At 35.3% G+C, this 72,089-nt stretch overlaps 1 pseudogene; it reads left to right on the top strand.

Annotated features, from left to right (window-relative positions):
- The first annotated feature begins 19,182 nt into the window (after nt 1-19,182).
- Nucleotides 19,183-65,864, top strand: LOC112627032 (annotated as a pseudogene).
- Nucleotides 65,865-72,089: the final 6,225 nt, after the last annotated feature.

The raw sequence follows: 72,089 nt of genomic DNA, 5'->3' as shown, positions 1-72,089 counted from the left end.
GGGAATATAAGAAGAAATTCCCCACCTAAAGCTAAGACCTCTGTGGATATGTCCTTATTTTAAAGGTAACATAAAAATGAAGTTGCCACAAGAAAGAAAGAACAAGGAATATTGCCTGTCCTAATCTTGCAACTAAGTGGATGAAACAAACGAACACACACAAATTCTTCTCTAAGAATTGTTGTAATCATAATTTAGCCTTCCAATATGTCTGGAAAACATCATGAAAAAAATTTAATTTTAGTGGTCCTGGTTTGGGTTTATTTCAGAAAATCGACAGAAGCAAGCATGAATACTCTTGGAGAATTGTAATCAAGCAAAAAAGAATTTTCAAAGAATTATACCTTACGATATTTCATAAGATAAATAAGCAGCTTACATTTAAATTTACAAAACATAAGGGGGAAAAGCCCACCATGAATAAGATCTAAGGAAGAACAGTAGATTCATATCCTTAAAGATTTTAGATGTTGAAATGATCAGCACCAAATATGAAATAAATATGATTAATATGAAAAAAGACAAGCTCAAAAATACAAGCAAGAAATAAGAGTGCATGAAGTGCATTCAATCATATTGAAAAAAGTAATATAGATTTTTAAAGTGTATAATACAACTAAAATGTCAATGTAATCAAAAAATAGATCCAAAGAATTTATATAAAAGAAGTGTTAAACAAACCAATACATGAAAAATTTAAAAGTTAGTCTAACATACTAGTACTAGAAAAAGAACGTGAAATAGAGGAGATGAAGCAATGACCAGAGATCAGAGATGATAGCTAATATTTCTCCAGGTTTATGGGAGAGCACTAAACCTGAGCCTGAGAAAGCCAAATGGACCTCAAGCATTATAAATGAAAATAAATCACATCTGCAAATATCCTGGTGAAATTATAGAACATCAAAGATAAAAAGAAGATATTAGATGTAACCGGAGATAAAATAAAGATCCAATAAAAGGGAAAGCAATAAAACTGACAGCTGACTTCATAGCAGCAACAATGGAAGACCAAACAGAGTAGTTTCAGTCTGCTCTTAATCTCTCCATCACCTGGAACTCTCTACATTGCAAGTGGGAGATTCAAATGGTACAACTACTTTTGAGAACTGTTTGGCAATTTCTTAAAAAATTAAATGTATATCATATGACCCAGGAACTCCACCCCTATATATTTATCCAGAAGAAATAAAAATATACATACACAAAAAGACTTTCACTCAAGTGTTTATAACAGTTATGCATAAAATCTCAGTACTTCCAGGAGACTACAGACAGTGACATCTGCGTAGCTTCCTACCTTCCAATATTGTCCCAAACAATCGGAACAAGAACAAAAATGTAAACTCTACATAAGGCTATGCCTTCAACATTAATCAAAAACAGACAATACTGAAGCATCAAAACAAGTGTATGTAGAAAGAGAAAAGTTATCAAATATGTGTAGCCTGACTCTTGTGCTTCCTTTCCCTCCCTGCCCTATTGCCTTGCTATAAGGCTTTGAGGAAGCAAAGCCAGATCAAGAATAACTTCAGAGAAGAAAAAAGAAGAAAACTGGGTGAAGGTGCCTAAGGGTGATCAAAACAAATACCAAAAGACTAAGTACATCCTAAATTTAAAAATACTAAAAGAATGTTCAAGCAGATCAGAGCATGGACTACAGGGAAGAAATTTCAAAGTATATGTGGAAGGACAGTTTCAATTTAAAAAGGACACTTTTCAAAATGCATAGCTTCTGAAAAAGACAACAGAACAAAAACAAAAATGGGAAAAGCACTCTGACAATTGTGTGGTAAAGAGGAAAAGAAAAAAATAAGACAGGAGAAATACAGGATCCTGGCCAAAGAGAACCATAAATTCAGAGGACTCCCAACCCCCATCCTACCATACCAAAACAAATAAAGGAACAAACAGGACAGAGAACCTGGAGTTGCTATACTAACAGATAGGGTGAAATTGTGACATCAAGCTAGGAATTTCATGAAATACCTCAGTATAAAAGCAAACAATAGGAAATGTAAGTCCATATTAAGTAATCGCAAAAAATCAGGGAACAAAATATTACAAAAAACCAACTGAGTAAACCACTTCCTTCTACAAAATAGCCTTGAATTAGAAGAAAACTGAAAATCAACATGAGAAATATGATTAAATATACTTAAGCATTTGAAGATATGCAAAAGCATCTCAAATGAGAAATTCATAAATAAAAACTAAAAATAGGCATAGAGAGGATAAAGAAAGTTGATTGAACTCAGAAAGGAAATGGAAAAACAAAAACATTACCTCAAAAATAAAAAATAAATTGCAAGGTTCTCAGAGGATAGTCTCAAATAAATATCTAACAAGGGGCACTGATGACAGGTAGGAAAGCAACCAAGAAAATGAGTCATGAAAGAAATAAAAATGCTTAGAAAGAAAGTAGTGGAAATGGAGGACCCATAAAGAAGAAGTAATACTTTTATCATCTGTGTCCCTGAAAGAGAAAAGAAAAATGGACAAATGGACAGAGCAAATATTCAAAACTATAATCCAAGATAGAATCCTTTTCTGTTTGCATCACTTCCTAAATGGCAAGCCTTTTTTCCCTTTGGTTGTGTGATATGTCAACTGGCTGCATTCATTCTTACGTTGGAAATAGGCAAAAATTCTTCTTTTTTTTTTTTTTAATTTGAAATGGAGGCTCACTCTGTCGCCAGGCTAGAGTGCAGTGGCTGGATCTCGGCTCACTGCAACCTCCACCTCCTAGGTTCAAGCGATTCTCTTGCCTCAGCCTCCTGAATAGCTGGGGCTACAGGTGTGCACCACCACACCCAGCTAATTTTTGTATTTTTAGTAGAGACAGGGTTTCACCATGTTCGCCAGGATGGTCTCGATCTCTTGAACTTGTGATCCAACTGCCTTGGCCTCCCAAAGTGCTGGGATTACAGGCGTGAGCCACTGCGCCCAGTTGCAATATTTCTTTTACTAAAATAATATTATCTTTATTCCCTATGTACACATAAAATGTTATGTTTTTCAAAACATACACACCTTTGAAAGTATTGCTTACAATTCCGTAAATTAGTCAGAGAATGTGCTATTCCCATTGGGCAGATGGAGAAATGGCATGATAGAGAGAAACTTTGTTTAAGGTCCTCAGCTAGGCAGTTATGGTCTAGTTCTACCAGTCACATGTTGAAGGTATTCCCTAATACTTTCTCCACCACACTCAAATATATTCTATGCCACTGAATTGGAAATATATATTGAGTTTTACAATGTGCTATCAATTTAACCAAGTCACAGGCTGACCAATTTCTTCTGAAGGATCTGTTCTGTGTTACACCAATATTCATATCAATATCACATTGATATTCATCTTATGGTTTTCCTTGGATTACTTAAAAAAATAAATATTCTCTTCAGAAATTTTAGTATCTCGTTTTCTAGGTCTATCAGTGCTTTTTTTCTTGGTGGCTGCCTTCTCAGATTCAAAAAACAAATATAAAACAAATATTTAAAAATTTGTTTTTATATCTGCTAAGGCTTCCTCTCACATAAAAATGTTTTCTCATTATCCTCCATTATGATAATTTGTATTTCCAACCAGAGAAAAAAAGAGGACAAAGAAGTTTATTGTATTTTTTCTTGTCAAGAGAACATTTATTCAATTTAGCAAAGTTAATAAGACTAAGTGTTTGGGTTTATTTTTTCTTCTTATGTAACTGGGCACAATGATTACACACACACACACACACACACACACACACACACACACACTCCTGAAACCTTTGTTCCAGTATTTTTTTCTTTTCCTACAGTCCCTAGGAATTTTTTAAGTCACATTGTAATGAAATAATAATCAGTTTTAAGAGTTCAATTTTAAGAGTTCAATCTCTATTATCACCTGCTTAAGAACAAATTTCCTACTATATAATAAATTGAAACTAAAATTTAAGACGTAGGAGTTTTAAATGTCTATTACTGCTAAACAAATGTGAGTTTCTTCTGAGACTTACACTACATGTAGAAAAAAAGGTACGGTTTATGCATATAAAAGTTGTTTTTATGTCCACAAATATAATTCAAATCTTAAAACATGAAATTCTCATCTTAAAGAATGGTCCTGAATTTACAGCAGCATAAAAGATATTTTTCTATTGAATTCTCTACTCGCCTTTTTAAACTCAATTTGGTTTTCATCTCTCAAAATTATCTTCCCAATTTCCCTGTTTTCAATTAATGGGTCTATTCTTTCACTTACTCAGTATATTAATCAGTTTGGGCTTCTGTAGCAAGGTACCATGGACTGAGTGGTTTATAAACAACAGAAATTTATTTCTCACAGTTCTAGAGGTTGAAAGCCCAAGAAGAGGGTACCAACATGGTTAGTTTCTTGTGAACGCCCTCTTCCAGGTTGCAAACTAAACATTTCTCATTTATCATATTGTATAAAGAGAACAAGAGAGCTCTCTGGGGTCTCCTGTTATAAAGGCACCAATAACATTCATGATGGATCCACCCTCATGACCTAATTAACTCCCAAAGATCCCACCTTCTAATGCCATCACACTGGGGATTAGGATTTCAACCTATGAATTAGCAAGTGACATAAACCTTCAGTCCACTGAACTCAAGACTCAAAACCTCAGAGCAATCATTATCTCATCCTCTTCTTTTCATTCCCTGTATTTAACCAGTCATTAAGTCTATCAATTGATTTTCAACTTCTTTTGCTTAATCATTTCCTTTCCGTTGCAATTGTCATTCTGTTTTCTTTTTTGTTTTTTTTTTTGGTTTTTTTTTTGAGACGAGTCTCGCTCTGTCACCCAGGCTGGAGTGCAGTGGACGGATCTCAGCTCACTGCAAGCTCCGCCTTCCGGGTTTACGCCATTCTCCTGCCTCAGCCTCCCAAGTAGCTGGTACTACAGGCGCCTGACACCTCGCCCGGCTAGTTTTTTGTATTTTTTAGTAGAGACAGGGTTTCACCATGTTAGCCAGGATGGTCTCGATCTCCTGACCTCGTGATCCGCCCGTCTCGGCCTCCCAAAGTGCTGGGATTACAGGCCTGAGCCACCGCGCCCAGCCTTGCAATTGTCATTCTAATCCTCATTGCTTCACACTTGTTCTCCCAGTTCGTGTCCCTATTTTTAGAATGCTTCCCCCACCCAGCAAATTGTATATATTGCCACAAAATCAAGATCAACGTTGGCAAGACACTGATTTCATCATTTCAGACTTCTTGCTCCAAATCCTCAATACCTGTCCCTTATGTCTACACAATGCCAGTCAAATGTCTAAAATTAGAATTAGGCTGCTTGTAGTCTAATTCTAACCTGCCTTTCTTAGCTTCACCTCTTACGTAAATCCTTCTCTGCCTACATCTGGATACTCAAACCAATTTACTCTACTATGTTTTTTTGTCTTAAGTTCTTGTCTAAAAGGACTACATCAGTTAGAATAATTTCAGTTGTTAGCAGCTGAGTACTATGATACGAAATAGCTTAAACAGTAAGTGGTTTATTGTTTGACATAAAGAGAATTCTGGAGGTGATTATTTTCAGGGTTTTTTTAATAGTTCCGTGACATCAATGATACAGGTTCTTACCAATTTTCTGCCAAATCGTGCTTGGTATATTAACCAAACCCTGCACAGAATAGGATGTTTCAAGCTCCTATCTCCAATTCAATCACTTGGTATGAAGAATGGGGTCACTTTTAATGTTTTAAGCAAATCTAGATGCACCCATTGCAACCGAGTACCACCACGATCCTTTGAAAGACAAGGACCCTGAAAAGGGTTTAGTTAACAAGAATGTATTTTTCAAATGGCTGCTAGAGAGGCTAATATTAATTTGCCACTAAGAATCTCCCTCCCCCCAGGAAATTCCTATCTCAGTTATATATTTATTGATTAATATTTATAAAAGTTCAATTGGTTTTAGATATTATACCAGTAAACTACCTAGAAGAGATAATATATTGGCTAGTTGCACAATAAGAATGAGTTTATCTGACTAAATTTTTATAACTGATTACTGCAAAAATAAAGACACACACACACACACACACACACACAATCAAGTCAACCAATAGAAACTGACATAATTTAGCCACATTTACAGATATGCTGTGCTATGATAGGGCTCTAGATTGCTTGAGTCAGAATGAGGAAATGATTTATAGGAGCAAATGGCAGGCAAGACCCTAGTAGAAGTACTGGAAGGACACATACAAAAGGTTTAGCTTCCCTTACAGTTCTATGTGTGGCATTGTTGTTTCCTTTAAAGATCAATCTGAAGGCATTTTCTTACAAGATATTTTTCCTGTTAAGGCCAATTCTATTACTTGTCTTCTTCACATTTCTTCTTTCATTCTCAGGACTGTGTTCTAAGAAAAATTTCTTGCTCTCCAGAAAATTATTTAACTCAGCAAAATCCTATCCAAATGGGATCTTGTCAACATCTCTAGCTGGGAGTAGTGAGCCATTATTTTTCTATTATCTTCATTACTATTCTGTATTAGGATGCATTGTATAACATAAGTAATATGAGCACATGGACACCACAAAGAACTGTAAGCACATTTCTATTTTTCTAGCTTTTCCTTTTTATTTCTTACTTTTAATTACTGGAAAAGCTAGAAAAACTCTTATGTAAGAAATGCTACATTAAAACCCTTACAGGGGTTCATGTTAAAATATCGCTGTAACTTTTGAGGGAATGATCCTTTGTTGGTCTTTTTCTGTCTCCAATTTCTCTGCTATTTTTTTTTGTTTCTTTGCTCTTTTTGGCGGGGGGGGGGGGGGGGGGAAAAAATGCATGCACTCAAAGCCTTAAATACAAGTCTGGAAAAAAAAAAAAAAAGAGAGAAAACACTTCTACTTCAAGTAGTAGTAAGTTAAAGATTGGCCACTATTTTGAATTTCTTCTACATATTAGTCATTGCTGTATGAAAACAAACTTTTCATCTTCCATATCTCTAGCCTAGTAAACCCACACTAAAGTATTTGAATAAGAATTCACTCTGACAACAAAGGCCAAAAGTACAAATCCTACTGCCCCATGCTTAACATGCTTTTTGTACAATGAAGGCAATTTACATTAATATCCCAAATTTCTGTTGCAATCACGTTTATTTGACTTGTAAGCGAGCTTATCTTTTCTGTGTTTTCGTCTCCAATTTTCTAAATTTCCTTATCTGTTTACCTGCACCCACAAATTAGCCTGATCATTGTACACCGCTGTCTTCAATAAGAGAAGCTAGAACTGAGAGGTAGTTCTCTGGACCAGACACTTCTGTGGTAGTTCACAAGCAATTGCTGAAGCCAATTAGATGTTGTTTGCATTGAAAATTTATCCTCAGTGCCACCTATCTCACGGTGAAAAGCAGCACTCTTTTTCTATTACATTTCATCAAGGGCTGTCCCACAGCAAAGTTGCCTAGGTCCCAAAGATTTGCAGCCCTTATAATACACAGTCAAAGCCATTTCCCAAGAACCTACAAATGTCAAAGAGATGTCTGTGTCACCATGAGCTCTGCTGTCACCAACATGCTGTGGTGAGAACAAACACTCCCCTCTGATGTATAGGCCTTGACCCTGGGCTCGTTTTGTCTGCCAGACTCCTTTTATGGTGCGCCCTTTCTCAAGGCCCACACTGCTACTTCCAGTACTGTTTTCTTTAATGTATACCTAAAATGTCTGATACTTTATCTTTTTCAAGATCACAATTGTAAACAACCGGGCAGTAGAACTTTGGCTTCTCACAGCCATGGTTCAAATTCAACTCAATCTCATTTGTGATCCTGAGTAAATTATGTACGATTCCGGTCTCCTTTTCGGTATCTGTATAACAGAGTAATACTTTGATCACAGAGTTGTCACGAAGACCAAAAACAATACGCAATGCTTCTAATACCATCTCCAGCACATTCTAAGTATTGAATAACTGGTACTTGTCTATGGCCATACCACCCTGAACACGCCCAATCTCTTCTAAATAACTGGTACTTTTTTTTTTTTTTTTTTTTGAGACGGAGTCTCGCTGTGTCTCCCAGGCTGGAGTGCAGTGGCGTGGTCTCGGCTCACTGCAAGCTCCGCCTCCCGGGTTCACGCCATTCTCCCGCCTCAGCCTCCCAAGTAGCTGAGACTACAGGCGCCCGCCACCACGCCCGGCTAGTTTTTTTTTTTTGTATTTTTAGTAGAGACGGGGTTTCACCATGTTAGCCAGGATAGTCTCGATCTCCTGACCTCGTGATCCACCCGCCTCGGCCTCCCAAAGTGCTGGGATTACAGGCTTGAGCCACCGCGCCCGGCCTATAACTGGTACTTTTTATCCTAGAAGATGATTCCCAAATGCCAACGAAAATTAGTGTTGCAAGAGCATCTTAGGAAAGAACAGGGCTGTGCCTGACCCTTCTCACCAAAACCTTCAGTGCTCTGTACCTGCCAGACAAGATGCCCACGATGTACTGTCACAAGAATACAATAGCATGAATTACAAATTGGTTTCAAGACTTAAGATTTTAACTCTACTAGAGACTGGGTAACAATCACCATAATGTTGGGTCTATGTGAACATAGAAATAATTTAAGAAATCTTAAACATCTCTAAAAGTTATATTAAACTTCTATATTGATTGTTTTGTATCTTAAAAATACATATATTGAAATAGCATGGACTCACAGAAATTGAGAAAATTTTAACAATAATTAAATATGTGAACCCACCAAAAACATCTCCGATGCCTTCACAGCACATGTGTGTGCACATGCCCTTGCATACCCACAGGCTTGCATTAAACTCTGTCTCTTCTGTATGATCTATTCTTCAAGGCAAATTGATTATTGATTGAGTTTCTTTAAAAAAGCAATATTTTAAGCTTATTTTAAAATTAGTATTAATATTGTTGTCATTGTTACTGATTGTGATTGAGAAACCTACAGGAACTTGGAAAAAAGTAACAGTTTCACCCACACTTTCTTGTTTGAACACCATAACATTTGACATGTCTGGTTTATCTATACCTATTGATAGGGTTTTTTGTGTGTATCATTTTTATTTGTCTATCATGAGGTCTTAAAACAATCAGATTAAACCTCCAAAATCTGGATATTCTAAACAGAGACAGAAACCATTACAAAAACTATATAGGTCGTATCGACAGAAGTACACTTACAAATATGGAGCAGTTATGTTTTAGAAACATCTAAAATATCAAGAAGGCTAGGAGATTCTAGTGGAAGCAGGGCTTATCTGTCAGCTCTCTTCATCAGAAGAGAACTGAGTTTTCTAAAACGTATATAATTGGCAACCATTTTGTGGCTGGTCCCTAAAATGAGAGATGCCATAACTGTTTAATTCAAGAGTTATGATTTACCCCATTGTCAAGAGATCTTTATCATAAAGAAATTTTTCACATTTTTGATATAAGAATTATAAATTTGATAATATATTTTCCATTAGTTACTTAATGACATATGAATTTCACTGCAATGACCATTCAGAACATTAAATATGAATAATACTTCATCATCAACATTGAACATTATTTATGTACAATTTAATCAACTGCTCCCAGACAGAAACTTGTTCATATTTGTGTTTTACTTTACTTTGAAGGTTTTTCAACTTTAGCAAAATAAGTTTTAAGAAATGCTCTTAAATGTTAAGTTTTCATTTCCTATTAAAGTATTTTAACAGTATTCCAGTAAGATATTACTATTTTTTATCTTAGTAACCTAAAGGTAAGCTTTCTTTATATTTGCCCAGTTAATAAGGTTCTATAGAAATATATAATATTTTCCCCCAATATAATCACAGAAACATATTTAGGCAGCCTTGCATTTTAAAATACACTCAATTGATTTCTCCACAGGGCTTGCTTGTCATAGTGCTTTGTTAACCTACCCACTACAGTACAGTATATTAGACAACTTTGCCTTGCATCGTCAATTAGAAAAAAAATAATAACCAAAATAGTTTGACTTCCAAATTCTTAGCTGCCCCAATGCTGACAGCCAATGATGTGTAGAAAAGAAAAATCCTCATAACTTCTTGCCTGATAAATGAGTAGGGAGAATCTGACAGATCAGAACGAGATGAAGCAGCCTAAAACATTTGGCACAATGTGCGTCTGGCATACAGAGACTGCCTGTCAAATGCCTATGACTCCATACAGCAGCTAGGGACCCTATGGAGCAGCAGATGGGCCATTAAGGTAGTATTAATGTAGATGCCATCAGTTTTCAGTTCTGACTGGGACATACTCTTTAGAACTATGAGCAGCTGCTGCCATTTATTGTGACAGCTTCCTGCTAACTTTTGCCAACTGGCACAATCTGACTCTTTGTACCTGAGCTATTAAATGTGTGACTTCCACCATTTTATTCCTCCAGAGAATGCTTTTAATAATCCTCTAAAGAAGGAATGAAGCATTTATCACCAAAGTGAATATACATACCATGCAGTTCTATTGTAAAACAGTCCTGCCCAGTGTACTTTATAGACCTTATATTAATACATTCTTATTAAAACTGAGCATGTATCTTTTCATACATACAAAAGTGCGAGATTGAAAATGATCACTCATATTAATTCTAAACCTTTCATGAAATATTGATGTATTTAACTGTTAACTAGGTTAACAGTTTTTTTTCCTGTTGAAATATTTTTTCCCTGATTAGCAACTGTTTTTTCTAAAATGTCACATAAAATATAGTAATAAATTAACAAACCAAAAGTAAATTATTTCATAGCTTTCTAAGTATAGGTAAATATTTTTATCTCAAGAAGTTTAAATACACCTGGTGGTTTCATTCATGTATAGGAAGAAGTTTTGGATGTATGAATGGATTTAAAAGCTCTATAATCTGAATAATATCTCTGCAATAGATTATAAACAATGCATTATGAATGATGGTAATTGCGCATTTATCACCTGCAGAACAATTTCACCAGAATATGCAACCAAACTATTGGCAGAAGCGGCACTCTGCTGCCTTCCTTTCATCCAGCTAGACTTCGAGGGATACATTGCATCATTTTTGATTATGTCGAACAAGAAAGCTCACAGTACAGCACAGCATACGGTTTGTCAGACAATAAAAACTGCAGCAAGTCATTATAAAAATGGCTGGCAGACATATTCATTATGCTGAGCTAACGTCTTTTCTGCTTCAGATATCTCTGCAATCTGACCAATAATCTATGCATGAGATTTCTAAACAGATCTCACCCATTCGATACTATATTTCACAGGAACGTCTCTGTGTGTATTTATACATATGTATGCACACACACACACACACAAACACTAAATCTTAAAGAAGTTAAACTTCCTAAGTTCATTTTGATACGTGCAATAATGAGAATGCATCTATCAGAATACATAATCATTGAAATTTTTAAAGATGTTGACATTTATAATACAACTATTAAACTGCTTCTTAAGATTAGATATGTGAAAGAAATAGTATAGACTAATAATAGTATATAATAGTATAATATAATATATAATAGTATAGAAATAATATTTAAGATTCCCTATGAATAGAAAATAGGTGAAATGATGGTGCAAATAAACCGAAGAATAGTCAAAGGAATGCCATCTAGATGCCAAGATACAATAACCCCCACATCTTCTTCCGTTAACAAACCTGTGACATCTGACAGAATTTCTGACTCCTTTTACTACCTGTAAGTTGTGTGTCTGTGAGAGTTCATATGCATTTACTTCCCTTTGTATATTTATTTCTAAAAGAATTGAAGGGTATTTATTTCAGGGTAACTCCAAAACACGAACATTATATTATGGAAACAGACCAAAAGAACATCATTACTGAAAATGGGTGTTATTTACAAGAATGCAAAGAAAACTAAAACTATTATATTAAAATTTAGAGCCTGGATAGAAAACACATATTAAAATTTTGATTTATTTGTTTAATTATAGTTGTTGATATGTTGATGTATTTAGATGTTTCATGGTTTGGCTTTTTTTTTTTTTAACATTTTCATTTTCAGATGGTATTTTACACTTTACTTCAGATATTACCATAGCCATAAGACAACATGAACTTGTTTTGAATATTTAACTACTAGTGCTTATAGGGATGAAGTTATTTACACTAGCTAACTTTTGTTAGCCTTTCATGGGTTAGCACAAGAAATTTTATTCAACTCTGTAAAACAATTGGCAAAATCTAAAATGGTTTTTGAAAATTCTGCATTATTTAGTTTGATTTTGTATCAGCTCCAAATTAAAGATGTTACTATAGTGACAACATTTTGAATATAACCTAACAATGCATTTGAAAAACATTAACCTCAAAACAAGGGTACTGTTCGTATTTATCACCTGTAGCACTGTTCCCTCAGAGAAGTATCTAACAGGACTTTTTCAGGGGAGGGGTATTCTGTTTCTTCATGGAGAAACTAAGGTCCAGTAGATGGAACCACCGGAGTGTCTCTGTTGTATGAAAATGAATAAGTAAATGGAAACCAGAAAGGCTGGAGGCCAATTTCCTCAAGAAAAATAGAATGTTTTAGAATACTATGCTGATATAATAAATACGGCAACTGATCACAGAGATTGATGGTACATAAGCATTTCAAAGGAAGACTAACTTCAGAAAGAACTATGTGAAGTTTGTATTATTGGTCGTATCTTAATGCTACTGCTTAGGAGTGGTGATTTTGTATTTTAAAATGTGTGTTTTATATATGTTATTTTCCAGTAGAAATCTAAAAAAAATTTTTTTACAAAGACCAAAGCACATAAAGGTCACTTAACTATTCCAGCAAAGTATTCAATAATTAATTTAGAAATGTAATTCTAAACAATAAAATGAAATCTTGATAAGGAATTATATCTTGGCAACCAGAGCTAGAAAATATGTTAATATTTTCAAGACTCCTGCTTCAAAATGTTTATTGAAGAACTAAAAATAAATAGCTTTATCTTTCAGGTCCTTTCTGCAGGGATAGTTTTGTAAACCACTGCAGTATCATGTATAGTAGTGCTATAACATCAATGATTATATGTAACGTGCAGGATTTTCACCTATTAAGTTTTTCAAAGACAAAAGTAGTAAAATTGTTTTGCTAAAAATCAATGTACACAGTCTCGAATCTTAGAACTTCTGAGACATCTTCCCTTAGAGGCGTCGCTTGTATTTCTAATCTGGTTCAAACTGTTAATGTCACTACTATCTGAATAGAAATATTTCACTGAATTGCGGAAAACATTTGGAGAGGTAAAATCTAAACACTTAAAAGAGGAATAAACTTTAAGAGTGATCATTTTTAATAAAAGTGTGTTAATCCCTATTGAGACTTTTTTAAGTCAGCAGAGATAGACCGGAAATCAATCATACTGACATCCAGTCAATAAATATATTTCTTTCGGCTGGGCACGGTGGCTTATGCCTATAATCCCAGCACTGCGAGAGGCCGTGGTGGGTGGATCACGAGGTCAGGAGATCAAGATCATCCTGGCCAACATGGTGAAACTCCGTCTCTGTTAAAAATACAAAAAAAAAAAAAAAAAATAGCCAGGTGTGGTGGTAGGCACCTGTAGTCCCAGCTACTCAGGAGGCTGAGGCAGGAGAATGGTGTGAACCTGGGAGGTGGAGCTTGCAGTGAGCCTAGATCGCGCCACTGCATTCCAGCCTGGGTGACAGAGCGAGACTTGTCAAAAATAAATAAATAAATAAATTTATTTCTTTATGTTTTATTGGTTTTGTAATCAATAAGAACACAAAAAAAACTTAATTGCCTATGGTAGATATTTGTGACATATTAAGGTAATATGTTATTTGATTATTGTGTTGGTCTGATTAGGCTGCCATCTTGAGACACCACAGATTGGGTAGCTTAAACAGCATTTACTTCTCATGGTTATGGAGGCTGGGGAGTCCAAGATCAAAGCCCCAGAAGATCTAGCGTCTGGTGAGGACACTTTACCTCCTTTGAAATGGCTAATTATTTTTCGTTTTGTTCTCACATGGCCGGGAGAAAAAAAAAATCATCTCTCTCTTATCTCTTTTTATAAGGGCACTAATCCTATTGATAAAAGCTTTCCACTCATGATGTAATTACCTCCAAAAGGTCCTACTGTGTCTGGAACTGGTTCCTTCCGGTGGATTCTCGTTCTCACTGACTTCAAGAATGAAGCCGCAGACTCTCCCAGTGAGTGTTACAGTTCTTAAAGATGGTGTGTCCAGAGTTTGTTCCTTCAGATGTTCAGATGTGTCCAGAGTTTATTCCTTCTGGTGGGTTCATGGTCTCACTGACTTCAGGAATGAAGCTGCAGACCTTCCCAGTGAGTGTTACAGCTCTTAAAGGCGGCGCATCCTGAATTGTTCATTCCTCCCGGTGCGTTCGTGGTCTGGCTGGCTTCAGGAGTGAAGCTGCAGACCTTCGCAGTGAGTGTTACAGCCCATAAAGGTAGTGCAGACCCAAAGAGTGAGCAGCAGCAAGATTTATTGCTAACAGCAAAAGAACAAAGCTTCCACAGCATGGAAGGGGACCCAAGTGGGTTGCCCCTGCTGGCTCAGGTGGCCAGCTTTTATTCCCTTATTTGGCCCCACCCATGTCCTGCTGATTCGTCCATTTTACAAGTGCTGATTGGTGCGTTTACAAACTTTTAGCTAGACACAGAGCACGGATTGGTGTGTTTACAATCCTTTAGCTAGACACAGAGTGCTGACTGGTGTGTTTCCAATCCTTTAGCTAGACAGAAAAGTTCTCCACATCCCCACCAGACCCAGAAGCCCAGCCGGCTTCTCCTCTTACTACCTCCTGATATCATCATATTGGGGGGTTAAGATTTGAATATATGAATTTGCAGGAGAACACAAACATTCAATCCATAACAAATATAAAAAGTAACAGACTAAGGATCAATAATATGCAAGAACCAAAATTATGGAATTATGGACTAGATCCACAACCAGACCCAATCCATAAGTAGGTATTTGTTGATTAAAAAAAATGTCCAGAGATGCAATTTTTAAGAAATAGCTATTTATATTCATCAGTGTGCACATTTTATGAACTTAAAAGCCTATCGATATCCTCTGTGATTCAAAGTAAATGAAAATAATAAGAGCAACAGCTGAATCATTTTATTTACTCAGCAGAATAGTACACTCTAAGTACAAAAGTTTCCATCGGTAGTGATTTCGCAACAATTGATAAGGTTGCAATGTTTGCGTTTTCTTTGCCTTTTAAACTTCATGGGAATAGTCTATTTAGAAAAGTAGTATTTAAAAACATACAGAAATCTTAAGTTAAAAAGAAATTACACCCTTTGGCATGCTCTTTACTCTTTTTGGATAAGCAAGAACTGAACTGTGAAACTGTCTTTGTTTCCTTTGAGTGATTTTCTTTCTTCACAAACAACCACAGGGTACATGGAAGCACCAACTGTGGATAGAGGGAAACAAAATGGAGACCCACACCACTCATCTTTCACCACAATTTATCTTTTCCTATCCTTTCATAATTCTGCTTATATATCCTACTTCCTCCTTGAAACCTTAACAAACCATTTTAACTAGTTGTAATCCAATGTAGTTCTTGATTAATAGAGAAAAGTATCTTTATTTTGCCCAGAACCAGTCTAGTCTTTATCCTAACCCCCTAATTTGTAGTTATCAGGTGAATGCAAACAAGGAATTAAAAGGCTAATTTTGTTTGTTTGTTTTGTTTTGTTTAGATGGAGTCTCGCTCTGTCACCCAGGCTAGAGTGCAGTGGCGCAATCTCGGCTCACTGCAACCTCCACCTACCAGGTTTGAGCAATTCTCTGCCTCAGCCTCCCAAGCAGCTGGGATTACAGGTGCTCAGAAAGAAGCTCAACCACGCCTGGCTAATTTTTGTATTTTTAGCAGAGACGGGAGTTCACCATCTTGGCCAGCCTGGTCTTGAACTCCTGACCTCATGATCTGCCAGCCTTGGCCTCCCAAAGTGCTGGGACTACAGGCATGACCCACTGCACCTAGCCTAAATGGCTAATTTTTAAAGCCCAAACGGAGTGACGATATACATTGTCTATTTAAGAAGTGTTTATTTTTTCTTGAATAATTATTTCTGTTTCACAGCCCCCTCATTTCAATTTTCTTCTTGGAAGATGAATTCTAAGTGTAGCAGAAATGCCTGAGAACTTATGGAAACAAGGAAATGTCAGGCGCTTGGATAAAATGTTCACTGTCCCCTCTGATTTATAAGGTTATATTTTTTGTCCACATAGGTACTCTTTGCCCAGCTGGCCTTGGAAAGGGAAGACTCTGATGACATAACCTAATCTGATCTCTTAGTATCTTTGGGAAGAGGGAGTATTCCTCTACTGATAGGCCTCATCTAGGCTCATGCTGGAGTTAGCACAGTTCTCACATTTGATCTTGGAGAGTCTGATCTGTAGCCCTGGAAGGAGAGCCATCCCATGGCAAGGTCCTTCTGCTGAATCCTCCCTATATTATCAGATTTCTCCTGTGATAATTTTGCACACGCAAAAATGTCCCCCAAATATCAATGTCATACAAAGACATTTATTTTCGTTGTGGGTCATAGGTTTGTGGTTTGGCTTAGGTGGCTCTACTTTCCCTGCAGGTCTGATGTGGTTTTTTTCATATGCTTAGTATTCAGAGAGTCATTGCTACCCAGGTTGTGATCTTCTCATGATAGAGACCAGAAGAGCAAGAGGGGCCCATGCAGTACCTCTTAAGGTCATGGCTCAAAACTGGCACACTGCCACTTCTACCTAGAGCACACTGGCCAAAGAAAGACATAAGTCCAAACCAAAATCAATGTATGGTGGTGGGGTGGAGGGGTGTATAATCCTCATACTCTGGTCAGAAGCCCTGGAAATCTACATGTTAAAGGCCTTAAATGTATACTTCTATGAGAGAAGCTAGTGAGGTATTGGGAGCAATAATTCAATTTGCCATATTTCTTCCAGCAGACTCTGTAGACATATTGTCATCTGGTCCTTGGTCTTGTCTATTTTATACTAGCTAAGCTCGAGTTCTTGCTACAGGATCACAAAGATCTGCCATGTTGATGTGATTGTACCTTTGATCTCCCCGCTCCATGCACCTTACTGAACCCTCCTTCCCCTCTCTCAATCTTCAACAAGAGACAGTCAGGCCAACTCTCTTGTCTCAACATCTCTATTCTTCATAACTCCTAATTCACTCTGGACCAGAAGACATTTCTACTATATCATTTACTTTCTCTTTAGTATTTTAACTTGTTGCAAAATAACAAAATTGTAAACAAAAATATTTTAGGTATTAAAATGGTTCTGTGACATGATCTTCCAACCTCAAAACTAAATTAAAAAAAAAAAAAAAAAGAAGCTCAACATTTTTCTCCGAAATTAATTCCCTTGACTGCAAAACTAGGGACCAAATATGTAATCCTATTTTTCATACTTAATCTTAGCCGAAAGGCTGAGAAGCAATGTCATCCTATTTTTTAAGGTCAGCAGCTGAATATCAGCTTTTTTATTACGTTTTTCTCATTAGATTTCATTGTAACACATGATTATTTTTCTCTACATATTTGATGACTAACAACATAGTTATATTTTCTGTAAAGCAAAAACTAAAAGCACCTTAAATTTTTATGGTCATTATGAGAGGTGAAGTCAGCTGGACTTCTGAGTTGGGTGGGGACTTGGAGAACTTTTCTGTCTTACAAGAGACTTGTAAAATGTGCCACTCAGCACTCTGTAGCTAGGATTGTAAAACGCACCAATCAGTGCTCTGTAGCTAGCTAGACGTTTGTAAAGTGGACCAATCAATGCTCTGTAAAATGGACCAGTCAGCGCTCTGTAAAATGGACCAATCAGCAGGACGTGGGTGGGGACAAATAAGGGAATAAAAGCTGGCCTCCCCAGCCAGTAGCAGCAACCTGCTTGGGCTCCCTTCCACGCTGTGAAATTTTTGTTCTTTTGCTCTTCACCATAAATCTTGCTGCTTCTCACTCTTTGGTTCCAGGCACCACCCTTGAGAGCTGTAACACTCATTGCGAAGGTCGGCGGCTTCATTCTTGAAGTCAGCGAGACCACGAACCCACTGGAAGGAAAAAATTCCAGACACATCTGAAGGAACAAACTCCAAATGCACCACCCTTAAGAGCTGTAACACTCACCGCCAAGGTCTGCAGCTTCATTCTTGAAGTCACCGAGACCACGAACCCACTGGAAGGAAGAAACTCCCGATACAATTATACATACAAGGTTTTTTTTCCTTTTTCAAGTGTTTATTCCTTGAGGGTAGAATACATTGTATGTAGGGTTCTTTTTGGGGGAAATAATTAGAATAACATCTGGGCAGAACCAATAGATGACAAAAGTGAAGCAATCATAATTGTTCCCTTGAAGGTTAATTCCTGGTAAGGAAACAAATATTGATTGAAATAGCACTTATATTCTTATTCTGGAATGGGGTGTGCATAAGGAAGAAGGACAGGAAAATGGAGAGAAGATTCTGGGGGCCCAGCTAAGGAAGTATGTAGGGAAGACTAGAATCACTGTGGTCAGAGGAGACATGTTTTAAAAAGTACATATAAACCAAATAAAATTTACTTTAATACGTACCTGTGAGAGTATACTCATATATATTTAAGAAAAAAGAGACACATCATGTGTTTAAGACAAAGGCCAAAAAAATTTAGCCTTATCCATCTGCCCTAGAATCTGTAAATGATAGTTTGTGCTTTGTATTCCTCAAGATTCAAAACTTTGGGTTTGTTCTGAAGGGAGATGATTATGTAGATACTTTTAGAGTGCACATTCCATTTCCTTGGTTATAAAAAGCGTAATTCTGTGAAGCATTAGCAGGAGACATCAGCCTGATCTGGCTTATAATAATATGTGTTAGTAGTGCAAACTAATTTTGTTAGGGGTAGAATATTTTTCAAATATATCTGCTGAAATATTCAAAATATTTTATTCTGTTGTCTTTAATTGGTAGGATTTAATTTTATTCAGAATATTAGTACATGAACCCAATCTACTTTTATTTACATTTCCATTGTCTGAAGGTGAGGGTATAATATGTGACAATATAGGGTTTGATGCCAGTAATAATTTTCTTACAACATTTTTAAAATAGCCTGTTGATTGTCTTTCTATATGATTAATGCAGAAAGAAATATTGTAAATTTGGTATAGATGTTACTAATATCACGATGGAGAAATTAAGTTTTCTTAAAGACTTGCCATCCAATGCTGTCTTTTTAAAGGTGAGGAGATAGCACTGTTTAAATGGATTGTTTTGAAATACTCAAAAATACATGTGTCATTAAAATATGAGTACAATTAAATCAGTTTTGTATTTTAAATAAATCCCGATATTTATAAGTTTAACACTTCCAAAGTATTTGGCACTTAGTTCATACTGGTACCACTAAGTTATACATAAAACATATTGTCTTAACAAAGACGGAAAAATAGAAGTACAGAGACAACAATCTATCTTAAATTCTACTTTTTTTGTTTGATTCCAAACACTAAAAATATTATAACCTCTGAAAACTCTTGTAGTCATGTTTATCCCAGAAAATTCTCCAAAATGTTAGCAGAAAAGGAATGGATGCATGTCCCTAGATAGCTATGTGTTTAGTGATAGCACTTGTCTCCCTGAGGAAGATTTTCCCAAACTTTTGGATTTTTTTTTTTTTTTTTTTACCCCAGCTAGTGTACTTTTAATACATATTGGACATTAATTATAGATACCTTATAAGCTTTCTAGTGTTACATCACTGCTCTGTCAGTTTATTAATAACATGAGGAGAAATGAAACGTAATGCTTTGTTGAACATTCATAAGGCACTCTATCAAATATTTAATGTGAGTTATCTAGTTTAACTTTCACAAAGATCTAATAAAATAGATTACCAAAAAAAAGACTCATTATGTTAATGTAGATGATGTAAATTATTGTACCATTTTGGATTGTATTCCTTAAAAATTCTTTAGCGATGTTTCAAAGCCAGTGTGGTAATGGTGATGGAGTGGAGATGAGAGGAGCGAGTATGGAGGGAAGAAAGAGAATAGGTACTGAGAAGATAAGAACGGTGGTGCTAGAGAACATCTGAAAAACAAGATGGTGGGGTAACTTTTCTGCCTTCTCTGCTAACACTCAAGAGGTTACATTGCCAATAAGTACTATATATTTCAGCATTGTCATTTACATTTCCTTCAAGAAAGAAAGACATTAGATACTTTTATGCAAAACATTTTCTTCTCTGTTTTGTAATATATATGTGTCTGTGTGTGCTCACACTGGGGGCACTGGCACGTAAAAAGAAAGAAAAACTTTACAAGGTTTTCACTCTCCTAATCAGAAGTTCAGTGAAATATGATTCTATTGATGGAAAATCAAAAGTCTATCAAGTTTTAAATCAAAGTCCAAATATGAAATTTAGCCTTATATATCAAAACCTGAACAATTCTCACATGACCTTTTAGGCAGGAATTAAATTCCTTATATTCTAAAATAAGAAAATGAGAACAAGTTCAGAAAAAGTTTTATTTGGAAAAACATTTAGTGTATTTTTATGTAGAACAGCAAAACACTGGAAAAATACTAAGTGCTCACGATAGCATAATATTGACAAAATAATCCACATACATACAAAGAATATATATACATATATATAACAATGTGTATGTGAAATTATACATACAAAAAGCTGTTTTAGAATTTTAACAATACATATAGTTTCATATAATGTTAAATGGAAAGCACAGGATTCAATATTATACAATAATTGAGATGATCATATTTACATAAAAGAAAAAACATACTATAAGGGACCAACAGCAATTTTTTTATACTTTTAATTTTTGTGGGTACATTGTAGATGTCTATATTTATGGGGTACATGAAAAGATACTTTGATATAGGCATGCAATGCATACTCATCACATTTTGGAAAATGGGATATCCGTACCCTCAAACATTTATCCTTTGTATTACAATCTAATTGTACTCTTTCAGTTATTTTTAAATGTACAATTAAATTATTATTAACTATAGTCATCCTGTTGTTCTATCAAATGCTATATCTTATTCATTCTTTCTAACTATTTTTTGATGCCATTTACCATCCCCACTTCTCCCTGAGCCCCAACTACCCTCCCCAGCCTCTGGTAACCATCATTCTATTCTTTATCTCCAGGAGTTCAACTGTTTTGATTTTTTTTAGCCCCCACAAATAAGTGAGAACATGTGAAGTTTGTGTTTCTTTGCCTGATTTATTTCACTTAACATAATAACCTCCAGCTCCATCCATGCTTTTGCTAATGACAGGATCTCCTTCTTTTTTACGGCTGAATACTACTCCATTGTGTATATGTACCATATTTTCTTTATCCATTCCTCTGTTGACAGACACAGGTAGCTTCCAAATAATGACCATTGTGAACAGTGCTGCAATAAATATGAGAGTAAAGATATCTCTTTGATATATTGAGTTTCATTCTTTCAAGTATATACCCAGCAGTGAGACTGTTAGATCATATGGTAGCTCTAATTTTTTGAGGAATCTCGAAACTATCCCCTTTAGTGGTCGTACTAATTTTCATTCCCGCTAACAATGTACGCGGGTTCCCTATTCTCCACATCCTCTCCAGCATTTATTATCGCCTGTCTTTTGGATGAAAGCCATTTTAAATGGGGGGAGATGACATCTCATTGTGGTGTTGATTTGAACTTCTCTAATACCAGTGATGTTGAGTACCTTTTCATATGCCTGACCAATATCTTTGGTTATTTCTGAGTAATGGGATTATGTCTGTCCTTAACCCCCATATTTTTGGTTTTATTTACTTACCTCTCTGTATTTTCTAAAATGATGAGTTACCACTTTTATTTTTTTAGAAAAAAATGGTGCATTTAAAAATGATAAAACTTATCTTTCTACCTCATTTGCACTTTACCAATTAGAGAAAAGAAATTTTTTGAATTAAAAAAGAGGTCTTCCATTTTGAATTTGATTAAATTTTTTCAAATTATTTGACAGATTTCTTACCAATGTCAGGATGTTCTTGTAGTTTAGTCTCTACTTTAACACATTTCAAAATCATTTAATGAAAATGAACTTGAATAATTAAACTTATTCCAGGCAGATAATATTCCTTTAATTTTGGACAATATTCGAGATAAATAAATATGTACACAAATTCTAAAGATAAATATGAATATATTTAAACAGCTATCATAAATCAAAGAATATAGATCTCAATGATATACATACATTCAATGCACAAGTATTATATAGAGAGAAAGACCTAGAGTTGCCAAGTGCTCTATCGTTACCATTATAGAAAATTCTTTAAAAGAATATGTGTTTGAGTCACTATAGATGTGAATACTTCCTGAAATCTAGAATCTAGAAAAAGGAGTCAGTGAAGAAAGGACTAGGTTTTGAAGTTAAATGTTGGTGTTATGTTGCCTTACCACTGCACAGTGCTTTAGGTTTTCAGTGGTCCTCCATACTCAATTTATATTATAGTCACAATGTCACTTTGAGGTACACAGAGTGAATAATGAAGTTCAGATAGTTTATGTGGTTTCTCTGTAACCCATATGTCTCAAATCTATGAACAGAGGCCAGATATTTTAGCCATATTTTTTTTTTCCAATATTTGTTACATCTTCCCCTGAAATAGCACGGGAGTGAACTTGGATTTTAAATTGTCAAATAGATCGAGTTAACATGTTTTCCCTTAGTTCTCGCAACCCTGTGTACCAGAGCACCACCATCTCGTTTCTGAAACATCAAGTACATCCAACGAGTAAGCACTCTGCCAGTCAGCTCTGTGAGAAATGCTCTACACTAGGCCTTTCAGATCTTATTAAAATTGGCAGCTACCCTCACGTTTTGTTCTCTAATAGGAGACAGTGAGCTAAGTAGGATGTACTAATTCCTACTGATGTGAAAAGAGAAAAATCTAGCTCAAGGGATATTTGTAACTTAATGTTATTTTTCTTTCTAAAGGCAGTTCTTTAACCTAAGGTGGAGCTGATATTTTGGGTAATAGGAGTAGGATCTCATGGTATAAGTGAATTTATGTCAGACAAGTGGTCAGCTTCTCCGTCTAAACATAGGACAAAAGATGAAATCAGGAATTTATAGGAACATACACTTACCTGAAAGTTTTTCTTAGTTTCTGTCGAAGATCTTACGTTTCTCATCTGCTGTTACAGCAACAAGTTTCCTAGAGCATATTCCTCAAGTGTTCCAAGAGTGCAGAAATAATAGTAATTTTCTAATCACCTATAAAATTCATTAGCTAATGTTTTGCCTCAAAAGTCTCAATCAACATTTTACTCCAGCACTTTCAATATGCACATTCAATAAAATAATCTAAAAGGGTGGGCATTGTACTTAAACAGTGTGTTATAAAAATCTGTTTCTGTCCTTATGGAAAATGCATGTTGTATTCATACAGAAGTCAAGAGGCTGCAGGATTACTGCAGCCAGAGTAGCCAGCTTTCTTCCTACTGCTAAGTAACAGGTTTGAATTTTGTTTTGTTTGTGACCATTAAAATGTGTCCATAAAATATCCATCACATAAGCTGTTGACTAAAATAATTGAGCCACAGACACATTGGACACAAAAACAGTGTTGCCTTTGAAGTTTGTTAACAAGTGGAAGATGTCAGTGTTTGCATGTATAAGACTTTATAGATCAGTTTAATACATTTCTAAATGTTTTATGACTCAAGTGATTAGGCATTAGAGCTAATTACTCTAAGTATTTTTTTTCTTTAAGGCTTACTTTCTACTTTTCCTCATTCAACTGAAACAATTAGATTCACCAAGAGAAATGGGTAATGTCTTTTCAAACTGTATTTCCCATAACACTTAGTTTCCTGCAGCAAATCATTAAATAGTCAACAGATGCATTTAGTTTTTAGTCTCTGTACAACTTCACACAATTATTTTGAAGGGCAAAGTGACGGATTTTTTTTTTTTCTTTTACTATCAAATATCTTCACTTGCCTCCAATTAGACAGACAGGTTATTAAAGCAATTGCTTTACTTGTGTGCAACTTACATCTACTTTCTGTTTCAACATACCAAGAGTCGATATCAAATGCCATGAAAGGTCTTGGAGTCAGTAAGAAAAGACATTTGAAGTTCACTTAGGGAACAAGGAAATGACTGATCGTTGATCTATGCAATGAAGGAACCATTCCTGTTAATAAGGGTGAGCACCCAACAATTATATCACCTAGGAAACTACATGCTCCAGGGTTGACAAATTATTGGGAATCCCCCTCCCCCAACTGCCTTTTGTTTTATCTCTGAAATATAAAGCAAGTATACTTTAGTGACATGATTTTTTTTTTTCTGGCACCTTTCCATAGCCAATTCCATTCATGCAGAAAAAGGATGAAATTCCATCATTCGAGCATGACATCTCAAAATTCAAACTTAATGAGAGCTTTGGCAGCTTCTGTCGAAGGCAGACAGTGATTAACAAAACACTTCAGAGTACAAGGCACAGCAGTGCTCAAAGAAAACAGTGATGATCTCCACTTAATTGTAGAAAAGCCCAAAGCATCTGCCAGCCGAGGAGAGCTGGAGCCATAAGGAGCTATTGCTCAGATAGGCTGTCATCTCCAGAGATCAACAACCATATGCTCAGCTCAAGCACAAACTCCAAAGAAGTTAATTTTCTGACAAAATACAGGGATAAATATGACATTCAAACAAGTGTGCTCACTCATCCTGAACACACGTTCATCTGCACGCATCAGATTTATGCATCGTTTAAACACAAGCAAATATAATTTGTTTGGAACACAAACATTGTTGCATGAGTACAGGTATAATTAATCTTTGTCTGCTCCACAGGTTCTTGTGTTCTACTGGTTAAACACGCATTCAACAAACTTTTGATGAATGGAGAAGTCACTTGTTGCTTCATACCTAAACATATACCACATTCTTTCAAGATTCTGAAATTAATGCAACTTACTCAATTCAAGATGAAAAAATAACTTATTTTACCTATGAATTGAAGTTTGTGTGTGTGTGTGTGTGTAATTTTAAAATCATCTCTCTGTATCAACAGATCTATCTATCTGTCTATTTTATCTCTGAGTGCAAACATAGGATCTTGGCAAAACTTACCTTGGACATAGCCTAGCAAACACAAGGAAAGATGTCCAGCTAAGAAGCAGATGCATCTCAGGATAAAATTACCAGAAAGTTGCTTGTTAGTACCTGCGGTCATGGGATAATAAGCAGAAAATGGGTATTGAATATAAAGGCTTCAAAAATAAAAAAATAAGAGTGTGCATGCTAAAAAATGTGATAAAAGAACAGAAGGAGAAACCCATGTTTTTCCATGATTTAGAGGTGGAGATTCCTCTTATATTACCTCCTCCAAAAATGCAACATCTAGCATCAGATGGATTAGAGTCGGCAGACTATCAACAGTGCATGTCTTGAAAGCAGGTGTTTGATTTAGCATTTGCACACTAGCCAAACAGTAGTTAATTTTTTAGAGGTGAACAACAATGATCCTCATAAAAACTAAAGAGAAGCATCTGGTAGCAAACACAGTGATTCAGTAGCAAACCTAATTTCTGCTTTTAAAAACAAATTCTAATGCCCTTTCCAAAAAAGAATGAGATTTCTCCTTTGTTTTTCTCATCAGCTTTTTCCAAGATTACACATTGAAGCTAAGCATTCATTTATTTCTAATTACAGTCACTCTATGATGAAAACTATAATATCACTATTGTCATTTCTATGTACAACATTTGTTAGAGTTTGGGTTAACTTGCTGTCTTCTCATTTTGTATTTTTGATGTTATTGTGTGTTTATCATTTAAATTTTTTAAAAAAATTTCTCCAATTATACAAGTAGTTTATGTTTACAATAAAGAATTTGGAAAATGCAGGCAGGCGCAAAGAGAAAAGTTAAAATCATCCATAAAGCCACAATCAAGAAAAATTAAAACAAAAGACAACAGTTAATTTTGATAAATTTCTTCCATATATACACATAATACTCATAATGTTAAATTCACATTAAAATAAAAATTTAACTTTCTGTTTCCTCTCCCGATATTGTAATCTATATATTCAGAATTTCCTGTATCATCATATAGTATTTGAAAAATTTTCAAATTGCTACTGAACATTTCACTGTATAGAAATACCACACTCATTTTAATTATTCCCCTATTTGGAGTTTTTCTATTTTGTTTTTCATTATAAATGAAACTATAATGAAATTTATTATAAAAGTATTCTTTAAAAAATTATTTTAACTGGAGTTTCTGAACAAATTGATAAGATTATTTTAAGACTCATGTGTTACAAATTTTTAAGACTGCTAATGACAATCATTTTTACTGGCTGTGTATGATTACCTTTAAATGACATCTTCATTGATTTTTTTTATTAAGCCATGTTCTAGATTACTATATCAGGGATTTGTGGTTCAAGGAATAAAACCAAATATCATAAAACTGATGAAAACACTTCCAAAGTAAGGTGATTTGAGCAGAAAAGAATATTCACAAATAAATTTAAATAGAAAACCATGAGAATATTCATAATTTTACTTCAGAATTATAAAAAATATAAATTATGAATGAAAATGTACACTTTATAAATGAGATACTAGAGTAAATAAGTAAAACATTTATAAATGAACAAAAACAATAAAAGTAATGCAAAACACTTCAGTATAAGGAATGATCTTGACCCATGTGTATAGTTTATCCTCCAGATCAAAGAGTTTATATTGATTCAAGGTTTTTATAGACTCATGTTTGTCTTCTAGCATGGATATATGCTCTTTTGAATAACTTTGCTTGAACATTCTGAACCTTAACTATTGTAGTGCCTTTCCTGCATCTTTTCTGGCAAACTTTGTAAAAACAAGTGGTCTGAATCCCACCGCTTCTATATTTCCTCACTGCCCTCACCCCACTTAGCTAATTTGACTTCCAACTACAGTCCCACTTAAAATACTCTTTTATACATGCTATTAATTTGTCTTTCTAACTGTCTTTGGATTACTTCTTGCAATATTTCTCTGTTTGGATTTCCTCCTTCTTGAAACTCGTTTCTAATGTGTCAAGCATATTCTCCCTTCTTCCTTTGTCCCTCTTCTTCCTTCCTCTGAGAATGTTTTCTCCTTTTTCTCTACATCCAAATTGCTTTGTTTGTTTTTAACAGCAAAACCAACACCTGCTCTTTGGAGCAAACATGATTCCATCTCCAAAGAATTCGCAGCACAAATTTTGGTATTGATAACATATCACCTATTAATACTGGTTTGCGAATATGTCATTCCTCTCATAATTAAGTATATAAACTGCTTAAAGGAAGAATGCCCGACAGTCTCATATTCATGCATTTTGGTATATTAATTTTTCTTTTCAAAGTAGCCATATCATTGGCTCAACCCAAATATTTTCTAAGGACTAGATAACTCAAGTATTTCTAACAGTCTATAATGAAAAGTATCTCCTTGGCAGTCATTCCCAGTCCTTTCTGTGTCATATGATGTTTGTCCTACCATTCTGACATTACCTTGAGAATTCTCCTGTAAAATTTTCAACTTTAAAAGTTAATATTGTATCTGCTATGTAGTAAATAATCGATATATTGGTACTGCATCCGCTTTCTTGTTTGAGTCCTTAGTATTTACTACTCCATTTTCTGTGGGGAAAAAAATGTCTTTTATTGTTGGTCTCCAAATATCTGACTTATCTTCCTGTTTGTGGGAATCTCTTCCAGCACTGTGTTGTGTAGTCAGTTCTGTTATAGTGGTACATATGTGTTTCTAAAAGTCACCACATTATGCAAAAACATACAACAAAGTCACTAGACTAGGTTTATGGGAAAAATGGGTCCAGGGGCACAGCTTAATTGGTGACACATTTTTAAAAAAATAGAAAACTAACAAAAACAGTAGCTCAATTTTACAAATGTCAAATTGTTAAGAAATGCACAAATACTACAATAAATGTGGCACTTTATCTCAATAAACACCTGAAGCTTGCTTATGGGTGAGTGATAGCAAGGTTACAGCTTGTGAGTTTTTGTGTAGTGGTAGGAGGGTTATCTGAAACCTGATGGAATGTTGTAACACCAGACGAAAAGATCATCACTTCAGTTTTCTCTAGAATTTTTTAGCAAAATTATGTCTTCTGCAAACAGTATTTTTCATTTTAAAAATAACTCGGCGTTTTTACCCTTCACTGTGAAGCAACACATAACCTGTTCCGTGTCATTTGAAGCCATGAATTCAGATGTACCGACATCCCTTGATTGTCAAATGAAAGTTTTACATATGGTCAAGGGCAGAAGTGTATGAATGTAAAAGTAAGTTGCAGGAAAATCTGACTTACCTTTTCAGCATGACAATCCCTGTCATGCTTCTGTTTATCTATCAGTCCACATTTATGGACTCCCAAGGAGTTCCCTATGATTATTTGAGGAGAAAAAATTGAATTTGGTTTACAGTTGGCTTTGTACCATATGCTGGCTCCAGCCAGAGTGAACCCTCAGGACAGTCCCTGAAGGATAAAGAAAATCTTCTGTGGGGTGGTAATTTGTATGGCACATCTCACTGCCCGCTTTTCCTGGAAGGAGATATAGTCATAAGAGAAGTAAACCTTTATCCAACATGTACACAGTAGCTGAAATTTGCTCAGGTCATCAGGGATTCCAAATATTTGAAGATTAATGACAAGCTGGGTTAGGCAAAACGTGTCTGGGTGGAGCTCTTGGCATATTCTCAACATGGGAGAGTATTTGTGTCCCACAGAACAATGTTTGTTTGCCTCTACTGTGGAAGAGGCTCTCAATTATCAGGCAGACAAGAAACTTCTGTGTGAATGGTTTCAGCTTCTTTTTCACAGTAACCCCCTAGGTCAGTATGTTCACAATGGACTTGCAAAATGCTGGTATAGCATAGATAAAGAATATATATAAGCCCAGTGAAATGGACTCCCTTTCACCCAAACTGATCCGGCTACTTCCCCTAGTAAGTGTCAAGGTGTTAGCATGATAGACCAATTTGAAACTCAAATTTTGCCATAAATCACTAGACTCAATCATCCATTTGCCTATTACACTAAACTCTTTCCATCATGGAGAGATCAGAGATTTGACTCACTAAAAAAAAAAAAAAAAAAAAAAAAACAAAAAAAAACCTTTTCTGGATTTGGATTTTCTTATCTACCTATCTATCTACCATGTTTCTGCCATCAAAATAATCTAATTGCTGACTAGATGTCTCATTCATCAGCATCAAGGAATTTGCTTCATAATGAAGAATGTTAGGTAAAAGACTGATGCCTTTAAATTTTAGTTTCTTACTGTAACCATTACCCTGAAACAGCTAAGCTTATAGAATCGAACAATGGTCTATTAACCAGTATGGTGTTAGTTAGTAGATAGACAATGGCTTGGGCTATTGGAGAGCTGTGCTACATAATGAAGTGTCTGTTCTAAACCAGCAAGAGTATACAGAAAGAAAGAGTTGCCATTTATGGAGATGAGAAAGATTGCAGGAGGAGGAAGATTCAGGATTTCTGTTTTGACTTTGAAGTTCCCACTTGATATCAATGTGAAGACTTCAAAGAAAGAAATCTGGAAAGGATGTATTCATTTGAGTAATCATCAAATAGATGGTATTTAAAGACAGGAGATGAAACGAACTCACTCAGGCAGTGAAAGTTGACAAAAATGAAAAGTTCAGTGATCTTGTGGCTCTCTGGAATTAGCCAAGGAGACTAAAAGGAGCAACAGGTAGACAAGACAACAGAGGTGACAGTGTCTCGGAATTTAATGGAAGAAAGTGTTTCAAGAAAGAAAGGATAATCACTCATGTCAAAAATGCTGCTGTGAAGTCAGATAGGAAGAGAACTGTAATGCAATCATTACGTTTTGCCACATGGCGGTTACTGTTGCCTATGTCAACTGTTTAAGGGGATGGATAGCAATGAAAGCCCGGTTAGAATTGGTTCAAAGGAGTTTTTCAGGAAAATTCTTGATAACAAGTACATATGCCACTGCTAAGTATATACCCAAAAGAAAGAAAATCAGTATATTGAGGAGATATCTGCACTACCATGTGTCTTGCAGCACAATTCACAATAGTCAAGATTTGGAATCAACCTAATTGTCCATCAACAGATGAATGGATAAAGAAAATGTGATATATATACACAATGGAGTACTAATCAGCCATAAAAAAGAATGAGATTCTGTCATTTGCAACAACATGAAAAAACTGGAGGATATTATATTAAGTGAAAGAAGTCAGGCATAGAAAGACAAACTTTACGTATTTTCACTCATTTATGTGAGCTAAAAATTAAAACAATTGAACTCATGGAGACAGAGAGTAGAAGGATGGTTACCTGAGGCAGGGAAGGGCAGTGGATTGGGGGGGTGTGGGAAATGGGGATGGTTAATGGGTACAAAAATATAATTAGATACAATGAATAATATCTTGTATTTTGGCTGGGCACAGTGGCTCATGTCTGTAATCTAAGCACTTTGGGAGGTTGAGGTGGGCGGATCATTTGAGCCCAGGAGTCACACCACTGCACTCCAGTCTTGGAGACAGAATGAGATCCTGTCTCAAAAATAAAATAAATACAATATAGTATTCGATAGCACAACAGGGTAACTACAGTCAGCGATAATTTGTTGTAAATTTTAGAAAAACTGAGGGAGTACATTTGGAATGCTCATAACACAAAGAAATGGTAAATTCTTGAGGTGATGGACACCCTATTTACTCTGATGTGATTATTCATTGTATGATTGCATCACAATATCTCATGTGTTCTATATATAAAATATATAGACCTACTATGTATCCAAATAAGTTTAAAAAAAAAAACATTTTTATGGTTTCTGAGGAAAAATAAAAGGTCGGGGGGGATTGGGCATAGAAATAAGGATAAACTTACTGTATGTTATCAGAGAAGGCAGAACACAGATCAAAATGCGAGTATATTGATAGACATGGGAGCATGTAGAACTTTGGCCTGTTCTATTGTCCCTAAAATAGGTAATAAGGTCACTAGAAGAGTGTGATTATATGGGACTGGCATAAGAAGTTTGAAGAGGGGGCTGGGCACAGTGGGTCACACCTGTAATCCCAGCATTTTGGGAGGATGAGGCAGGTGGATTACCTGAGGCCAGGAGTTTGAGACCAGCCTGACCAACGTGGCGAAACTCCATCTCTACTAAAAATACATAAAATTAGCCGGGCATGGAGTGCCTGTAATCCCAGCTACTTGGGAGGCTGAAGCAGGAGAATTGCTTGAACCTGGAAGGCAAAGGTCTCAGTGAGCAGAGATCACACCACTGCACTCCAGACTGGGCGACAGAGCAAGATTCTGTCTGGAAAAAGTTTGAGGAGGGAAGAGAAAATAGGAAAGAGTAGTTGAGAAAAGAGGAAGTGTGGAAAATGGAGTAGCTCTAAGGACTTAAGATTCATCATCTTGTATGTCTGATTTTTCTCTAAGTCTCTTGCAGCTCTTCATATGCAGGCATGGAGAAGGTAGAGTGTTATTTACAAAATGAGTTAAGGATTTGCTAGGCCACTAAAAACGTTGGGAGACACAGACCCTGGGAAAGATCCAAGGGTGTGATGATAATAATGGCCCCATGTAATCTAAGCAGAAGAAGGGGAAGAGAGACACATACTTATCTCATCCTGGTGCAAGCACTTAAATTCCAAACTTTCTGCTCCATTGATCTGGGTTCCTAACAAACACTGCTTATTATTGTCATTTAAGCACTTTTTTGATGTTCCTTGGACAGTAAATTCTTTCAAAACACAAATAGTATGATCTCAATGTAACAGACAAAAAATGATCAATGGTTACCTTTTACTTTTTTGAAAAAGTCACTTACTCTGTTTCTGATCTACAAAAAGGTACAAAAATTGGGTGGTGGACTTAAACATGTAGCAAAACATTTTCAGGAGATGCAAGAAGAGGAGAGAAAGAATCATGGGCTTTGAAATCACATAGACCTAGGTTTGAATTCTGACCCAGTTGCTGACTGAGTTTCTGTTAGCAAAGCAGATAAGTAAACTTCTCTGAACCTGAGTTTCCTCATCTTTAAAATGAAGAAAATACCTACCAGGCAGATATAAATATTAAACAAGATAATAATGTATATTACCTGGTACCTTGCAAGACAGTGTATTTTTAAAATGTAGTTACTTTTCTCCACTGTCAGCTGGCATGCCTAAATGGTGTTATCTGAAATGCTGGTTTTCCTGGGTATTAATTGGGGCTGTGTAATAAAATGATTTCATGGTCAGATACATTTTTAAGATATTGTGTTAAAGAAGAGTAAACAGTTTTCTTGATTGTAGACCTTCTTCGAAAGTTTGATGCCTCTTGAATTTTGAGAGATAGTTATAACATGCAAAATTTCCTGTACATATTTGACAGGATAATACATTTTTCTCAAATATTTAATGGTATAAAATGCATGCTTCATAAGATATACTTCTACTCTTCTCTTCATTCAAGGGTAGCCAAGGACCATATACTTTATTTAGTAGTTTTAATGTCATTTTCAAAGACTATGCCATAGTTTTAAAGACGTTACATAGTATTTTTCTGGGGAAAAAAATGATGCAGCCTACTTATGAATCAAATCAGAAACTCGCTTTTAAGTATAGTCTTTTTGTACCTAGATAAGTCCTCTGTATTTCAGATTCAGTTGCTTTCTCTTACTCAAATAATTTTTTATTACAGTAAGTTAGGTTGGTGTAAAAGTAATTGTGATTTTTACAATTACTTTTAATTGCAAAATTTTCATACCTATAAAGTTTGAAAGTCGGAACACAAATCATATCGGGTCTTCAATTTTTGCTAACTCAATGAGTTTTCACATAAGCTATTAAATTGTTTTTGTGGGATAATACATTAGGTAAATGTTCTCAGATTATCCCTTATGCCCTACAGAAACAGGATGTCAGGTAATAACTGGATGGATCATTGTTGGCAGAGATTGTAAAGAAGTGAATAGATTTATAACATATTTGAAGAAGAATACAAATACCTGGGTTTTTTAATCAACATAATAATATTCATTAAGTGCATTTAAAAAACTTTATTTAAAATAGTTGAAAGCTCTTTTTCTTTTTTTCCTTATCTCCTCCTCAGATTTACCTTATTGTTCTAGTAAGGACCAGAAAGTTACTCTTCTTGTGTCTTCCTGATCTTTTCCACAGTTAACCAAGAAGTGAACAAATAGCAAATAAAAGATCATCACTCTTTTACATAGTCATTTTTTTCCTGAGACTGCACACACATTGTGGTCTGCCTTAACCACAGAAAATTGACATTTTCTATATCCTCAGGTCAGTGTGACATTAACTGGAGCATCACATTCTGCTAGTATCTCTTTCTCTTATTATTTTTATGCATCTTATGCTATTTTTAAAGTCATGCTGTTGAACATGTCATGACTGAATATGAGTGAATCCAAATATCAACCTTTTAATATGAATAAAAGTGTCAAATTGGAGAACAGCTCGTGTTGGTTGAATCTCATAACAGAGAACACAGCCTATGTCCAGTTAATGCTAGAATATCCTATCAATCAGATTTCCTTATAAAAGTACAGGCATAGTGGTACTGATGAAGTCTAAATAAATTCAGGAAAATATAAATGTTTTCGGTTAATTTTGAGAAGGAAGTAAAGTTTCAAATGTATAAGATCCACTGTCAACTTAAATATGATATATGAAAAAAATCATAACTGTATCTTCCTAGGTAATTTATCTGTCAGATCTAGATTTTTAGCTTGTAGTTTGGATGGAACAAATCTAGGGGAAAGATAATATTCATTCTCACTTTTTTGTTATTGGGTTTTATATTTGCTGTCCTTATTGAGCAGTGTACATAGCCAAGTTACTTAAATTTTCAGTAACCCATTTTAAAAAGTGACCACAGATGAAAGGAGACCTCTCGGCATCCATCTTTTATAAGTTTTAATCTGAACAGTTGATGAGGAAAAGCACTGATAGCCAGATACCCCCAGATTCCATGGTCCTTGACACAACATATTTAGAACATCAAACTCAGGTGCATGCAAACCAGATTCTAATTATCTGGGTCTGCTAGACAAAAATATCCTTTTCTTCATTTTGGGCTAACCTTCATTTTACCATTCAACTGAAAATAATGATATTTAATGTGAACTATATAAAGAATTATTTTGCCTTTACAGCATCCTGTGCTCTAAGCAATGTCAATTCATACTTTTTTTATTTGGGCGACTCACTTTCTCTTTGAGCCCGTGGAAGAACACCAGCAGAGGGAAGGGTACTTAGTAGAGTCGCAGTATATAAATCGCTCTGCCGAGAGCATTACAAAGGCTCTGTTGTGCTATCACACAGCAGAGCCAATAATATACAATATGAAAAATCCCTGCCAAGTGCACAGAGAATACAGACAATGTTTGCCATTTCTCGGATCGGCTGTTTGTTATGTGTTGTAAGAGTTTACAGCGATAGAGTTAGAAAAGTCCCACACCCCAGTCTTTCTACTGTAACAATAACAACGCCAACAACATAAACACACACACATACATACACTCTTAAAGACATCAGAACATCAACAAAAAAACAGTGGGTGGTAGTGGGATTTAAACACAAACAATTCTATAGAAACAGAAATGGAATTTTCACAAAGCACCAAAGCCTTGTATAACCACTTCCTTAAAGATGTTCTCTATATTTTCTGAAAGCACATCAACTCAACCATTTATAAACAAATTAGGATGTCAGAATTTTTAAAGAAAAATCACATCTTGAGATACATATCTTATTTAAAATACTAAAACAAAGCCATTCATTCTCCATGGAAAGTTAGTGTCATCTTTTCTGAAGATAGGCTCCAAAATTAGCATCACTGATTTTTGTTTTCAAAATATGACTCAAGGAAATAAGATACTATGAAGCTATACATCAGATTTTTTTCAACTTCATCTCCTATATATGAAGATGTGTTTATATCTATATGGCAGACAAATACATGAATATGTTTTCTGAGCATTCTTGATTTTAACTGTTATGAACAAGCATTTTCTACATTTTAGTTCAAAAATTATTAAAAGGGATTATATTTTTATTATAACAGCCTAAAACAACAGTGCAATTATAGCTTTTAAAATTTTTCTTGCCTTCTTTCTCAAATCTCTGTTTTCCTTTCTATGAACCTTCCCTCCTTTATTTCACTACCAGTTTTCTTAGACACTTCTTCCTCTTGTGCTTCTTTCTGTTTTTCCAGTTATTTCAAATTTCATTTGTAATCCTGGTTGTGTTTCTATCTTTATTTTACATATTCCTACATCTGGGTTCCTCTCTTCTTTCTGATTTCTACTTCTGTTCTCTTCTGTTTCTGTTTTCTCTTTTTTTCCTTTTCTTTCTGTTTTATGCTATAAATCCCCCTTTTTATTTATTTCTCTATCTCTTGGAAGCTTAAAATAGCAGTAAAAAAAATTTTTTTTAATGATGCCTGGTAAATTTTCTCAGATTGTAGAGAACGAAATGTTTAAGCTGTATCATTCCAATATATGCAAAGTTCTTTTAGTGGCATCTAATCATATTTTACAGCCCAGTTAAAAACTCACCTCTACCATGAATACTTTTTCTTCTTTCTTAGGAAAAAACATTTGTTCTCCTATTTGCCCCCAAAGAACTGTGTATACATTCCTATTTTAGAACTTATCGTGTTATAGAAGGTTGTTCACATATTCACCTGGTCTAGTAAAGCATAAATAACCTGCCTGAAAGATATACAGCTTATGTATCTTTTTAACCCCTTTACCCAAAATGATACCCTAAAGCCAGTATGTCTTCAAAAAACACAAGTTCAAAAACAAATGTACACAGATTGTGGTAAGTGCTGCTTGCTATTTACCAGAGACTTTGCTTAATCTATGAAATTTTAGATTCCTGACTTATAATTGTAAATAATTTCTTCATGGGGTGGTGAAACAATGCATTTAAAGCCCTTAGCACAGTGGCTAGCACATAGTAATTGCTTAATTCATGTTTGCTGTTAGCTCCTTTGGGAAGATGGACCTTTTCTGATCTCAACGGTTTTGAGGTAGTTATAATTTATCTTAAAATAAAACTGTTGGAATTCCCCAAACACTTCTTTTTGCCAACATCATCCTGCAAATATGCTACTGGATGTCTCGTTAAATGATATATAGATTCCCTAAAGGTGAAGTTGAAGACATGAAACTTTTCCGTAATGGGCATCACTAGGGAGTAGGAACTCCAGATGGTTCATGGCAGAACCAGCTGTCCAGGGAGCATTGTTTGATGAGTGCTGTGGCCCACAGAGAACAGCAAAAAGGTAGGGGCCCATCTAAAAGTGTGTCTCAGTGAGCTAGGGTAAGCTTACATGCACATCAAATATAAGATTCACTATTTGATCCATTGATGGGTCATTTGTTATTATACCATTCAATATATTATTGTATGATTGTAAATTCTACTACATTAAAACACTAGCCAACTCTTGTTTGTTTGTTTTTTATATATCATGCTGTCCTTGAGAAACCTATTTTCTTTTTAATGCACTTAATGAAAATAAATCCCAATAAATCTGAATATAAATTATACCAAGAACATGAACTTGAGTCTTGGTGCTCTATCTGAAGTAAATATATCTATGCAACAAATGATTCTTTGCACATTGCTCCTGATAGTCCATTGTTTGTACTATGAATAGAAATAGGAGAAAATTTCAGGGGGTTTTCAGCTGGAAATTAGGACATTTTACTTTCATTTCTTGTCTCACATACTCAATTACCTTTTCAAAAATGTCCCTACATCCTCAGATTTCTGAAATTGCCTAAAAGAAAATAATTCAAGTTTATTTCTCCCTACAATTGCCCTAAACATATAAGCCTTTGTTTAGACAGTACCCAAATCTATTATTTTCTACTCATCTTTGTCTGTTTCTCTACTTTGTACTTGTATTATTATGCTTTTGCCCTGAAAGATACCACTCTGCACTTAAGTCAATTGAAACTCATCCTGATTTGTTTTATAAAACATATTTCCTATTTTCTCAATATTTTTATTTTCACTATTACTTTTCTCAACTAATCAGCCCTTATAATAGCTCGGATGTATGTATTTCTAGTATATGTGAAATAAATACTTGGCTCATTTTCTTTTCTCTGATTGTACCACTTTCAGAAATACAAAGCATTGCCCCTTATTTTCTTGTGGGTCTCTACATGGCCTTACTTCCTGGCCATCCTTCCCTCCCTAGCCAGCCTAAAACCCTTGGTCAATGACTTAAACCTCTCTCTTATGCTTATACTTCCTGTGCCCACATCCTACCAACACTTACACCTGATAAGAGTAAGCATCTACTGTCTTCATTTCTACATGCTGAGCAGTGCTGGAGAAAAATCACAAAATAATGATTCTTGGTGCTTTTACAAATATATGGCTTCTGATTTTAACAGTGCCTTCCAGGTTGATTGGTAATTGTAATGTCATTTTTGAATACCTTTTTCATTTCTAGAGTATCTGTTCCAAAATTTTGTTATTCCCTTGAAACCCAGTATTAAATGTTTACTCACTCCCAGTATATGTCTCTTGTTTTGTAGGGAAAACAAAGATCATCTAAAATTCATTTCCTCAACTTTCTGCCTCTTACCATTTTTTAAAAAAATGATTTATCCTCAAACATCATACTTCATCCCATACTGATGCAAGGAAAAAAAGATGGTCCTATGCCTGTTCAGGAAGAGAACTTTGCCTCCACACTAGATCAGTTGTTTTGCTCCGTGATCAAATTTTTACGGATTGATATCGTAAAAAATAAAATAGGACTTTTTCATCAAGTGTTCACTATCAAGAATTACCTTATTCTGAAAGATACCTTACTACTTTTATTGACATTGAATATCTTCTTTTATATATTAGAGGAAAGATGTCATGAAATTGATTTCTTTAATGTCTTTCCTTTGAAATTGATTCTTTCAATTATCTTCCATTTGAAAAAGTAAGAGAAAGAAGAAAACTAGACACACAAAAGCATTTCCTGCTTGCCCAGTGTCTACTTAAAAAAATTCTGTTACTTGTTAGAGTCACACTTCCTAAGGAATAATATACATTCACTGTCTCAATTTGCACACTTTCAATTTACTTCTTAACCACTAACATTTGACTTCTGTTCACCAAAATTGCTTTTGTTAAGGTCAGTAATCACCTTCTAATCACCAAGACCAAGGGACACTTTTAAGTCTTCATTTTTCTTGATCCTAAAGATACCCGTGGCACTATTTACTATTCCCACATCTTTGAAAGATTTTTCTCCCCTAATTTTGGTAATGCAACATTCTCTTGGTTCTTTTTGCACTTGAGATCTTCCTGATATATAAAGCTCTTAAGCTTCAGTGTTCTTCAATGTTCCCTTCTTCTTCAATTTCTAGTTTCCCATTATTCACTCTCTGTGTAATCTCATTCCTAACCCTGACAACTTCAGATACTGTGTATCTCCTGACACATCTATTTATACAACTACAAATCTCTGTTACTAACTTTCTACTACGTACTTTTACCCAGATATGCTGCTAACTTCCAGCTAAATGTGCTCAAGCTACAAATCCTCTTTTATTCTTATGTGTTTTCTCCCTTCATACATTATATCAAAATGATACTACCCTCAGACTAGTTGCCCAAGTCAGAAACTTGCTTCTCCCTTTCTTTCACTTTCCTGCAAGTCAGTTACCTAAAGTAATTTGCAAATTATTTCAGGCTTCTCCATCCAAACTAGCACCACTTTAATTAGTTTCCTCTTGATTTCTTGCCATGATGGAAGTAATATCATTCTAACTCCAATATATCTTTCAAAATGCACTTCGAGCGAACCTGCTAAAACTGTCATGCTTCCTAGAATCTACAGGATAAGTCCATTCTCTGAACCATGCTTTCAAAGCTCCTTCCAGTCATATTTCCCAGCACTCTTCTGTATCTTTCTGGCCTTGCCTTACTAGACTTTTTAGTCCTCCCGTTGTGGTTTCATGCTTTCCTTTTCTTAGAATGTCTTTCTCTTTCTACCGAATTCTTCAACATTCAACTAATAGTTTTCTATGAGAATATAGATACAACTGGAAGTTCTCTCTGGGGAGCCTTCTTTAGTCTCTCTTCAAGTATGTGAAACCTAGCCTGTTAAAGGATTGCTTACTTACCTTTGTTCAGCACAAAGTTATGAGCTTCTTGATTGAATATAAGAAGTTTGTTATTTTCATCTGGTCTGGAGCCTGGTTTAGAGCAACCACTTAATAGATGTGCACTGGTAAATAGCATTCTCTTTTCTCAGCATTGAGCTTAATTTCTCTTCTTGGTTTAAACAGAGTACTAGATTCCCCAATTGATCCCTAAGAGTTTTGTAAGTCTTTTGGTCCTGAACGTTATACCTAGGTTGCTAATGGCAATGTTGAGCTTTTTCCTTTAAAAACAATATTAGGCTTCACTCACAAAATCATTGGGGGCAAGCTGAAGCCTATTCATGGAAAAATAAATTAACAATGGAAATAGTGGTATATATTTGGCTGAAGCTGTTGAAAATGTATGACACTATTTAGAACAGTCCATTTATAAGCTGATGTTGGCAACACCCCAAATATCCATATTACTAATAATATGTTTGGTAGACAGTTGGTAACTGGTTTGCAAACTTAATTGGAAATAGCTTTTTGAAATTAAGGGCTTTTCATGTCAAAGGAAGAACTTAATGAAACTAAATTATTTTCCTCAAATATCCTGTCTTCCTATTAAGAAAAGAGTGAGTGGCAATGAAAACCCAATTAATTCAAAAATAGTCTTTTTATTCTGAGATTTTAGAATTGTAACCACATTCTATTAGACTAGTTACAGATCTAAATTCATTTTCTCATGGAAGGGTCTAGGGAAAAAGTATAAAATATGCGACTTTTATCTTTAGTAGTGTCATAAGTCCCCATTGCAGTGTCCCTCCCCTCTCTCAAGATTCCCCTCCTCATAAAATGCCCCCCGTCTTCAGGTACCCAGACTATATTTCTGAAGGTAGACTAAACGGTACAGGGACCAGAGTGATAAGAGTAATCAAAGGTTGAAGGGACATTTTTTTCATTAGAATTTCTATTTAAATATGGGACTCTAAGGCCAAAAAACCTTTAGGATCCAAAGGAATTATACTCAAATATGTATTTTAGACTCTGACTAGAAACTGGTGGAAATGTTTTTGCTTGGGGGACCGGGGTAAGAAAAGGAAACTATTTAATTCTGCCTGAATTATAACAGCCACTCATGAGACCAGACGTAGTGCCAATTTCCTGGAAAACATATCAGAGCTGCTCTAAAGATGGTCCTTTAGCTTACCTTTTAAAAATTACTTATATGTTGTTTTTCAAGATAGTGTAAATTACTATTAAATGATGTGCTGCTGAGCACAAAAAAAATAACATTGAGCAACTAAGAAACAAGCAAATGGAACTTATGAGGTGAGAAGCAAGGGATCAGAGAACACATAACAAAAGTTTTAAAGATTTTTCAATAGAAAAAGAAAAAAAGAAAGAAAGAAAGTTCTGAAGAATGCTTTGACTCCAAGAGATGTCAATTGGTGCTTACCTGAACACACACTTGGGTTGAGGGGTACAGCTGGCAGGGGGGCATGAGTAACTTTTGAACACATCTATACAAGTTACTTTAAGCCACAAGCCCCACTCATTGCTGCCTCAACTCACAAAATAAAAAATCAAAGATAACATTTAAAGTAAGATAAATGATAAAGAGGCAGTATTTTGAATCTATCATCGACTGTTTCCTACGCTTCTAAGCCACAGATTTTGGAGTGGGAGTACAATTATTAGATGATTTTTACGTTTCTCTTCATTGAGCTGAGGATCAATAGCATATGAACTGAAGGGAGAGTTTTGCCAGAGTTAGAGAGTTTTAATAAATATCAACTTGCTAAGCCCTGGTGGAAATTTGAATTGCTATTTACGGATGTATAATGTAAAAAGAAAAAAAATGCTATTCTCTAGAATTGTATTTGAGTGTTGGACACTCATTAATACATTTTGGATTAATTCAAAATATTTAAATAATAGACCTTTATATTGTGTTCTCATGAAGTAATTTTTAAGGCAGATCTATGTCCTATTGTAACCCCTATCTTCAGCAAAATGTCTAGCATGTAGGGGACTCAATAAATATTTCTTACATAAATGGTGAAATCCATAAGTTGCATTGATTTACGCTGCTAATAATAATAAGGGTTAAATACTTACTGAGTGATTACTATATACTAGACATCAGCACTAGCACTTAGAACAATGGTTTTCTTTGTAACATCTTTCTTACTCCTTACGGCAACACCATGAGGTAACTGCAATCATGATTTTCAGATTAAAAATAAGGTAAATGAGATACTAACAGATGAAGTAATTTGTCCAACTAGTGAGTGACAAAGTCATACACAGGCAGACTGATTCAAAATTTCTGTGCTTAGTCACCATGTCACATATTTTCTGAATCTTCTGGTGTCTTTTTTTGACAATCTTATTCACTCTATAAGCCTTTAATGAGTGATTTTTAAATGATAAACATTGTTATAAATACTGAGGTTATGAGAATTAACCAAACACAAAAGTCTGTGCTTTCATTAACCTTATTACATTGGAGAGAGAAATGGAGAAGAGACACAAAATAAATAAGTGGATTAAAAGAAGGTTAAAGCAGAATAAAGAGGACATAGTGTGACAATACAGTTTGCTATTTTAGATAAGGAGCCAAGTAAAGCCATTCAGTTAAGGTGGCATTTGACGAAAAACTTGAAGAAAGGAGGAAGCAATTTACACAAATATGTCAGGGGAAATTGTCATTGCCAGGGGACAGCAGCAAGTGCAAAAGCACTGGGGCAGAATAGCAGTTGGCATCTTCAGAGAAGACTGAAGTGGCCAATGTGGCCAAATCAATGAGAAAGAAGGCAAGAAGAAGAGAGTGAGAACAAACCATGCCAGAAGGAGGCCGAGGACCTTTTGGGACATAATACAAAGACTTTGGATTTTATTCTGAGTAGGTTAGGGAGCCATTGAGGGCTTTGAGGAAATGATTTTAAAAAACAAACACATAGAGACATAACTATTGATGTTATACAGACAATAGACCATTCATTACAGATTACATAGAAATATGAAAAAAATCTCCAGAAAGATTATAAAATTAAAAATTTAATTTATATAACTCCATGTCTGTCAGGCCTAATATTCTAAGCCAAGATAAACACCATAGTATGATTCAATGTTTAAAATTCTATCAAGCAGGTAAAACTGAAAAATGAGGTTTAATAATATTAATGGATGCAAAGTGGTAAACCAATGAAGAACACCATGGAAAACAAAAACAAAAACCTCAGTAAGGTTGCTACCTTATTGCAATATATACAATATAGCACAAGGTGGATATGATTAAGGAAAGACATATTAGAAATTCTAAATTGCTGAAAATATTCTATTTCCTTGCAGATAATTGGTACATGAGTGCTCATTTCATCATTTTCTTCTTTGAGTCTATGGTATATTTTTCACTATTATTTTTTTAAGAATGGCTGGTAGGGCAAGACGAGAACAGGGAAAGTATAAATAATCTTTAAAGAATCTTCTGAAGAAGAGAGAGTGTTAAGAAGAGAACATAAAGTCAAAACAATTTGTGTAAGATCAAAGAGACTGTTTTAATACCACTGAACAGTATTTAGAAGACAGAACATGATTACAGATCCAAGAAGGACAGAGTAACAAACAGAAGCAGATGGAAGGAGGGCAGAAATCAAGATAAATTTGCATGTATTCTTTTTTCTTATCTATTAATTGACAAAATTTCTTTCACATAGATATGTGTGTTGAAATGCCTAAGGAGATAATCAAACCATTTTTGGAAGGAAAGTATAGACTAAACTCAAATACTCAGGTACTTTGTGATATATTTCTTATTTCTCCTTTTTAAAATCTTTATTACAAACACTTTCAAAAATTACTAGAGTAGACAGAATAAATATAATGAACCTCCACATATTCATTATCCAGATTGAACAATTATAAACAAATGGCAATTTTATTTCATCTACACTCCCATTTACTTCTTCCTCTCCCGTGTTATTTTAAAGCAAATCCTGGATAGCATCTCGTTTAATCCATAAACATTTCCAAATGCATCTCAAAAACATACGTACCCTTAAAAAACGTATCTGCAATGCCATCACCACACCTTAACACATTAAAAGTATAGATCAGCTAAATCTTTGACATTGATAAGACCCCATCAGCTCTCAGCCACCAAATCTGCAGATTTTCCCAAATGTATCCTATTCTCTCCAACTTGACCTTTTTCAAAATGGACGAATGTGTTCTTCCAGTTCTCCCATTTGTGTTCTGAGCCACAAGTTATTCAAGTTAACATGTATTCCAGGTAATCAGTAGTTCTAGACTCATTTATCAATTAGAACTTTATTACAGTAATAATAAAATAGAATTTAATAGAAAGGGTTAAAGAAAAATGGAAAAGAAAATAAATATTTAGAAATATCTAAGTCTTCTCTAAAAAATTTATAGTAGAGATGAAATTTTGAGTGTTCATTGTGTACTCAGTGCATGCAGAAAAAGAACTCAGTACATGCACAGAGAAGCATGTCAAAATCATTCAGTTTGTTCCCAGGGCTCTGACACCAGCTGACTTAGATTAAATAGCAGTGAGCTGGAAAAGCATTCTGGGTATTGGCATGCAAATGAATTCACCAAGCATTTCTTCCTATGGCTTTGGAATTCCCACAACCACAAATACATGAAACATATATTTTTTAATTGCATTTTAAGCAAGTAAATACAATGCTAAAACTGTCCTTTTCATGGACCAGAAATGATCCCAATGGACATAAAAATATTTTCTAAGAGGAACAAAAGTAATTTTTAAAAGATGGGTTTATTTTTAAAGTGTTTTTAAAGGTACATGGGAGCACACACATCAAGCATAATCATTCATCCACAATTGCAGCCTCAACACATTGTAATGGTTTTCTCTGAATTAAGCTATTTCTATTTAGGTATTGTTAAGGAAGACCATAATTGGCATGTGTACAAAGAAACTGAAGATCAATGATTGTTTGGACAGTGAAAAAACATGTTCATAAAGCCTCTGGAACATCGGTTTGGCTTTTCAAATAAGTACTATCTCAGTCATTTAATTGTATGAGAAACTAATAGTGCTCAGAAGCAATAACTGATTTGGAAAAAAAGAAGAAAGAGAAAAAATTCCAGCACAAAAATTTACATAGAGAATTTTACAATATATTTATATTTGACACCTTGACTCTCAACTCCTCTTACCCCAAAGAGAATGAATTATAGTAAAGTCATCTCAGTAAAGTCATGGCTCAGGTGAAATATTACAGCAGCAGTGCTTTAGTAATGTGACACAGCTTCTTGATTTTTCTCAGTATTTAACTCCACCTCCTTCACACTCTCCCCTGCCCTTAAATAAAGTAGTATTCATTCTAAAATTATAAACTGAAATGCAGAATGCAAGCCTTTCTTTTTCCTGTGTAAGCCAAGATCACTTTGCAGTATACCCCTGCAGGGGACCTAACAGGGAATTTCCAAAAACATTAATGTATTCAGAAGAAATGTCAAAATAAAGAAAGCCTGTAAACATTGTCTGTGGGAAGCTTTTTTGTGCCCTTCCCGAATGCAAAATGAACTCTCATTTTCCCACAGAAGTAGGATCTGTTTCTGCCATCTAGTGACAATCAGGCCAATGGGTGCTTAGGAAAGAAACACATTTTCTAAATAGGTTTAACAAATCAATCCAAAACAACTAGAGTTTTATACATATACACAGTTACAAAGGCAGGCACACACACACACACACACACCCCTTTAGAAAGGAGTCTTTAACAGGGTACCCAGGGTGTAAGGGTGTCCAGATGTTCCTGGTTTATCTTTGAAATAAGAAAGTAAATAGATAACCATACTTATTACATGCACAATGCTTTTAGCTTTGTCAAATCACTTTCCAATGCTAATTTTTTCATCACAGGAGTCCAAGAGGCAGTTTGAGCACTAATTGGGAGTGTGAGTTCTAGAATTCAAAGCTTACTTGTTTCCATATTTGAAATCTTGTTAATGACCCGTCCAAGTATGGGATTCAGCTCTCCTGATTACTAGACTTTTGTTAACTGGCTATATCTCATATATATCCATATATTACATAAGGTTGCATGACTGCATTATGATGAAAGCAAGAAGATGAAAATTTAGCTTTCTTTCCAAAGTTCTAATTATCCAACTTTACAAAAAATATGAATATCTGTAAGCAGATTAGAATGATTTGATGGCGAAGACACCTGTAGTTAAGGAAGCTGAGGCGAGAGGGTCATGATCTGGAGGACAACTTATTACCTTTTAGAGATTTTGGTTCCCCAGCCAACCTCAAAATTTGAGATTGAAGGATTGAGGAAAAAGGAAATAAAAGCAGTATGTTATTGCTTGCTTATTTTCCTACAGTATTGCTCATTTTTCTCCTCACTTTTACCTAGCAAATAAAACATAACCTCTTTATTTAGGTCAAACTTTTCCAGGTCAAAGAAGATAGGAAAATTCTAGGAAGGGAGAAATGGCTTTTTCTAAGAATACGTAAATGGTAAATGTAAATTCCACCCACAAACACAGGAGAGCAGGCTGAATATTTAGGCATAGGTGCAGGCCAGTGGAAGGGCCCTGTGGAAATATTTTTCTTCTCTCTACAATTTATTTTTCTGATACAGGGTCACACTCTGTTGCCCAGGCTGGAGTGTAGTGGTATGAACATGGCTCACTGCGGCCTCAACCTCCTGGACCCAAGTGATCCTCCTGCCTCAGCCTCCCCAGTAGTTGAAATCACAGGCACACACCATCACATCCAGCTAATTTTTAAATTTTACATAGAGATGGGATCTCGCCATGTTGCCCAGGCTAGTCTCAAATTCCTAGGTTTATGTGATCCTCTTGCCTCGGCGTCCCAAAGTGCTGCAATTACAGGAATGAGCCACCATGCCCGGCCACCTCTCTCCACCTTTTATATTTACATATATCTGCTTCCAAGACAATGTTCTCCTGATTTGTATCCTACGTCTATGGCTGCTCATTTTCATATTCTTTACATATTTTCTCTTATCTCCCCAACCCTTCCATGTTGGAATCCCAGAAATGCATTCTTTGAACCTTTTACTCTTTTCTATCTATCCTTACTCCTACAGGGATCTTGTCCAGCCTCATTGCCTTCAGTACTATCTTCAATACTATGCAGTAACAATTCACAAATTTCTACCTACAGCCAAGAAAATTTCCCTAAACTCTAGATTGGTATCTCTAACTATCTCATTGAGTTCCCCATCTGAAAATATAAATGGCATCTCAAAACTAATACAGTCAAAATTGAGTTTCTTAATATTTCCACCAAAACTTATGTTCCCCTTCCCATTTCCAATGGGAATTCCATCTTTCTGGTTGCTCAAACTGTTCATGTTGTTCATGATGATATGAATTAACCCTATCAGTGTAGCTGGGCCTAAGACTACAACTGGATTTTCCAGTTAAAGTAGCCAATAACTTCGTGTCATTTGCCACACAAAAAAAGGTCTTTACAACTATCCCTCTATATGCTTAGCCAACGTCTCTTCATCATTTTGATTGCAGACAGAAAGTTTTATCCTTTGAAAAGCATTATTTGATCTCACAAGATTGGGTCAGGCATTCTTCTCACATGATGTCAGACATATACTTGCATACTGATGCTGTGTTGTAGTGCAGCTAAATTGTTTAATTACTTAATTGCAAAATCTGAAAGCATAGGCTACATATGTGTTTTTAAGCATTGGCTATCTTTTGAAAAGTGCATGTTAAAAATTCAATTAATTTTGTTTCATTATTCAATAATTATGAATCTTAAATTCAACTTTTTAATCTAGCTATGTATTAATTTAAATGCCTAAGATGGGCTGGGCACAGTGGCCTGTAATCCCAGCACTTTGGTAGGCCGAGGCAGGCTGATCACCTGAGGTCAGGAGTTCAAGACCAGCCTAGCCAACATGGCAAAACCCCGTCTCTACTAAAAATACAAAAATTAGCTAGGCATGGTGGCGGGCAGTTGTAATCCCAGCTATTTGGGAGGCTGAGGCAGAAGAATCGCTTGAACTGGGGAGGTGGAGGTTGCAGTGAGCTGAGATTGTGCCACTGCACATCAGCTTGGGAGACAGAGCAACATGTCATGTAAAAAAAAAAAAAAAAAAAAAACCTAAGGTCACAAGTAACAAAAAATTTAACTCAAATGTTTTAAACAATAAAGAAATCATTTTATATAATAAGAAGTCTCTAGCAGCACTACAATTCCAGGATCAGTATAGGCAGAAGTTTAGCCATCTCATGTAATCCCAGCACTTTGGGAGGCCGAGGTGGGTGGATCACGAGGTCAGGAGTTCAAGACCAGCATGACCAACATGGTAAAACCCTGTCTCTGCTAAAAATACAAAAATTAGCCGGGCATGGTGGTGCATGCCTGTAATCTCAGCTACTCAGGAGGCTGATGCAGGGGAATCACTTGAACCCGGGAGGCAGAAGTTGCAGTAAGCCAAAATGGCACCATTGCACTCCAGCCTGGGCGACAGAGCAAGACTCTGTCTCAAAAAAAAGTTTAGCCATCTCATCAAATATTTCAGTGTGTTAGATTTGTCCTCAAAATGATACACTCATAGTCATAAAGTGACTTCAGTAGATTGAGGCATCATATCCAAACATGACAACATTTACAGGAAGATAGACATTATCTCTTTCTTAAGTCTCTTTTTAAGACTGATGGAGCAAGGGAACGTTTTTCAGAAGTGCCCCCAGACTATCTTTCATATATCAATGGCCAGAATTGCCCATTCCTAAACTAATTCCTGGTGAGAAGGAATAGAAACACTTTGCCTTGGAGTCATCATTCAGAGTTACCATGTCATAACCTTTAAGTCTGATTTGTCTCAATCTGACCAAATGTGTAATAGTGAAATATCTTTCCAAGATCCATAGCTGGAAGTTAAATTACTGAGCTCATCAACTCCAACTCTCAGTGGCTTACATGAATTTATTTAAGTAAGCAGCTCAGTTTACTAAGGTGATAGCTCTCCTATCCCCATTGCTTCATGTTCTGAAATGTGAATGACTGATATACATGACTGACTCCATTTCCAAGTATAACTGCTAGCATATTTTTTTACATTTTTTAAAAATTTTACTTTAAATTCTGGGATACATGTGCAGAATGTGCAGGTTTGTTACATAGGTATCATGTGTCATAGTGGTTTGCTGTACCTATCAACCCCTCATCTAGGTTTTAAGCCCCTCTTGAATTAGGTATTTGTCCTAATGCTCTCCCTTCCCCTTACCTCCTAACCCCTGACAGACCCCCGTGTGTGATGTTCCCCTCCGTATGTCCATGTGTTCTCATTGTTCGACTTAGAACCTATCCAAATGTCCATGAATGATAGACTGGATAAAGAAAGTGTGGCACATATATACCATGGAATACTATGCAGCCATAAAAAAGAATGAGTTCATGTACTTTGACATGGATGAAGCTGGAAGCCATCATTCTCAGCAAACTAACACAGGAACAGAAAATACAAACACCACACGTTCTCACTCATAAGTGGGAGTTGAACTACTAGCATTTTTCTGGTCTGTTTCTACCTACAGAATTTCAGTGTTTGGGACTTCCATGCTGGAAAGCATGTGCCAATTCCTCTGCAATCTGCTCAGATCCCTCTTGATAGATGCTATCTTGGTATAGAAGCAGAGAGGTGGCAGATAGGAGAACAGTACTCTGCCTACCTTTCAGATTAACGCCTGCATGGTAGCAGATGACGGACAAGGGGCTCAAATAGAGAGAGGATTGTGTTTCAATAAATTTAAAATAAAATAGAGAATTAAATAGAACTCAGTAAATTGATTTACTTTGGCTGTATGAGGGAAATTATTAGCTTTTCTCCCATGATGGAATAAATATCATAAAGTCAATTAAACATCTAAGATTCCAAAGGAGGCATACTCATCTACAACATTTTTCAAGCCTCAATGGGCAAAGCTACTCAAATTGGGGGTAATGGACATTCCTGATATCAATAACGGCCTCCCTCTTTGTATCCTAAAGCCACCTTTCTCTCTACTCTCAAGTTCACTTAAAATATTTCACAAGGATTTCCTATACAGATGACTAGCAGTTTTTGAACACACGCTATGTATAAAGTACTAGGTCACACAAGTTATGTTATTTAATTCACATAACCATGTGACATGGGCATGCATACTTTCACTTTACTGATGGAAACTGAGGCTGAGAAAAATGGAGTTTTTGTACAAGATTACCAAGTAATTGGCTGAGCCAAGCTAGGAACCTATATCGATCAACCTTATACAAACTCTCATTGGGTAAAAAATGGAATTTTATGGAATTAAAAAAAAATTTATTTCATATGTAATTCCAAAATTGGGTCTCCTACTTATAGAATCTTTGCCAACTCCTAGTGTATAGGATCAAAGTGTTATAAAGACAGCTGAAGTGTGTTCAGTAACTGTTATCAGTCAGGCATAACAGTTTATGCTGTGGTAATAAACAACAACAGAAAGTTTCTTACTTGTTCCCTTGGAAATAATACCTAGCATCTGAGCTCACATGTCATTATTTGGAGTAATTCTGATGCCCTTGCCTACTTTAAGGGAATGAAAAGTCATAATCCTTTTCGCATATCCACATGAAGCAGAGATCCAGAAGTATCGGTGAACATTAGGGATGTCTATGAATTAACCACTTGGATAATCTGTGCTTTTTATTTCTTTGAAGGTGGATTCACAGAGTTGAGGAGCAACCTCTGCCTAATAACATGGAAAACAGAAACTTATTTGGCCATCTTTGCATAGCTAGTTCCATCTTCCTACATCATATATTACATTTGTGGGTGCTGCATTTAAATAAGGTCTGAAATGGGTCTTTCTACATTTATACTCCAAATGAAATCTGTTGTCAAAAGTCAAAAATAGAAACCTTTGAGAAAAATAGATATACTTAGCCTAGAAAGAATAATTTTATCATAAAAGAACTTCCCAAATAAAAGAGGCAGATACATTTATTTATCTTTATTCCTCACTTTTCTTTAAAACACTTTATCTACTTAATCAAAAGAAATGTGCACATGTTGGCCGGGCGCGGTGGCTCAAGCCTGTAATCCCAGCACTTTGGGAGGCCGAGACGGGCGGATCACAAGGTCAGGAGATCGAGACCATCCTGACTAACCCCGTGAAACCCCGTCTCTACTAAAAAATACAAAAAACTAGCCGGGTGAGGTGGCGGGCGCCTGCAGTCCCAGCTACTCGGGAGGCTGAGGCAGGAGAATGGTGTAAACCTGGGAGGCGGAGCTTGCAGTGAGCTGAGATCCGGCCACCGCACTCCAGCCTGGGTGACAGAGCGAGACTCTGTCTCAAAAAAAAAAAAAAAAAAAAAAGAAATGTGCACATGCTGTATCATGCTAAATAATACAAACACATTAAAATGTTATTAGACAACACTTCCCCAGCTCTGCTACCTCTGAGTTATCCAATGTTAAAATTTTAGTGTGCATTATTTGAGATATGCCTCTATGCTTATAATAATATGGAGGGATTTTTTCTCTTAACAAAAATTAGTTCATGTGATACCCATTTTTCTACAACTGCTCTTTTCTATATCAAGTGCATATTTTCAGATCAGGATATATTTATTTAACTCATTCATACTAATAGCTACAAAATATTCCCAGTTAAAATTGTACCTTAACTTCTGCAACCATGTATCATTCATCTATTTGCAGATATCCAGATTATGTCCAGGTTTTTGCCATTATAACCAATGGTAAAATAAATCCCATTGTATATGTTTTATGTATTAGCACTTTTTTACAAAAATTCTTTAAAATGAAGAGGCTAAGTCAAAAGATACATGTATATGTTAAAATTAAATAATGTCATGTTATTTTCCAAGTGTTTACTATACTCACATACATCATTTATTGTTGATATGGTTTGGCTCTTTGTCTTTACTCAAATCTCAAGTGAAATTCTAATCCCTGCACGTTGAAAGAGGGGACTGGTGGGAGGTGATTGGATCATGTGGGAGGATTTCCCACGTGCTATTCGCACGATAATGAGTGAGTTCTCATGAGATCTGATGGTTTAAAAGTGTGACAGTTCCCCCCTCGTGCTCTCTCTCTTTCTCCTTCCACTTTGTGAAGAAGGCTCTTGCTTCTCCTTCACCTTACACCATGATTGTAAGCTTCCTGAGGCCTCCTCAGGCATGTGGAACTGTGAAAAAATTAAACTTATTTTCTTTATAAATTACAGTCTCAGGTAATTATTCATAGCAGTGTGAAAATGAAAATGGGCTAATATGATTGTCTATCTCTATCTCAGAGGCATAAATGGTAGGTGTGTTTCTTTTCTATCTCTATAAAATTTATGGCACCTAAAGATTTGCTTGTAACTTTTATTTTTGTTCATTAAACATACATATAAGTTATCCCAAGAAGTAATTTAAGGAGGGAAAATGGAGAGAACAGATAATAAAGAGATAAGGGGTAACTAAATTTTTAGGCATTCTACTTCACTAACTAGAATATACATGAAATCTTGAAAATTTCTTTTTTACTTGACCAACTAAGTATAGTTCAAAGATCCCCACCTCATGACAAGGTACATGACCCAAGAGAATACTCATTATTTCTTCAGAGGTTGACACACATTCAAGCAAAGGATACTTGTGGTAATCTATTCTGTCTACACGGACCCTATTAACCTAGAATAAGATAAAGTATCCTGTTTTAAAAGAAATTCTGCATTTATAAATTGCAAAAACATTTTATCTCCTAAAATATATATAATTGGATCTCAATATAATTTCAGAAGTAAAACAAAGAGAAAATCAAAATCAGAATTGTATGCCACGGAAGTTAGCATGCAGAATATCATGGCCAGAAGGATAAATAAAATTAAGGACATTTAAGAACTGACACCACAAAACATAATCAGAGGAAGGAAGTGTTTTCCCCCTTTATTTTTCTATGCCATCATCATCAATGGTCAATTACAACAATTCATTAGAGCACTACAGTAATGAGAGTTAATTGGTAGATTTCACTTTTGTGTGGTTAGTGAACTATGGTCTGTTATGTGATCACAGGCTTTGACCCAATCGCATGTATATCTCGTTATGTTTTCCAGGGTCTGAAGATGCTTGAGGACAATGAACAGATAGAATAATTAAAATCTACCACCCAACGTGGAGAAATGATGTAATTATTATTAAAAAAGCATGTATTACTAAGAAAAATTAAGCAGCAACATATTCTGATATGCTGAAGAATAGCAAGTTAAACATGATAAAATTCCTAGCTTAAATGATTAAAAGTTCAAAATCAACCTTCTAAAGTTTTATGTCATTTTTACATACCATTGTATTTTAAAATCCAGCCAAACAAATTCTCTTCAACATTATTATGAAACTACATATTGTATATTCCATTCCTAGTCTTAAACAGGACTTCCCAGAAACAGACTCTAACATAAGCTACATATGCAAATGATTTATTAAGAAAGACTTCCTTCTAGGAGAAACCTAGAAGGGAGTCAGGGATGCAGAGTATAGAAACAAGAAACAGTTAAGTAATGGAAGATTTCATGCAAGCTCCCACAGAGGGTAACTTCAGACTGATCTTGCAAGGAAATTCTGGGATGTAAGTTTATCATAAGATTGTCCTCTCTGGATGTAAGAAAGCTGGGATTTCATGAGTCAGTCAATCATTGGCTTAGGTGCTCCTAAGTAACTCCAGTAACTCGAGGGCAATCCTCTGAAGAGAATTGCAAGTGCATGCTGTTGGATGCGAAAACACATGAAAAGTGAGAAAATAGTGTGCAGGGATTGTAAATGGGATCTGCAAGGGTCTGAGTAGAACACTGGCAGTGCTTGCTGCAATCTCAAATATTTTTTAACATCACCCAGAAAATTTCAAAACCAAGCATTCCCTGTATCAGTCTCTTTAAATTGGGTTATGCTGTAGTCTAAAAAAAAAAAAAAAAAAAATCCCTCAATGGCTTAAAATAAAGGAAGTTAATTTTTGTTCAGGATACAATTAGAGGTCAGCGGGGGCGGGGGCTGAGGAGCTCTGATCAATGAACTGATTCAAGGATCGAGGTTCTGACAGTGAGCCATCATCTTAAATGTTATCAACTACTGCCCCAGAGGGTATAACTCTAGAAGACTCTGCACTGGTAAGGCTCCGAATTGACACACGTTACTTTTGCTAGGAATTCATTGAGTCGAACTAGTTTCATATCCCCCTTCCTGCAAGCACAGCAGGACCTGAAAGTCATGTAACAGCATGGGCCTGAACGGTGAAAAATTGGAAATACTGAACAAGTTAATAACCAACACAATACCTGATGAATTCAATATCCAAACCACCACTTTTGAATAAGTCTGTTATAAATAAGTAAAAATTTTACTTCAATTGTTAAGTTGAAGCTAAATTTTTTAATTATATAATTAATTATAAAAATTAAAAATTTTCAAATTGAATTTATAAAGTCAAAAAACATACAGATGGCTCAAAAAGATCAAATAATTTCTGCATTATGTTTGGTGGAGTTGATTTCTGTTAACTTAAATCACAAATTGGAAAGTAGCAGACTGGAGATCATATTGAAATAGAGAATGTTAGATAATAAAATGTAAAATGTAGATATCTTTTTAAAAAACTTATGTTAAGAGGAATAGGAAGAAAATAGCAGAAGAGCTAGAAGAAAAGGTATATATTTCTCGAGAATAAAACCAAAATATCCAAAAATCCCCCCATCAGCAATGGTGGACCAGGAAGAAGCACAACAGTAGAAGACAACTTGGTATTTTGCATGGATGAAAGTTCACCAAAACTACTACAGTATATGTTGTTATTATTAAGCATATACATACATATAGCTCAAATGATCAGCTATATGTATCATCATATATATGGTGGCCAGTTTGGAAATCTACAGCTCAACATTAACTTATGCAATATAAAACGATATAAGAACAAATACTGGGGACTGGATTTCCAAGGCAATATTGAAGAAGATGGTACCATGTTGAATAGAGGAAAATGTATTATTTTGTAGAAGAGTTACATTTAGAGGCAGATAAATTATTCAATAAGAAACATGATTATGTGATGGTAAGATTAGACTAGAAATATTTAAGTATATTTAGAAATCAAGTGTTTGTTTAATCAACTTGTCAGTTAATGGACAAAATTTATTCACCATCTACTATGTTAGGTAATATAATCTTAAATTTCCTATTACTTGATATCAGTCAAAATCTCTGTACAGAGAAAAAATATTTACAGAGAGTTATCAAAAATATGTAGTCCATTCATACTAGAATTTAGATCTATGGTGACATACGTTTTTTGAAGGAAAGTCTGTGTAATTGAAAAAAAACTCGCAAATTGCTTTTTATCCTCATTCAAAATAAAAATATGCCAATATTACATCTCATGGGAAAAATTCTTATATTTTAGATTATTTATTAAAATAGTGTCACTGAGAATATTAGCACTTAATAGTCTACCTCTATATGTAAGTTAATTATCTATATATGTAACTCTTCTACAAAGTAATACATTTTCCTGTATTCAACATGATACTCTCTTTTTCAATATTGCCTTGGAAATCCAATACTAAAATATTTATTGTGGCAGTATTGAGATAATTTACTAATTTCTCATCTTTTACATTGCATAGTGCGTTAGACTTCATTCCTTGATCAGCAAATATTTATTAAGTGCTTATTATTAACCAATGTGTATTAATTTATCTTGTTCCACCAAGGTTAGTATCATTATCCCTCTTTTATAGGTGAAGTTATTTGCCTATATTAAAACAGTTAATTTCAGAGTTTGTAGGAAAGCAACATGTATCAGCACCTATTGTGTGCCCTTGCATCTCACTAGCAACCCTGGAGTCACAGAGATGAGTAAATAATAATCTCCACTCTTCTCTACCTAAGCCTTTCTTATCCACGGTTGTAGGATTTTCTTAATAAAACCAGTGAGAGAATGGAGAATCTTGTACTTAGGAGCAATGATGCCATCAGTTTCCAAGAAGGATCAGACAAATGTAAGCTGAAATGAAGTTCTATTTTGAAGTAGCTGAAGTTGAAGCTTTGGGACCATTTGCAGAGACGTTGCTCCTCACTTCTTCTGCAGAATTTCAGAGATTCTGAAATCTTTCCTTGTACCAGCTGGACCATCAAAGGGTGCTATGACTGGATCACATGTTATAAATACTACCTTCCCACAAAAATACCTTTTATTAGATTGTACCATGGCAAGATAGCATTTCCCAATATTTAGAATTTTGGGAAATATTTAGAAACTCCTTACTCTGTGATACATGTTTTCAATTTTTCTTTCTTCCAACATAAAAATGTATAAAAATTTGTTTCTTAACCTTGGTTTCATGAATAGTTAATATGCATCTTCGAAGCAACTCATTTCCTTATACCTTGGAGATATTGATTACATTTCCCACTTTTGACTGGTTTCTAAAAAGCTTGAAGTTGAATTTGTGGTCTACCTTTAGCACGTGTATAGAACTTCAGGGCAAATATTTTATGTACCAACCTCAAGCTGGCTGGATTTTACCTTTTTAATTTTTACTCTCCCTTTCCTTTGACTTTCTCACACATTTAAAATTCATTTTGTCTTGCATGCAGGTTTATAAGTTCTAATAAACTATTTTTGTTAAAACTCAAAATCATGGTAAATAAGTAACTTAAAACAACACTCTGGAATTTATTTTCAAGGAAACATATTTAGAGCTAATAAAATTTTTTGTTGAAAAGGTTGGAAACAGCAGTAGCAATACAATTCTTGGATAAGTCATTGGAAATAAGATAATTTTGAGAAATGCTGTTGATAAGATAAGAAATATGTAAGTGACAGTTTCAGAGATATAAATCATAGATATAGGCTGAAAAACAGCACAGACAGCATTTATGGTTTTACAAGCTGAGCTGTTGGTAGAACCAGTTTTCAACCTTTTCTTGCTCCCATGCTGGGGAACATGGCTATTGATTGTGTATGAAACAAGCACACTGGAAAACTTGAAAAGTAGAATATATCTGTAATTATATAAGGTGCCAATGGAAGATACAGACACTCTGCACCTAATGACTGTAGATTTATTTACAAGGAGAGACATAACCTGAAAGATCCTCCAAACACATTTATCCCAAACCCTGTGAAATGAGGCTAAGAATCTAATAACAACAGCCAAACATAAAGGTCATGACTTTGGACTTAACTGTAAGTTCTTGAATGATTATATTTATATATTTATATTTATATAATATATGTCATATAATATATGAATATATACTATGTTATAATATATACATATATGATATATATTAGATTTTTTATATTTATGTAAAATATAATCATTCAAGAAGGCTGACAATAATTAAGCCCATTGACTTTCATTTACTGCTGACGTGGTATGCTTCCATTAATCACTAAGTGGGTTGCAGAAATATCTCCCACACCTGTTGACTTTTATTCTAAAATCTAGAGGTCTCAATCACAAATAAACTATCTATGTATTTTAAAAATTCACTTGGAAAGGAGAGCTATTACTATTAACACATCAGAAATAATATTGTGTACCTGAACACACAGAGAAATTGCCTACTTTTGACCTAAGATGGTTGGCATGATGTTTAACGAGTGTAAAACATGAAGGATATAGACATTTACCCAGAATAGTTAACATGTTAAAGAAATTTGTTTTCCATTTTTATAAGGTATTAGTTCATAGCCGTAATAATCCCTTTGACAAGCAACCATGTCTGGGAATTATCATGGCATCTAATCCAGGTGCTGAGCTTCCTGGAGAGAATGCAGCAGAGTCGTTCTTATAAACCTCCTATAGCCAGGACAAGTAGGGAAGGGGTGAAATGCCTGTGATTCGAAGTCCAATGGCCTGAGCTGAAATCCTTTTGTGGAGAAACAGGATTCTTAATAGGATTAATTTCGATAATGTATGTAATGAACATAGCAACTGAATAAAAGCATTTGATAATTTGCTTTTATTTATCGCTGTGAGAAATTTTAACCTTAATAATCTGCTTATATCTTGTCCATTAAAACTTAATTTAACTTAACTAACATAAAGTATCCCTTAACATGATTTATTAAAGATTTTTATCTTAGATCCTTTGTAGCTCACTTAGATTTAAAATAAGAATTAAGACCATGACTTCATCAAATATTTTTAAGCAAGCATGTTCATAGATCAATTGTGAAATTAAGGACAAAAAAGATTAATAGCAAATAAATGTCTGACATCTTTTATAACTATTCTTTATTGAAAATTCTATCATTCAATTCATAAAAGGGGTTTTAGAAAACCACTTTCTCAAGTTAAACATGATCAGATGGGAGGTTTTACTTACATTAATAAATTGAATGAACAGTTTTAATTAAAAACGCATGCTATTTTCAAAATAATGCTGAAGAGTAGATTTCTGATCAATTGTAACTGCCAGATGGGAGATTTTCGTAAGCTGTTTTTAATATTTCACTTTCATGAACACATCACTTAAATATGCCTACTACCAATCTCAAGTACAAATGGTATTCAGAGCATTAAAGTAATGCAATAACTTAAGTACTTTTTTGTAATTTTTGTTTATAGACTTTAAATATAAAGCATGAAATTCAATAATTGAATTAGCACAGCTCTTTATCAAATTGCTCTAAGTAAATTTCCACTGTAAGCACATTGACGAAGAATTACAATGTACCTGGTTAATAAGTTAAAGTTGTGCTGAGATGATAATTTGACAAGTGTCATGAATGACCACAGTGAGAAAAAAAATGTGCATTTTCCATAAGATGTTTATTTATATTAAGTTTTATAAAATTAAGTTATGCTGATATTTATAATTGAATATGTTAGCATTAGTATAATAGAGGGTGGGAGAGTATCACTTATTTGCAACATTTTATATCTGTCTAAAAATAACATTTTGCTTTTTACAAAAGAATTTTGACATTCATCATTTTATCTAATTCTCAAAATATCCTAGTGATGTAAGGAAGCTATTACTCCATTTAATAAGTGAGAAAACTGGGAAACAGAGATTTAAGGCTTTGCCCAAGACAAAACACTAATTAAGTAATCTAGGTCTGGAGTCTCTCATCATGGTGTTCAGTTTTCACCACTTATCCCATGTTTATGGAGAGTCAAAAGGGCTGAATTTCACTGATTCCCCAGTTAAATGTGAAAAGAATTAGAACCTAGAAGGAAAAAATGAGAACTCATGTTTTACTTTCCCTTAAAGTTCTTCACAAAGCCATAGCATGTGATTATTTTTGCTTCCTTCCTCATCAGGAGGAAAAATAAGCAGCAAGAACAGTAGTTTCAAAGTGATACATAAAATATCCGTAACAGGATCTTTAGGGGCCAGTATCATTTCACATCAGATTAATAATTAGATGCCTTGCTTATCTATAGCTCAGGACTGGGCTGCATATCTTTTACTTTATTTTGGCTTCATTATTAGCTGTGCTTTCACTTTTGCAAAGAAAGTTGTTTTAAAATTTCTTAGTGAGATTCAAGCAAGGGTTTGAGAGTTTGCTGAATGAGTTATACAGCATTCCCTGCCTATCCATGATTTTTCTTTCTGTGGTTTCAGTTACCCACAGTCAACCTCAGTCCAAAAATACTAAAGTATTTTAAAAGACAGAGAGAGAGACCACATTCACATAATTTTCAATGCAACAGATTGTTAAAATTGCTTTATTTTATTATGAGTTACTAATCTCTTACTGTGCCTAATTTATAAATTAAACTTTATCATAGGTACGTATATACAGGAAAAATTATGGTATATATAGGGTTTGGTACTAATCACAGTTTCAGGCATCCACTGAGGGTTTTGGAACATAACCTGTGCAGATAAGGAAGGACTCCTATACTAGAGATTTTAGAGTTTAGCAACCACAGTGAAGAACAGGATCAGGAGATCAGGGTATAATACACAAACACAATTAGGAAAGAAGTCACTTAGAGATGGGAACATCTTCAAAAACATGGATATATGTCTAGAAGGAAGGTCTGAATCTATAAGTTCAGATCAAAAGCAAAAATATGGCATATGAATTTCTTTCTCTCTGCTCAGACCAAGGATAAATTTTAAAATTCTTGACGGCAATCCCAGAGAAGACCAGAGAGAACTAATACAGTGAAACAGGCAGTTAATCAGCATCAACAATGTCAAACTTCAAATATCATTTCAATACTTCTAAGGCAAAGTGTCTATGCCAAACACTCTGCTGATCATTCTCATGTGTGTTATCTTATCAATTTAATATCCTTATGGGGTAAATAACAATATTTTCATTTTACAAGTGAGGAAACCAAGATCCAATTACTTGAAATAATTTTTCCAGGTAATAAAAGGTATAAGCAGGATAATTCCAAGGTTTTTGAAAATCAGTGTATTTATGCTGAACTTCTGGATGTATCTCCACAGAACAGACTTTAATATGAGAGCCATGAGCACATTCTGCAAAAATGATGCAGACTCCTTTTTGAGAACATGGATGTAACCTGTGCCAAGGATTACAGTGTCCCAAGTGCATCTGGAAAGTATATCCAATTCTCTCTGAAAAGATAGCTATGGTATCTCTCCCTCATTCCATTCATGACATAAAAAAACTAACTTGAAATTGATGGTCTTCATTCTGGTTCAAAAGGACAACTTGATTACTGCCTGGTGATTCATGCTCCAGGACTATTACAATGTGAAATACTTTTTTGTCAAGTCTTTGCAAAGCATTCTCACAGTAAATATACTCAAAATTTTCATACTTTTTTTTATAGTGAAGACACCTCCTATTGTGACTACTGCAATTAGTAGCTTGATCTCAGACTGGGCAAGTGTTTATAGGCAGTTGTTGTACCAGGATTCTGTGAAGAGAGAAATTAAGAAGAACTTTATTAATTGCCTCACCATTTTGTTCCCAGCTGTCTTTTACAGGCAATGACAGAAGAATAAGAAAGGTAATTTTCCTGGTGAAAGTCGGTAAATTGCCTTTTCATTGAGAGAAAAATTAGGGATGAAATTAACAAAGAGTGCAGTGACTGTGAAAGGTCTCAGGCTAAGACATAGCTTATATAAAGTTTGCTAAATTACCTTGCAAGGATAATGAGTCCACGCATTAGAAAGTAGTAGTTTCATTTGGGAAGCCCAGCTCCTGTGAGTCTGGAGGGCTGATTCCGTGAGTACCTTCACAGATGGTAATATAAATATCCTAAGGTTAAGGTTTGTCTTGGAAGCTAGAGTAGAATTGATTCTCAAGTTGATTACATTTTTCCAGAAAAAGCAAAAGCAAGATGGTGATGTTATGGGAAAATGTAGAAAAATTTGATGCAGAGGGCAAAAGAGTGGCAACTGATTAAAATGAGTCTTCACTTCATTACTTAAGGAGATTAAGGTCAAAGTACACCACTACTGTGCAACATTCTCCTACAGCAAAAACTTCACATAGTTAGGATATCTGACACAAACCACTAACTGTTCACAAGCCCTCCTTTCTTCCTTCTGGGTATACCAGTAGACTATATTCCTCAGTTTCCCCTACTGTTAAGTGGGGTTGTGTGATGCTTCGCAATAAGGCACATAAAAAATCCCCAGGCAATCCCCTATGCTGTCATTATTTTCCCTGGCCTGGCAGCCAGAGGCAGAGGATACACTGGAGGCATTCTGGATCCTAGGAATCCTAGAAATGGCAGAGTCACTAAGTCAAAGGAATTTGAGTTCCCTCAACCCATACTTAACTGAGACAGAAGCAAGAAATAGAGCTCTTAGTGATTTAAACCACCGTAATTTGGGATGCATTTGTTTTGCATATAGCAACCCCTGACCTGACCAATACAGCAAAAAAGTATTACTTTTATCACCCTATGACTGTAGTTTTCAATGCTCCCAACTTCCTTAATGTCCACATCTCTTATGTTTTAGGAAACAAACTTTGTATGCTTTCTCAGATTCTCTTGACCACCTTTTCTGCTCTCTCTTTTCTGGTCAAGTCTGCATTCATATTATGATCACTGGTTTACCTTTGGACTTGGATGAAATAGTCCATAACACAAGGGATCTCTCTGAATGGCACTGACAAACCAGGTTATACAAGCCGTCAGTGTAGGGGTAAAACACTCTGCATAAGATTTGACCAATAGGTAACTTGAGATGGGAGAAAGCTGGGAACACACATTTCTCCTCCTTTCCCTCTCCTAGGAATGACTCATTCTTATCACACTTCCGAAGAAGTTCTATGTGTTGTGTGAACACATGCACTATGCATCTGGCAGTATCTCTTAGTGACTCATCATGCAATGGTGACCAGTGTTGTAACATAAGGCATTAAATTTCTCTTCAACTTCCTCGCTTTGCTTCTGTTTTTCATTTATACTTCAATGGGCTTAAATCTTCTAAATAAAATAATAGCATCTTAATCCTTACCTCAGGCTCTGCTTTTTAAAGAATCGGGCTAAATCATCTTATTTGCATCATTATTAGTTCAGTATCTAGTCTCTTATGTTCTTGTCCTCCACCAGGCCCCTACCTGACAAATCCTTGTCCAAGATCCTATACAAAGTTTTAGACAACAGTAATTATAATCTCATGCACAATGGCAAAAAAGCCCTAAATATGGGAATACTGAATTTCTGACATGAAAGTTTTATAGAGAATCCTAATGATCATCAGGATCACTGCAAAGAAGTGCAAGACCTGTCCTCAGTCTTTATAAAGCCCTGTTTAACAGGCTACAAATTAGTAAAAAAGATCACTGGACACAGTGAGACGTGTGTTATAACACAGGTATATGTGTCAGATTTTATGGATGGCAAGCTGGATAGATTGTGATAGGAGTCTTTCCCATGTCTCTAAAATCACATTAATAGATAACTAAACAGAAATCCCAGGTAGATTTTTTAAGGCAAATATCATAATTAGACATTTGAGCTACATACATTATTTAATTACTGTTCTTATTGGTCTCTTTCCTATCTGTTTACTTTTACTAAGCATACAGTCCTCATCTGACTAGGCAAACCCTTTGAAGTTCAAACACTTACCATCATTTCTGCCTTAGGGAAGTTTTAAAATGAGTTATCTTTTCTTAGCATGTAGTTGAACACAAGAAAAAATTAAAAGAACCTAGAATTAGGTATTAGCTCTATAATTTCATTATGTTGTTTAAATTCCCTAAAGATCAGAAATAACTATATTCAAAATTTAAAGGAGACATATTTCAAAGTCAAAAATTGTCCCTGTGGATTTTACTGGGAGCATTGGTTCTCTTTCACCAGTTCAGATGACTGAAAAGAAAATAATGCATCTGTGAGGTTTCTTCTTTATCAGGCCATCTTCTGATCATTTTACATATATTTTTCATTGAATTATTATCATTGTCTCATAACGTAGGTTGTATTATCCCTATTGTCTGGAGAGAAAACAGACTCAGAAGATTAAACTTTGTGTAAAATCACATAACAAATCAGTCATTGGGACATACTTCAAACTCAGATTTTTATATCTAAGTTCACCTAGAACATTAAAAAATACATATATTAACAATTGTAGGCTAAAATACTTCTGAAAATCCAAAAGTACCTGCAGTAGTTTGTTAAAGTGTACTCTTGTAATAAATAGGGTAACACAAAATATACAAAATAATATTGTATTAAATTATACCCTTCTGATCATTCAACTTCTTGAAAACAAATGAAGTGAGGCATAGATTTCTCAGTAAAAAAAAACTCTGGCATGCTTAATAAAGTAACCAATGTTATCTCAATGAACACAAAATATAAGAACATTCTTCTTTCAGTGGGCCTTTGGCAACTTGTGAGGGAAATCAGGCAGCTGGGTCACTGTATAGTAAATTATTTAAAATTCAAATATATTCGCTTCACATCATACCCTGAAACAAATTCCAGATGTGTTAAAAAGTAGATTTTACTGAAAATTAAGTCAAAGAAAAAAAATCACATTGAATATTTATCAAACCTCCAACAAAGAAATGATTTTCAATTCTTTGAATATGTAAAAAGTGCACAAAGGAAAATATCAGTAAATAGTACCATAACATTTAAAATGTGAATATAAAAAAATTTAAAAGTTAAACTAAGAAATTTTCCAACAAATGTAGTATTGGTTTAATGACTTGATTTTATTTTTATGCATGTGAAAGATGCATGTGAAACATTCAAACTTCTGATAGAAAAGTCACTAATAATATGACAGATACATGGATAAGGGTTTAAACAGATAATTGACATTTAAAGGAAACAGAATTATCAAATACAGATTTGAGAATGTAAGAACTTTCTTGTAACCAGAAAATGTAGATTAAAGCAAGTACCATTTGACATATGGAACTACAAAAATAAATAAGTAAATAAACATCTAACATGCTGGTGAAAGTACAGTGAACTTACTATCCCATTCATTCTTGATGACAACATAAATGAGTATAATTCTTCTAGAAAGCAATTTGACAAATACCTTGTCAAAGGCAGTCCCAGTCCTTGGAATCTAGCCTAATGAAATCAGTCAAAATACTGAAAAAGTTACGTATATGAAGGTATAGCATTACACTACGAACAATTTGAAGCACCCCAATGTCTACTAGTGGGGGAAAGTTTTAGTATATTATCACTGGTCCACTAGATAAAATTTATGACTGTGTTTAGAATATTAATTGTAACTACTGTTAAAGAATAAAGACAGGCCAGGTGCGGTGGCTCACACCTGTAATCCCAGCACTTTGGGAGGCCGAGGTGGACGGATCAACTGAGGTCAGGAGTCGAGACCCACCTGGCCAACATGGTGAAACCCTGTCTCTATTTAAAAAATACAAAAATTAGCTGGGATTACAGGCATGTGCCACCACACCCGGCTAATTTTTTTATTTTTAGTAGAGACAGGGTTTCACTATGTTGGCCAGGCTGGTCTTGAACTCCTGGCCTCAAGTGATTAGCCCGCCTCGGCCTCCCAAAGTGCTGGGATTACAAGGGTAAGCCACCATGCCCAGCCTACATGTATATATTTTTAAAGAGGTTACATATCAAGACTGTGTTAGAACTGATATGCCAAATGTTGGGATAAGAAATAGCATGATCAAGATGAATAGGTGACAAACAATAAAAGTCAAAACATAAACACTAGGCCGGACATGGTGGTTCATGCCTATAATCCCAGCACTTTGTGAGGCCAAGGCAGATGGATCTCCTGAGGTCAGGAGTTCAAGACTAGCCTGGCTAACATCGTGAAACCCCATCTCTACTAAAAACACAAAATTAGGGCTGGGCGTGGTGGGTCACGTCTGTAATCCCAGCACTTTGAGAGGCCGAGGCAGACAGATCACTTGAGTCCAGGAGTTCGAGACCAGCCTGGCCAACATGGTGGAAACCCATCTCTACTAAAACTACAAAAAATAGCTGGGCATGGTGGCACACACCTTTCTAATCCCAGCTACTCAGGAGGCTGAGGCAGTAGAATCATTTGAACCTGGAGGCAGAGGTTGCAGTGAGCTGAGATCATGCTACTGCACTCCAACCTGGACAATGGAGTGAGACATTGTCTCAAAAAAAAAAAAAAAAAAAGATAGCTGGGCACGGTGGTGGTTTATCAGGTAAACACAGCATTGTGATGCATGCAGTCACAGTTAAGTAATATCTAATAATATAGATAATTTATGTTAAATTCACTTATACCATCTAGTGTCATATAGGGTAATGCCCCCAACTTTGCAAATGGATGTTTTTCAATAAAGAAATTAGAAAATTGTCCTGAGAGAGTTATCACTTTGGCTGGACTCACTAATGCCATCTTCAAAGGCTTCCTATGATAATTGACAAACTGGAAGAGGACATCAGCAGCTGTATAACCAATAGCACAGGTGCCAGTAGACCCTTGGTCATCCTAATCAGTGTGACCCTCTTATTGGAAAAGGTGGTTGCAAAATCAAGGAAATATGAGAGAGTGTAGAGGCTCAGGTGCAGCTGACAGAAGATATGCTCCCAACTCAACTGAGTGGGCCATCACTATTGCTAACATTCTGCAATCCATAATTGAGTGTGTCAAACAGACTTGCATAGTCATGCTGGAGTCTCTCCCAGTACCCCAGGAAGGGCATGACTATCCCTTACCAGCCCAAGCCATTATTGAGTTCTCTGGTCATCTTTGCAGGTGGTAAGGACAGGTATATCACAAGCAGCAACAGCGCAAGCTTTCCCCACACCACCCTGTCCATGTGCTTCAATGCTTATCTGGAGGGATCACCTCTAGAGTTGACTAAGCTGCACCAGTGGGCAATGCAACAGGCTTATTTTCCCATGACTCATGGCGACACTGGATTCAGTGCAGGTTTGGATGCATCTGCTCCAACTACTTCTCATGAACTCACCATTCCAAATCATTTGATTGGCTGAATAATTTCAGACATCAAGGCACCCAAATCAAGGAGATCCCTCCGAAATGTGGGGTGCAGATCAAAATTCTGAACCCAGTGGAAGGATCTACTGATAGCATGAGATCTGCTGCCAGCATTAGTCTAGTTCAATATCTAATAAATGTCAGGCTTTCCGCTGAGACAGGTGGCATGCGGAGCAGCTAAAATAATGTAGATTCATCCATAATATCTTTCTGCTGTTCACCACCATTCATGATCCATCTGTTCTGAACACTCAGTGATTCCAGTTTTTAATAGTTTGTAAATTTTCTATTTCTACACTTTATTATCCACTCATGATTTTTAATTAAAGCCGTTTAATTCCTTTAAAAAATAGAAAGTTAATTTAGCGAGAGAGAGAGAGAGGATAGATATAGACAGACAGAACAACAGACAGAAAAATAAATGTCTCCTGTGCCTCAGCATTTTGTATACAGAGTTCCACCCCTCTACATGATAATAACAATGTTTCTTGGCACTAAGTTACTGGAAACAGCTCTCCAACAATAAATCTGCACATCACCTGGTTCTCAGTATGCACGCAGCATGTGCAAGTCAAATTGATTTGAACCTGTTGATATGAGTTGATAAACGTCATAAACACAAGAGCTATAAAAATGACTGATACTGACTTTTGAAAAGTTCACTTTTCTTTACATACTAACCAAATATTTTCTATACTCAAATGATATCTTTGAAACCTGGGAGTCATCTGAGGTAGTACGGAGCTTTGCTCTTCCCTCTCACTTCCCTCCTCCTATTGCCATTAGGACAATACAGTAATCACCACCATTTACTGAACCTTGTGCTTCCTATTTGCCAAGCACTTGGCACCTGCTATTTTATTTATCTCTTCATGACAAGCTCGTGAGGTCTAGACAATGATTCCTGGAGCGCTATGCATGACTCTTGAAAACACACTAGCAGCAGTCCTTCCTTCTATTTGCTCATAGGACTCATTGGGCCACCACTCAGAAACACACTATGGAAGAAAAAAATTAAGGATTTATGGTCTGTACTGTGATCTTCTCACACAGGTGATCTAAGAAAAGGTGCAAAACCAGACATAAGGAGTAAATTGTTGCAGCAGAAAGGAAATAAGCCTAAAAGTTATCTATTCCTACTTCTATTGTTTAGTTTGGGTGATCTTAGTTAAAGTCATTTAAACTCTTCAACTCTTCAAGCCTCAGGGACCTCATATTCATACACCAAAATGACCACCATTTTAATCAAAGCTTTTTTTTTTATAACTGTAACAGAAGTCATATCAGACATTCTTAAGCAAAAGTAAATTTGCCAGAATTATACAGGGATGTTGTTAGGAGCATAGCTGCATTTTTTCAGGATTTTGAATCCAAAACTGGAATGTTATCAGGAAGCTAAATAGTTCCTTTTGGGGGACAGAACTCCAACACCCGCCAGAAGGCATAGATTTAACCCCTAATTTCACCACTTAATTGTCTCATCCCTTAAACACTTCGGAATTTTATAGTAGGGCTTACCACAGTGAATGGCCCTAAGCAGGCACTCAATAAATGGAGGCTCCTTTATCGTTATTCTGTCATCAAGAAAAATTTGATAATAAACAATGATATACTTAGCCCCACAGAGTGGTAAGATCATGTTTCATAAATCATTAGGTATGCGGAAGCAGTATAGAGAAATTAAGGTTTTAGGCTGTAGAATCAGTGTGCTTGTATTACAATTCCAAACCTACTACCTATTAGTTGTGTGACCTTAAGAAAGTAAATACTGATTATGATAATAAGAGCATCTGTTTAAGTGGTGAAGATTAAATGAGGTAACATATAACATGTAGTTTGGATTCTGATGGTTACTGAATTTTCAATAAGTATTAGCTACAAAGTTACTATTTTTTAAAAAATCTATAAAAATAACAAATTTTAAATAAACCAGAGAAATGGAAAACTTGAAGGAATCAAAAAGCTATTTTAGAACTACCACAACACTGTGGTGCGTAAGGGGAAAACACAGTCTACCTTGGCCCCCACTTGACTCTTGCTGTCTTGAGTCTTCCCTTTTCTTCCTTTGAAAGTCATCAGGAATAAAGAAATGACTAAGGTGACATAATTTAGATGGCTTCCTGTACATTCTAGTGCAGCATCAGCACCACTTGGGAACTTATTAGAAATGCAAATTCTCAGGCTGTTTCTTAGACTCACTGTACCAGAAGCTCTTTGGAGGGGTAGGGGTGCAGCCCACTGTGTTTCAACAGGCCCTCCTGGTGACTCTCAGAACCACAGAACAGAAGACTCTGGCTATGAATTAGAATCACCTATTGAGCTTAAAAAAATATTGATGTGACTACCAGTGCCCTATCCTAAAACAATTGAATTAAAAATCACTGAGGATAGGGCCAGGACATTAATATAAGTATTTTTAAAATATGACAAAAGTTTCCCTCTATAGCCAGAAAAAGAATCATTGCAATTATTCTTTCCACACAACCATAATGCAAGTGGTTCAGCAGTCACCACCCAGGTTGTCTCTGAAGAGCATTCAGAATTGGTTCTAAGCTCCTCCAGTCCTCACATTATGGATGCTTTAATACTTTAAGATCCCTCTTTCCCTACCTCAGTTTAACACTCCTTCATGTACATCTAATCCCATAAGGAAACCAGTTCTTAGATCCTTTATTCTTACTGATAAAAATCTCAGTCAACCCAGAAGAATATTTTTAAGTGAAATTTTATACGTTAGACAAATGAAATTTCAAACTTTAGCCAAATGAAGTATGGGGCAGGGAAGTGGGGAGCCCTTGTCACTATTTCTTTATAAATTACCCAGCCTCTTTCCTCAGCTACAATGAATTACAAAGCATTGATTATTACATTGTATTGAGTGGCATACCTTAATGAATACTAACTCGTTTCAGTGCTTTTTGACAACCTACCGAATTAACTTAACTGACTGTATTATTATGAGATCAGCTACTCAGCAGCAGCAAAGGTGCTAATTGGTGCATTTAGTAGCAGTGAAAACCTAACCTACAAAGATATTTGGAGGTAGAAAAATGGGAGCGCATTGATAATATAAACTGGAATGATTAGATTTCTGTCTATTACGTAGTGCAACAAAAATAAAGCCATTTTAATAGAATCATGTCAAAGGACCTATGTCTCCTGCTTTGAAAACAAATGTGTTGGCTTCCTGTCAACATTTTCAGGGCTTAGCAGCAGGAGGTCATTACCCTTGGACAATGCTCAGTTACACAGACATTATCTCCAATTAACAGGTTTTAACTATAACAATTTCTCTTTTATTGAAAAAGGTTTTTTTAAAAATAAAAAACTACAAAAGTGAATCCATAATCTTGTCTCCTTGACTGGGATTAGGATGATTACATGTACCCTTACACACATACACACACATGCACACATCTGAGTCAATAGAGTAGTTTTAATGTCCTTGAACTCTTTTTAAAGCATGGTAGACAAATATTCCAATCTTTACGTAAACAATTTGCAAAGACAGCTTTTTCATCAAAAAATAGTAAAATAAACCTCTCCCCATGTTGATGAAGCCAAGACATTTTGAGTGTTTCAAATTTCTAAAATAAAGTAAGTACAAATGAAACATTTATCAATTATAATGCATTATGTTTTCTGTCTCATTTCAGAAGGTATTATGGTAATAATTCTGGATGATGGCCAGAAGCTCAGAGGAGAATTTTTAACACCCTCTCAATAGACACATTTATAGCTTTTAACTATGCAGAATACTGGTCTTATCAGCGCATAGCAGGGAAATGATTAAAATATTTCAGGCGAACTCAAACTTGGTTGTCCTTAGGTGGAAACGAAGCATCATTCTGGGCTGAAACCTCCAATTATATAAGATAGGAAGTCACAGAAAGACATCAGATTCATACACTGTCAGTCTACACGACAGATGGTAGTGTCTGGCAATGCCTTTTTTATAACAGAAAATATTATTATAAAAATATCCACAGAAGACATTTTTAGTTCCTTGACTTAATATGTGGAAAAATTAGAGATTTTTATAGAAATTAGAGGTTTAATACTCAATAGTATGAAACAGTAGTTTTCTTTGAAATCTATGCATTAACTATTCTGTCATTTCTTAGAGAACTTTTTATAGTTGGAAGTCATCTGTTATTTTAATCTCTCTCTTTCTCTCTCTTTCTCACCCATCTATTTAAATTCAACCTAAATCTATATGTTTTTATACAACAGTTAAATCACACTATCGAGTGTTGTGATGTGCTGTAAATCACATTTTAGCCTTCCCCTCTGTTATTACAAAAGAACTGCCTTTATCTCAAAGGGGGTATTTCCTTATAGATGAAGTTTCTTGAAGGTAGAATTCTCCTGAGAGCCACACGTTTGAGTGGCATGTTCTTAAGCATATTGCATTATGTGTCAGTATAATTAGCATATTCTTCTGGATTGTAAAAAGTAACAATAGCTGACAGCTGAATATGTAGGGAAATGGTCTGTAAAACTATCTAAGAACTAGGGAATCTAGTCCTTGTGTGGAACAAGCAGGTGTAGCACAGTTTTTGTAATCCCGTTTTGAAAATGAATGGAGGAGGTTTAGACTCCCAGGTGGTTAGACCATTCCTGTCTCATACTCAGACACCATGTTCAGTGTTTATAGTGTGGGGTGCAAAGCAAGCCCAGAGGGTGGCTGAAAAAGAGAGAACAGAAATGGAAATATCACTGCCTGGTTTTGGCAAAGTACATAAGATGCATCAATATAGCAATGGAAACATCCCCAAGATTTCAAAGAATCTTACTAACGGGAAAAGGTCACTGTGTTCTCAGAAATGTTATATATTACAGCAGTGCTTATTCTCGAACTACCAGAGAACTGTAATTCTGGTTCTACCTCATCAAAATGAGCCTGGAAAGGTGGGCAGTTAGGTCTGTTGCATAGCTAGGACAAAGATGCAGAATGTGCAAAACTCATCGTTAGGTAGAAATAAGCAACAAAAGCAAAATAGCCAGAACAAAAAAAAAAAAAAAAGCTATTTTTGGAGAATTTTATGAGGCAGGGAATGCCCTCTTAATTATACATACAGGAAAGACTTTTCAAGGAATCGAAGGGGTATTAGGACAGCCCACAGGACAGCATGTTTTCTTCCTTCCCTGGAGCGTACTTGTTTTTGTGATCTACTTGCTGAATTTCAAACTAAAATGATAGGAATGACCATGTCTCAGGTCATTCTCACAGCTAGCTTTTCTTCTCCTAAACTTTATTTTGTGGATAAAAATTGTTGAAAGATTACAGGTTTTTATTTTCAAATGAAATTTGGAATTAAAAAATAGTAGACAAAAGCCCTGAAATTTTGAAAATAGAAGAGGAAGGCCTAAGCAGATTTACTACTGAATTAATTACTGACTTCACATATATGTGAGTATATTTATGTGTGTGTGTGTGCGCTTCACTTTCATCATCTTTCTATCTGCGACCCTAGCATAGGAAAAGAACACTGCAGCTTGATTTTAAAGGCTCCTACTACCGTCACTGTAACTTTAACTTTCGGACATGTTATTCTTTGCAATATGTCCCACCCCCATTCTCCAGACTTCTGTGTGTAAACCTACCAAACCCTATAGTTTAAAGAAGCCACAGGAAAGGGCTCAGATAGTATCATATTTACTGTTTAATTTTCCTTTAAGTGTATAAACCAATGTAACAGCATCACATGGACTAGAAAATATACAGTCTTTTACTTTGAACCAAAAGCGCACACCCCAGTATCAGCTGTAACTTGATTTCATTCACCTCTCTACCGTCTCAACAACTATTTACTGTGGCAGAATCCCTCTCACAGTAACAATAACTCATTTAAATGTATATGCCACAACCTTTTGCCTTTGGAGACAAAGAAGTATAATACAAAAAGTTTCTGTGAAGTCTAGAGCCTCAAATGTCCCATATTTATTTCTAAATTCCTCCATTAGAAACACATCATGTTCTATCGGAGGTTCTCTTTTATAGTACAGCCACTTCTAGGACGTCTAGCTTTTTAAGTCAATACACTTTAGAGAGAAAGTCTTAAGCATTCTTGAATTATAAAAGAAGAGGGTCTTCTGGCCGAAGAGTAGGTTGTGGCACCACAAGCACAAACATCTTGAATATGCTGACTGGGACCAGTTTATATGGGTGGTTACCCATGGTAGGCAGTTTCCAGTGTAACAGACCTCTGGGGCCTTGTTCCTTTTCCTGAAATAACAGAAGGTTTTTCTCAAGGACTGTCCTAGCAAATGCCAGTTTATGCTGTAGGATTGTTTAACTCTGGACTGATGATTCATTAACATTAATACATCATTTATTTCTTACTTCAACTAATATTTATTAAGGTCCCCAATATGTAGGAATAACATAATAGGAATAACAATA

This window comes from Theropithecus gelada, chromosome 6 (genome assembly GCF_003255815.1).
Source record: "Theropithecus gelada isolate Dixy chromosome 6, Tgel_1.0, whole genome shotgun sequence".
In the NCBI taxonomy this organism is placed as follows: Eukaryota; Metazoa; Chordata; class Mammalia; order Primates; family Cercopithecidae; genus Theropithecus; species Theropithecus gelada.
This window is presented reverse-complemented; position numbering and strand designations above follow the sequence as displayed.